The sequence below is a fragment of the Camelus bactrianus genome, chromosome 33 (genome assembly GCF_048773025.1).
Source record: "Camelus bactrianus isolate YW-2024 breed Bactrian camel chromosome 33, ASM4877302v1, whole genome shotgun sequence".
NCBI classification, from domain to species: Eukaryota; Metazoa; Chordata; class Mammalia; order Artiodactyla; family Camelidae; genus Camelus; species Camelus bactrianus.
In genome coordinates, this window is record NC_133571.1 from 3802010 (window position 1) to 3873010 (window position 71001).

Sequence of the window (71001 nt, forward strand, 5' to 3'; positions counted from 1 at the left end):
CAAACACACTGGGAAGAAAACACACTGGGCCCCGTTCCACGGGTGCCGCGCAGGGAATCCTAATGTGGGAACAGCTTTCTCTTCACAGTGAGTCTTGCCCAAGCAGTGTCTGCTCTGCAAGATGCCCGGAGAGAAGCCAGCTTCTCCACTGATGATGGAGGGCACTTGGCAACCGGCAAGGAACGAGCACGCCGCAAACCGGGCTCAGGAAAACACACCCCTGCTCTCCTGCGGGCTGTAAGGAGGAATGGCCTCGGGGCTGCAGGCCCCCCAAAGCCTGCACACGGGGCTGCGGAATGGGGGCCCTCGCGTCTCCTAGCCTGAGGCAGGACCACCCTCTGGGGCCCTCGTACGCTTTCCTCTTTAGAAAAAGCTGAGCCAAACCAGACACAACACGCTTCTTGTGCGCAGTCACGGGTGCGAAGACGGCTCACATGTGGGGCAGCCCTCCGCCCACCGCTCTCCGGGACTCTCTTGCAAAACAGGAGCGCCGTCCCCATGAAACCCTAACCCCAGGGCCTCGCGTGTGCTAAGCACACTCTACCACTGAGCTACAACCCCCCCACCAACTGATCTTTAAAAAACGAGTATCAGGCCTGGGAACCGGGTTCTGGCCACAACAGAGCAGCCCGCTCCTCCCGGGTCCCACCATGTCCAGCCACAGCCCCGGGCACCACACGGCCACGGGCATGGGGATGCTGACAGACAGAAGGAAGGATGCAGGCTGGAGAGGTGCCCTGACTGCCTCCCGGGATCCCGGACCGTCAGACAGAGACGGCTCCAGGGAAAGCCTGCGGCTAACCAAAGACCCAAAACAGAAACAAAAACAGTGTTGTAACAGCAGCAAACCTCGGCAATACCTGCCCTGTTCTGACCCAACACCCAGGGGACCCACAGCCTAGCCCACCATACCACACCGAGCGGAAAGTGGACCCTTCATGTCACCAGCACCCCCAACCCCGTCACAGGAGCAGTGGCCCTGGCTGCCCAGTGGGGCGGGGTCTGCAGGGTGCAGGGAGAGCTGGCGCCCCCCACTGAGCCTCCAGACCGAGTGCAGGGCTGCAAGTCCGAGGGCCGGCCCTGCACCCACCACCCCACTGCCCCAGGGTCACGGCCGGCTGGAAGGTGCGTCTGAACATCCAAACACCCACGTGGCTCAGGACCACCGCCGGGCAGGTGCGCTGCCTGAAAACAAGGGGGCAACCAGAGCTCGGGCGCGCACACCAGAGAAGTCCAGGGTACAACCTAAACCCACAGGCAGCAGGACCTCGGGAGCGGAGGGACGGGATGGCGGGGTACAGACACCCACAGACACCCAGGAGGGACCCCGAGACCCACACCTTCCAGGACCAGAGCGTGCGCTCACCTTCACAGGGCTGCCCGGGACCCCCGGCATTCTAGGAGCGTGTCTCTGTGCGCCCGGGCGCCCAGGAGAGCTGGCTGCCCAGTGCGTCCCAGAGCCGTCACACCCTCATCCCAGTCCTTCCACCCCTCCGCCCCCTCCCACCGCGTCTGTGAGGCCCGCCTGGCCTTCATGGAGCCAATCCGGCCCCTGCCCTGCCTGAGGCGACCTGCACATCAGATACCAGAGGTGCCTGGTATTCAGCAGCAGAGCTGGAAGGTGAACTGGTTCCCGGCCCCCCCCCCTCAGGACGGGACAAGGCAGTGACCAGCCTGAAGCAGGACACGGGAGAGTGGGGTCCGGGGGAGGGGCTTTTGGACACCCAGCGCCTCCATGAACTGCACTCGGTTACCTTTGAGTCCCAAGATCAGACCTGCGGTGCCGACGCTTAGGTGGGCCGTCTGCAAAGCAGGTGGGACCCCGGGGCCAGGGCCAACCCCTGACTGGCCTTAACACCCTGTGGCCACACCCCCCTCACCCCCACGTGGGGATTCCGACTCAGCTGAGCGCTTCACACCTTTGGATGTCATTCGACTGTTTTCTTCAAATACAGGGAGGGGAAGCTGAAGGGGGCAAGTGGACGGCAGCAGAATGACCGTCGATTAACGGTCCTCAGTGCGCGCACTGCTTGCCTAGAATGCACACTGACCATCACACCCAAACTCCACCCGGTTTCACTTTCCTCCTGCTCTCAGAGCCGCGCCCCACCCCGTCCCCAGGCGCCGATCGGAGTGTCCGCGGCTCTGAAATCACGAGTGTCTCAGACGTTTTTAAATCTGGGCAACGTCACATATACCAACTTCCTTTATAGCGAGGACAGTAACAGAAATTGGAGAGACAGTGGCTTTTGCAGAGCGCCGACTGCTGTACAGAAAAGGGTCGCCCCCTCCTACGGACGAGGAGAGCAGTGCTGAAAGGGGAGCTCAAGAAACTTGCTCGGGGAATTGCAGCTCTTGGGGATGGATGGAAATGCTGGCTGTCGTGACCGTGGTGGTGGTTTCCTGGGTGCAGACGCCTCCACCAAATCCATCAGCCTGAGCATCTGAAACATGTGTGGTTTGCAGACAGGAACCACACCACCGCAAAGGTGTTAAGAATTAAAAAGGAAAAAACAAAGTTGTTCAAACAACTTACTATACGTAAGGTGAACAGCACAGGGAACTATATTCAATACCCTGTCATGGCCTGTAATGAAAAAGAATATGAGAATATATATATAAATGGATCTCTGTGCTATACACCGGACACTAACACTAGTTTGTAAATCAGCTACACTTCATTTAGAAAGAATGCAGCTTGCTCAAAGGCGGTCAGCTCATCTCTATGCCTGAAAGCTGTGTTTTCCAACAAGACACCCTTGCCCCTCCATCAGGGAAATCTCAAAGTCAGCAGCCTCAACGCAATAAAACAGCCCTGTCCTAAAGGAACTGCCTCTTTGCTCCAAAAACAGTGGAACGCCTGCCTCGGAGGGGCCCGCCAGCCAGCTTCCCGCACGTGGATGGGGCCCGGGGCCTCCGGGGTAGCCTGCAGCCCTGGGACCAAGGCTCCCGGGCTCCCGCCAGCCACTCTCAGCAGCAGAGAGAGACCGCTCTCTCCCTGAATGTACAGGGGCCAAAATGCTCTTAAATTCACCTCTGGAGCTGGAAAAACAGCTGTCCACCCAGACAGTTTCTAATATGTCAACACCCACATGGAGCGCGTGGAAAATTACTGCCATGCATACAGATGGCATTAAAGTGACGGGAGATGTCTGGAGAGACATTATCTTCCCTTCAGCCATGGATAAGTTAAGTCTCCCACACCTGGAAGGCACTGCTCGCAGGACGTTCAGGCTGGAGAGGTGAGCGGGCAGCAGGAGCACCAGCCCAGGCTTGCTGCACTGAGCACGACTGCCCCCTCCTCCGGAATTGCCCCTCCTCCGGAATCGCCCCCCCCGCCCCCCCCCGTCCTTCCAGCTGAGACACGCACACAGGCCGAGTCACTCTGGCCAGGCCCGTGCCTACCTGCCCGCTGCGGCAGCCTGGGCCACAAGCCGCCAGGCTTACCTGGAGATTGCAGAGGTGAGCCTCTGGGAGCCCTGGTGACAACCGGGTGGGTTACCTCGCTGACTGTGTGTTCTGCTTTAAAGTCTTGGGGTCTGAAACCCTCCAACAGGCAAGGCGAGGCTCATTCAGAAGCCCCCACTTTGACCCCCAGGCCGGCTTTCGGCGCTGAGTGAAGCAATGCTCTCCCAGGAAGGTGAAGGAGCACCTGGGCCCTGAGTCCTCCCGGGGCAGCCGGCGACCCCTCTGGGCCGGGGAGGAACCGGGCAGGCCGAGGAATGATCCGAGCCGGGAAGCAGCCGGCTCCAGACCGCACATCTGTAAGCAGGCTTCCCTCTGCCCCGGGAGCCCTGGCCGCTGAGACAAAGCAGAGCTTTCTTCTGGAAGGAGGCGCCTCCAGACTGCAGGGCCGGGCATCCTGTCCCACAGCCGTGGGACCCGGGGACACTGGGAAGAGCAGGCCCCTCAGCAGCTGGGTCCCCCATCGGGCCCTGCGCCCGCATCCCAGCCCCTCCCGCTCCCCTCCGCCCCTCCCCCACCTCCGGGAGGTCAGTTCTCAGCCTCGCAGAGACATGGCCAGAGGCTGTGGGGAGGGGACCGGCGTGTACCTGGACGCCGCGGGCGCCGGGCAGTCCTAGGATAGGCCGGGAGACCGGGCAGCGGGAGGCGACCGCAGGAGGGCTGTCCCCAGAGGCGGCCCCCACCCGCCGGGGCCGGGCGACTCTGGTTCCGGTGTCCCGGGGGAGTCGGGGCGGGTCGCGGGGCGGCCACCTCCGAGGAGGCCCATTCAGAGGGCGGCGGGAGAGCTCCTCCGAGGAAAGAATCTGGCTGTCCGGGCGGCCTGCCCAGCGAGTGCCTCCCTCCGATGGCACGGCCGGCCCCACCCGCTCCCTGCCTGGTTTGCTTCCTCTCCGTTTCTTCCCCCTTTTCCTTTTCCCTGCCTTTCATCTCTCCAGGCTCCCGGCTGAACCCTGCACCACTGGGCTCCAGCCCACGGCCAGTGCCACCCGAGCGGCCAGCGCCACCCAAGCAGCTAGCACGAGTGTCCGTGGGGCTGGGACCCCAGGGAGACAGCCACCCCGAACGAGCCCAAGGCCCCCGTCCAGGACCTGCGCCTTGACAGAGGCAGACGCGCTTCCCTGGGATCCCAGGCTCACAGCGAAGCCTCCTGCCCTGTCCCCTTCCCTGGGACCAGGGCACCGCCTCTCATCGCCCGGGCACCAGCCCCAGGCCTTCACTCCATCCCCTGCCCAGGGCAGCCGGGGGTGAGCGCTTTCCTCAAACCCCGCAGGGCTTCCTCCCGCAGCAGTGGCTCCCATACCCTCCTGCTGGCTGACTCTCTTTTCCAACCAATCAGCCGGCTTCACCTGGCCGGTGGCTTAGCTCAAACACACTAGATCCCTTTCTTCCCTCTGCTCTGCTCAAGTTCTTCCCTCTACATGGAAGACCTCCCCCATCCCCGACCCTAAGCAATCCAGCGAGCTCCTATATACTCGTCAAAGCCCATTTCAAATGACCCTACACTTGGGACACTGTCCCCCCTCAGTCAGGTAAGTCCATGCTCCGTCCCTCATGGCCTCAGATCTGACCGTAAGAAGTCCGTTCAGCAGAGCAGAAGGGACTTGTCCTGGGTGTGGCCTCTGACATCGAAGTCCCGGGTGGTAGGCAGTGTACCACGAGGTCTACATCCACCTAGTGCAGCACAGAGTGGGTGCTCACCCCTCGCCTCTCCTGCATCACGGGCCAGGCACAGTCCCACTCGTCCGCCAAATCCTAGTGCGGACACCACATTCCCTGAAGTCCTCCCTGGAAGAGGGACCCATGACCCTCCTGGGAGGCCGGGGGGCCAGGACTCGCCCCGCCTCCAGGGCTGCACGGAGGCACCGGGCATGGTGCACGTGGCGGGCTTCCAGGACACCTTCTAGCCACGCCGTGCAGAGTCACCCCTGCCCAGCCCTGCCGTGACCCTCTGACCCACTCACCAAGCCAGTGGAAGCTCACAGGCACTCACCTCTCACAGGATGGACGCCTGGCCCACCTCCCCAAGTTCGAGGCCAGGAAGACCCCAAGGACCCTCCACCCCGAGGGCCACGCAGGGCACTTCCTCTGGGTTGTTTATGGCCTGCAGGGTCTGCAGGAAATGCCCGGCCACAGCCCAGGGCAGGCCCAGCTGGCGGACGGACGGGCTTTTCCCATGGCCCATGGCTCCCCGAACAGAGAGGAAGGCGGCCGTCCAGCAGGGCATCCAGGCCCAGGAAGGGCTGAGATGGACAGCACTCCCCAGGGTGGGTCCTTCCCCTGGTGCGGGTGGGGCAGCCCACGGGGTGGGCAGAGGGGACAACCGGGCCCGCTTTCTGAGATGCCACCTCTGTGCTGTGTCCAGCCTCTCTGTGACCAGGGCAGCTCTGGTGCGGATGCTTGCAGACTGGCCTGCCCTTCCTCCTTGTCCCCTCTGCTTGGCAGGGTGGGAGCAGCGGGGACTCGGCTGATGGTGCGGGCGTGCTCCAGGCGGAAGCAACTCCCATGAAAGGTCACATTCAGAAAACTCGTCCCTAAAACCGTGCTGCCCCCAGGAAGCATCCAGGACCTGGGTCAGAGGGAGGTGGGCGCCCACTCACCCCTTGTGCAGTCACCACCCAGTGCAGACACAGTGTCCCATCGGCAACGCCGACCCTCCCGCCCACGTCCGCAGCCACCGTGCGCCGGGCTCCCTGAAGGAACAGAGTCTCCCTCCCACTCACTCACAGGTGCTCACGCCTTAAAAACAACACAGACTTTCACCCAGAACCTCTTGGACGCTGGATGCCGAGAACGTAAGGGTGAGTGAGGAGCAGACGGAGGACAGTTTGGAAGTTAAAGGGGGGAGAGACGGAAACCCCATGCAGGCCTCTGCCTCCTGCAGGCTCGTCCCCGCCAGCCCGCCCTCCCAGTGCCCCTGAGAACAGGAGGGCCATCGGGGACAGCTTGCCACCCCTCCACCCCGACAGGCAGGGCTGGGCACCCCTCCTGACCCACTGCACACCGCAGCCACACCGGTGGTGACGTGAGACCGTGACACGCGGCAGGGGTGGGGGGGGCAACAACCACGGGGCGGGGGGGCCAATCTCTGGGAACCCCACCCCTTCCCCAAGGAGCTGGAATAACCCTCCTGCCTGTTAGCACATGAAGTTATGGGGGCACCTCGGGGCTCATCTCAGTTTCCTGGACAACCCCGTGCTCCGGGGCCACTTCTGGCCTCTCCAGACAGCCTGTATTCTGTCTGTGGGGTGCGTCCCCCTGAATAAATCTACCTTCACTCCACTGCTCTTGAATTCTTTCCTGCACGGAGCCAGGGACCCTCACATGATGGGGCACATCCCCGGGGCTCCGCCCAGCCCTGGGACCTGGCCGTGCCCCGCCCCATGCACCCACAACCCCAGCCCCAAGTAAACCTCTCCCCGCACCACTGACTGGCGTCCGGCTCTGTTTCTCCCTGACCTCATCGGCTGGCTGGCTGGGGGACAACCCGACACGTCTGGATTACGCCAAGCCAGCACCCGGTTCAGTCCGATGTGCGAAGACACACTAGTCAGAAGTCAGAGCCCAGCTGAGACCATAACATCAGAACCAGGCAAACTGGGAACAGCCACGGAGCCCCGAGTCAGGTCAGCTGCTCGAACCACCCTCATCTCCCCCAAGTGCAGCCCCGTCCTCCCCTCTTTCCAGAAACCACTGCGGCCCGAGCACTCCACCCGCCTGGCACTGCTCTGCACACAGCAGCCGGACCAGCGTGTCTCTGGTGGACCCGGTTGTGGCGGCGTGGCACCCACTGACTTGGCCCAAACCCACTAACTGGGTTCCAGCGAGCTGCCCATCGTGGGGGACGGGGGACGGGGCTGTGTGGAGACGGAGACGCCATCCCTTTGTGTCTGAGTTATTGAAACAGAAGAACACGCACGAGGCTACACACGGCAGCGTGGGCACCTCTCCACCTTCCTTGCATTCGACGTTCAGAGGCGCCAACACAGCACACGCTTCTCCACACCCTCCACGCACTCATGCTTGCTAAGGAGCTGGTCTCTGCGTGTGCACACCGGGCCACATGGGAAACTGCAGGACAGACGGCCCTTCTGTTAAACGACCTGGGATCTGGGTTCCTCAGGAGGGAGGGGCAGTGGAGCGGCCATCGTCCCCAGGACAAGAAGTGGGATTAAAGACACAGTCAGCCTCCCACCTTCCCAGAGGTGCACCTGAGGGACCCCCTCCCCGCTTCCCGGGGCAGAAAGCAGTGACATGGAGAACCCACGATGACTGAGGAGAGCGATTTTTAAATGGGAACACGGCTTGAGCCGCAGCCCCTCCACCACCTGACTATGGACTCTCCAGGCAAGTGGCGTCTACCCGGGAGGCGGAGCTGAGTAGCCCAACCAGCACGCATCCACGCTCCCTCCGTGGGGTGGGCGCAGGGGCGTGGAAGGTGCCCAGGAGGGAGCAGACCCATCCCTGTGCTGGGGGACCCAGGATGGGGACCACACCCAGGACGTAGGAGCCAGGACAGGGCCCCGGAGGCGGCAGAGGTCCAACGCCCCAGCAGACCCCAGCTCACACCTGCACCCCTCCACCCCATGGCCAGTGCTGCCCTCGCCGTCCAGGCTGCTGCGGTGCGACCCAGGCACATGGCGGTGCTCCTGCATGAGAGGACGCCCAGGGCAGAAGAGAGCGGGGTCTTAACCTGAGCTCCTCTGTACAGGCTGCTGCCACCCATCGGGGGCCCCGGGGGGCTGAATGAAGGGTAACGGGGGGTCGTCACTGCGGAAGAAAGCAGAGTGAGGCACCGTCCGTCCCCGAGTCCTCCCTGAGGGGCCATCGTGCAGGCGGCCAGCTCTGCTCCCTCCTTACCGTACGGCATCTCCGGAGACATGGGGAACGCAGGCGTGGGGGGCAGGGTCTCACTGCCACTGCAAGTGGGCGAGAAGACCCTGCCATCGACCCCATCCAGGTCCTGGGGGTACGCGGGGATTGCCGTCTGTAAGTGGCACGGGGTGGGGGTCAGGTGAGCCAGCCCTGGTCTGAGCGCGGGCCCAGGAGGTAGGGGTGGAAACCCAGGAAGTGCAGTGGCCATAAAGGTGGGGGAGCGTCGGGTGCTCCGGCCGGTGACAGCCACGCGGTGAGTGGAGCTGGTGGGGAGTCTGTGTGGGGGTGAGCGCCCGGGGAACGAAGCAGGTGAGTGACCTTCGCCCGCAGTGTGTCCCCAGGCAGGTACGCACACGGCGCACTGAACCCACAGCTCAGGGAAGAGGCTGCCTGGACCCGTTTCCTCTATGGGCCCTGGCTCGGTGCCTGGGTTAACATTAACGGTGATGTTCTCCTCCCCGTCTGCTCTGGGCCCCAGCGCTCCCGCCTGGACAGCACGTGAAACCTGACTTGAAAGGGTTCCTGGTCTGGGGGCTTGCCGACCCGTCTTACTTCGATTCTGGTTAAAAGCCTGAACCATGCCTCCCGGAAGATGCTCTGATGTTCCCGGGGGGTGGGGCGGGCGTCCCACGTCCACACTGACCCACACGTTCTCCCTGCCCCCCTCCCGGGGACCCCGAGGGGCCTTGGGTGGGGACTTGGGCCCCCCTGCGGGGACCTGGAGGAAGTCTGTTTGCGGCTGGTGGCTGCTGTCCGCCCGCGGAGTTCTGGGCCCTCATCCCTCCCATGGGTCAGAACACAGAGGTCCGATGACCGGAGCGAGGCGCACACCCAGGGCCCGCTCGGGACAGCGACCGCGTACCTGTGCTCTGCACCCACACCCTGCCTCGGGCCAGGCCCCGGGCACGCTGTGGCTACCTCCTTGGCGCTGGCTGGAGAGAGAAAGGGCACCAGGCTTGGGGCCTGTTCCGTGCTGGTGGGCTTCCCCCAGCCGCACTCGGACTTGGAGAAGGCTGGGGGCCCCCCGGTTTCATTGTCATACTGCCCAACGCTCAGCTTCTGGAACCTTCCGCTCGGGGGCTCGTCACCTGCAGGGAGGGAAACACGTGGGCTGCAGGCGCGTTCCGTGCGGGGCAGACCGCCAGCCCGTCACTGCGACCGACTTTAAACCTCTCAGAGACACTCGATTCATCATTTTTTCTTTTTCTGGTTCCAGAGCACCTTCCTTGCCCGACAGGAAACCCCAGCCCCCTCCCACGGCCCCAGCAACCACTAACCCACTTTCCGTCTTGACGGGTTTGCCTGTTTGGACATTTCATTGACGGGGAACCCCGGGGCTCCGGCCGCTCTCCCCCGGCATGACCGGTTACCACCCGCTGTCAGTCTCTCCCACCGCCGGTTCCACCAGGACCTGTGTCCAGCGGGCTCCCCAGAACCGAGAGTCGGCCGGGCACCCAGCGGGGGCTCAGGAAGCACGGGGTGGGGGAACCCGGGGCCCTGGACTGAGCCCGCTTCCCACCCCCCAGAGTCAGCAAGAAGGACTCTCCGTGGTGATCGAGCTTGGAAGGGCCCCGGCGGCCGCAGGCACAGGGACTCACAGTCTGAGACCCCTGCCCGAGCTCAGCGCCTCCTCCTGCAGCACCTGCAGGGACCTCTGAGGCCAGAGGGCCTGCGTGCCACTTCAGGACCACCACGGAGGGAACAGCCACTTTGACCAGACACAGACGTCTTTTTCTTGGGTCACGAACGTGTACACATTTCCACCTGCCTACACGGTCGGTCGCCTTCTTTACATGTTGTACTGCGTCTTTTAGAAACATTTTACCCCTTCTCGTTTTTACAGAGAGGGCGTGGGAGGGGGGTGCGGGGCCCCGGAGGGAGGCTGGCCCCCACCCCGGCACAGGCAGGGCCCAGGCACCATTCCCAGGGCAGGACAGGTGCATGGTGGGGGCCCAGCGCTTTTGGAAGGTGGATCGGGGTGGAAACGCCCGTGGGTGTCAGTCAGTGATGGGCAGGAGGACCCTGCGAGCCTGGCCACCCCAGGAGGGGATGACTGATGCCCCCCAAGGCTGTCGGGTCACAGCACGCGAAGCACGTCACCCAGGGAGACATCCAAAGGCGCTGCTCTGAAATGGTGTGCAGCGGGGCGGCCCTTGACCTGCCTCCTGCGGCCCATCAGAGCTGAGAAATGCAGAGGCCTTCCCGGAAGGGACAGGGGGACCAGGAGATGGCCTCTGTCCGACAGGCAGGGCAGAAACGGTGTCCTGTGGACGTGGCCCACTGCGGCCACGCCAGCGCGCTGGGAGCAGGGTGTGGGTGCTCCCCAGGGGTCTGCTGCTGGCCTGCGGAGGACAACCTGCACCCTGACCTCCACGTGATGTGACCTCAGCCCTGACCTTTGAGCCAGAGGGCTTCAGGAACCGAGGCCCCGTCCAGCGTGCAGTCCTGTGTATGAGACCAGCCTCAAGGATGCACTCAAAGGCACCGCTGTGAAAACACGTCCGGGTGGGACCAGGGCCCACGAGGAAACACGCAGAGCCGAGCAGGCAGTCTCAGGAGCCGTCCGTCCCTGCAGCTGGTGCGGAGCTGTGGGTGGCCCCGCTCCTGGGCTTCCTCCAGGCCCTGGAAACATCCCCTGGGAGGCAGGACACACCTCCACAGCCAGGCGGTGCTGTGGGCACATCAGTGATTAAGCACACGTGTGGCCGCATCACCGTGCCGCGTGCCAGAAACTGACACGGCGTTGTGCACTGACCGCACTTCAATAAAGAATGTAATAAACACAAAAATACAACAAAAAAGGAATGATCTATGTGGATCATGGAGTAGGGGGGACCCCTGGCTGAGATCGGGGACCCCTCCTTCTGCACATGTGCCAGCACGGCCATGGACGCCCCCTCCACCTCTCACGTCCTTCACCCCTCGTGAACTTTGGGTAACGACGTCTGAGTCCTCCCAGCTTTGGAACCACCCCCAGCAGGCAGAAGTGCCCCATCCCCGGGCAGCGGCCAGGCTCCAGGTGGCCAGGACACAGACGAACACAGACAGGCTCCCGGCGACGCTCAGGCCGCCTGGCTGCGCACGGGAATCACATTCACGGTCTGGACCCTCGGGCCGACCCTGCCCTGTGAAGTCACAGCCTGCAGAGTGAGGCCAGGAGGCTGGAGTCTTCGTAAAATTCCCCAGCGTTTCCAAACACACAAACCAGCGGGAGGACCAGGGCCAGTCTCCAGCATAGAGTCACACACGGGGGAGCGTTTAAAATCACTCTGACACCAAGCAGGATCCAGGCCAATTCACCCCAACCTCCTGGGGGAAGCCCGCGGGCATGTGCAAAGCTCCTGCGACTGACACACTCCCAGGTGGCAGTGCCAAGCGGGCGGACGCACGACCTTCGCCTCCACCTGGGTGGCTTCCAGGGGCAGCATCTTCGCACGGGGGCCTGCCCACGGGTTCTGGAAACTCCCTCGCATTCCTGGGAGCAAAAGCCACCACCAGGGATGCACGCAGACAGCCTGCCCCCGAGTTAGCTCCAGGTTCCCCATTCGGATAAACGTGCTTCCTCTGCAGAATGAGTGTCAATGGGAGAAGGGCAGAGCGACAAGGAGACGCCCAAACGCGCTTCCAGACTGATTCAAACGGCTCTGCTCTCCCTGACGCGGAAATGCAGACGGACTCCCCCACAGGGAGTGTTCCCAGGGAGCGGGGACATCTGTCAGTTAGTCCCCATCCGACCCCAGGGCCTCAGGGGATGTGGGAACCAGGCCAGCAGGCTCTGCAGATCTGTGCCCAGAGGCCCGGGGAGGGCAGCTGCCTTGAGGACTGTGGGACTGGAAGTCCTCCACACCGGGTAACGCAGAAGAGCTGGGCAGGAGGGAGCCTCTCCTCTAAAGACGTTTTTTAATGGAAATGATCATGTCCAGAAAGCTAGGAGGCGCACCCTTGCACTGCGAGGAGCGCAGGAGACCGTGTCCTGCGCAGGCGTGCCTGTGACTCACGGCACAGACCCCATGGGACTGCTGCCCTCAGGGCGCCAGTGGCAGAGGCTGGCGCCTACTTTCCACTCCTTTCTGCTTCTTTGAGTCTCTTCCTTTTCTGTCATTACCTGCCCACTCCGCCCCCGCCCCAGAGCTCTGGATCTCACCGGCCGCCTCCGCAAACATTTGAGGAAGCACGATGTTTCCACCACACACCTCAGGACGGTCACAAGGACTGTCCACTTGTGGGGCCTCCTTCCACAGAAGGTGAGCCAGGAAGGTGCAGCCCCAGGCACGCACGGCTGATGGCAGTGAGGAGGAATGGCACAGGACTTCGGGTCCCGGGCCGTCTTCCCATCATCTCCTCCCTGTCCTGACCCAGGGGGCTCACCACCACCCACACAGGGATGAGGCAAATTCCACGTCTCGCCTGTGAAGGCCCATCGTGCATCGGGGGTCACATCCGTGCAGACCAGCTCGTGTCCACCACGCCGAGATAGAGCTTCCAGAAACACGCCCCCGACACCGGACGCCCGGGGTCTCCAAAGAGGGCTTGCCAGCACCTGAGGAGGCATCTCCTCAGCACGTCAATGAAAGAGCCACCGGGGGAGGGGGTTATAGCTCAGGGGTAGAGCGTGAGCTTAGCAGGCACGGGGTCCTGGTTCAATCCCCAGCAGAAAAGAACTGTTAAAGAAAAAGGAAAGAAGGAATTGCCACGTGGCCCGGCAGCCCCACTCCCGTGTGTGTGCCCCAGGGAACTGAGAAGAGGTGATGGAACGAACACTTGTGCACGAACGTTCACACGGCCCTGCTCACAAACACTGGAGGTCCCCACCCATGGACGGAGCACAGCACAGTGCAGCCATGCAGAGGAACGCCACTCAGCCCTGAGCACAGCGGGTATGAGCCCGACAAATGTTAGTTATGCCTGCATTGACACGGAACACCCCGAAGAGGCCGATCCACGGAGACAGAAGGCAGACCGGGGGCGGTGGGATCTGGGGAAGTGTGGAGCGGGGCCGACTGCAGTGGGTGCAGACTCCTCCTGAAATGACAGAAATGTCCTGGACCCAGAGAGTGGGGACAGCTACGCAACACGGAAGGCACATGATGTCACGATACTGTGCACTTGAAAACGGTGAAAATGGTCAATTTTATGTCACGTGTATTTTTCTGTAGTGAGAATGTGAGGGTGGTCCACAGATCTCTGATGGCTGCGTGTGTGAGCAGCTTACGGGAGCCACAACCTTGGTTTCACGATGGTGAAGACGGTGCCAGGAGACAGAAGTTCTAAAAGCAGGACCGCGGGCCCGGGAGGGTTCAGAACCAGAGCTGCAGGCCAGCCCAGCATCCAGGGACGTGGGAACACGCCCGTCAAGGTGACCTCGTGGGGCCCCGAAACCCCTGTGTGTGGAGCGAGGGTCGTCGGGGGCAAAAGGAACTGAGTCACTTACCCCAAATTCAAAGGGCGCTTCTGCAGAAAAACAGAAAGCAGCTCCAACAAGAGCTACCCTACTTCCCACCGTGAAGGATGTTCCCACCCGGAGCGCGGAGCTTCCACGTGCCTGCGGGCACCCGACTCGCGGCCCCTGCTCACAGTCCTGAAGAATCCGTCTGAAGCCACATGGGGCGCCCAGCGTCCTAACCCCAGGAAGGAGTGTCTTTTTAGATCTCACGGCACAAGCACACCCCACCCGCCCCTTCATCTCAGGCAATGAGAGCTCAGCTGGAGAAACTCCAGTTTCGTCTGCGGCCGCGAACAGAGGGAAGAGTCCTTCACAGGAACACAACCGACCCCCTGGCCCTGGTCGCTGGCCCTCAGCCCGCAACCTCCCCCATCCTGGGTCCCTGGTGGGCCTGGCAGGAGCAGCCCCCCCGTATTCCCGGGGCTCCCTGCTCTGCAGGAGCTCCTGATGGGGGCGGGGACAGCGGTGTCTGGGAGGAGCTGGGACCCCTGGGCACAAGGGGAAGAGACGGGTCGGGAGGCATCTCAGAGAGAACGTGACCCTGGGATGACCCTGGGGACTTGCTCAGCTCTTAAAACGGCAAGAATGAGCCCAAACCCAGGCTTCATGAGGCCTGAGAGCCTGACATCTCAAGACAGGTCTGTCTGTGGCCAGGCCCCCTCGCGGTCTGAAACCCACCAAGAGGACCGAACCGTGGCTCCAGGGGGTGAGCGCTTGCTGTCTCCCGGGTGACCAGGGGCGTGACCTCCACCCTCTTGTCCCTGAGACCGCCTGCCGCTGCCAACGTTGGGCCTCTGCCGGGCGGGACACAGAGCTGCCGCGCGGGGACACCGGGCCGGCCCGCCCCCGGGACCCAGGAGCAGCCCCATCTGCAGCTGGTCGCCTGGACTTGGAAGGGCAAGGAGGACAGGCCCGAGGGTGGAGAGGTGAGGCCGGAGCCCTCCCTCTTGGCCCCACACGTCCCCAGACCTCGGGCTCTGCCCCTGAGCTGGGACCCTCTTCCTGGATATGCCTGGGAACACACACAGGGTGGCCACGCAGGAAATGCCCCAGGCCAGGTCTGAGCCTGAGTCACCCACCCTCTCTGACCTGGCGCTTCCTGTCTGAATGGACAGGACAGCACATCCTTGGGCGCGTCTACCCAGAGGAGCCAGGAGCGCCCCGCGCACGGCGCCTCCTTGGTTCTGTGCAGCCCAGCTCCTCTGTCCTGTGCCTGGGCAGGCACGAGGCTGCTCCCCAGAGCCGCAGAGGGGGCGCAGTCTTGCGGCATCGGCCTGGGGTCCCCGGCAGGCAGGGGTCCTGCTGTTGTGGGGTCGGCCTGAGATGCCCTTTCTGAGATGCCTGCAGAGTCTGCGTCCCCGGGGAAAGGAGGTGACCCTGAGGGCAGCCGTTCCATCTCCTGACTGGGTCAGGGGCCTGTCCGGGCACCTGGCCCCCCAGCCCTGGGACACCTGTGCACTCCCCACACCTCGGCTCTGCCCGCGTCTGCACAGCCCGGGGCAGCCGTCCTCCAGGAAAAGTCCATGCTTCCTGCTCCCCAGTGCCCCTGGCTCTCTGCCCCGCCCACCACCTGGGGCTCGTGAGTGCCGCCTCCCCGCCACACACCCCCGGAGACCCACACGGTGGGAACCCACGGCTGAGGTCCTCACTTTCCACACTGGATCCCTGTCGTGGGGCACGTGTAGCTTTATGTAATTTAAACTGATGGGCTCCCACTCTCAGTGGCTGAAGTCGGTACTTGTCACTGCTCTGAACTGCCTGCAGCATAAATCAGTCCTTGGACGCAGGCAAGACACCTGTGTCTGCAGAAGCCCTCGAAGGCAGCACTGGCCGTGACGTCCCAGAGTGTCTGTAAGCAGAACGCGGGGCTGCCGGGGCCCTGCGACTGTTGGCGGTGGTTGATGTAACAGAAACATGGTATTTGGACAACAGGAGGCAAGTTGTCCTTAGGTATGCGGGAAACGGAGGGCTGCCTGCCATCCATCCTTAATTGTCACAGACTTCTTCTATTTCTTGGGTATCATCCGTTGAAATCTCCCCCCATGTAGAGGATGTGATGGAAGAAACCCCTGTGGGCAGGGCGGCAGAGCAGCGGGGAGACCTGGGGTGTGGGGTGGCACCAGGTCCCAGGGCGCCCAGACCAGAGCCGGGTAGCCACGGGGGCACCGTGAGGTGCCCCCACATCTCAGCCCATTTACAAGCTCCTCCGAGGCTCTCTGAGACCAGACCCCACCTCTGCAGGGCCTCTCTCTTGTCCTGTGGGGAGACTGGCTCCCTGACCTGTCCCATGATGAATCTCGCTGAGGTCCCCATGCCAACCCAATGGAGCCACAGGGGACCCGGGAGAGTCCTCTGCATTTCCGCCAGCACCGCACCCTCTATTCACAACATCAGCACGTGCCAGGAAACAAGATGAATATGTCACTGGCACTGCCCTTGAGGGGTTATACGGCTGGTGGCAAAACATGAGACTGTGCAATAAGGACACAGCCATGGGATGCAGAGTCAGATACACAGAAGCTCAGTTTACACATGGTGAGTGTGAAGGCCAGGGTGACGCCGACAAGCTTCAGTGTAGTGCCTGGAGTAGTACAGGTGCTCAGAGCAGCAGGGCTTACCAGCACATTTACCACTAGCATCCTCATCACCATCATCACCACTATAATCACCATCATCATCACCATCAGCACCACCATCATCATCGCCATCAGCATCACGATCATCACCATCACCATCATCGTCTTGACAATCATCACCATGATCTCCACCGTCACCACCATCACCACCATCATTACCACCATCACCATCACCACCACCATCATCGCCATCACCGCCATCACCACCATCACCACCATCATCATCACCATCATCATCACCTCAGGGCATGACCTGTATGATCCTTACTAACTTTAAGACACTGGGGTCTCTGTGACGACCCCATGTCTACAGCCAGAATGAAGACACGTGTGGCAGTCAGCACCTGGGGTCAAGATGCCAGGCAGGCCAGGGAGGGTCTCATGCAGAAGAGCCAGCGTCTTGGAACTTTCCAGCCTATTTCCCATCTGTAAGCAAGACTGGAGGTGGCTCTGATCAGACACTATCCCGTCCCAAGAGGGCTGAGCCTCAGGCACACAGACACAGAACGACACCTCTGGGGGTGACAGCCACCGTCCTCGGCGTGTCACGGGGCCTTTCAGACTCGCTGCGCCCTCCAACTCAGTAAGATTGGACTGAGAGCCATGTGTGGACCGGCTCAGCTGCACAGCCCTGTCTCCCCGATCTGGGGGAAGGAAACCTGCTGGGGCTGGATTGCCTTCAAAGCACAGGTTTCCAGCACCCCCAAGCCTTCTGCAATGTTCCACACCTCAAGGTCAGCAGGGCAGCTCTACAGTTTTATGACTTCCCTTGCATCAATGACTTTTTTCCTCTCCCTGGCTGATCTAGCTTTCTGCACCTGAGAGATGTAAATACCGACATTTAAGTATTAAAATCAAGTGGGTAAACAATGAGGTCCTGCTGTACGGCACAGAGAACTACACTCTATATCTTGTAATGACCTATAATAGTAGAACATGAAAAGGAATATTTATCTGTATAAATGAATCACTATTCTGTACACCAGAAATTAACACAGCATTGTAATTGGACTATACTTAAAAAATTTTTTTCAATTTAAAAATTTTAAAAATCAAACAAAAATCTCTCTGTACCTGCCAGGGAGGGAAGGACGGTCTCTTGCCCCCTCAGTTCTAATAGCTGAGAGCTACAGACGTGTGCATTCTTGGCAGGATCTCTATCAAGACAAGATGTCCCAGAAGGAGAACCAGAAGTCAGCGTGCAGGCTGTTCTGAGAGCCCCCTGCACTGTCCACGAGCTGCATCAGATGCCGTGTGAGTCCCAATGCGCTGCACCTCCCAGCTTGGCACTGCCCTCACACAGGAGCTCACTGTGGGTGGAACACTGGCTCTGGGGTGGGAGGCCAGTCCCTGAGCCATGAGCCGCCCTCGTGCTCCTACCAGAAGCTCACCTCCAAACTTCAGGAAGGTCTCTGAGGATGAGCATCCAATTTGCTCACCTCTACTCCCCAGACACCACCAGAGCTCTAAAAGCACAGGGGAAAAAACCCAACGCATGCCCGAGATTCCTACCAGGCAAGAAATGGATTAAGAAACACTCCAATTGGATCTGCATAATTAATAACCAAACATGCTGAGTGTTACAGATCTGTTGACGTATTCAAGTCCTTTCATTTCAAAAATGACACTGAATTATTTTTATGATAAAAGGAACTGGAGAAGATCTAAAAATCAAAATAAAAATTCCAGTAATTCCAGTAGTGAGTTTATCAAGTCACTGAAGCATGGCCACCTGGAAGGGGAGGAGATGGGGACCTGGAAGGGGAGATGAGGACGTGGAAGGGGAGGAGATGAGGGACTTGGAAGGGGGGAGATGAGGAACCTGGAAGGGTAGATGAGGACGTGGGAAGGGAGGAGATGAGGACCTGGAAGGGGAGGAGATGAGGAACCTGGAAGGGGAGGAGATGAGGACCTGGAAGGGGAGATGAGGATGTGGGAAGGGAGGAGATGAGGACCTGGAAGGGGAGATGAGGATGTGGGAAGGGAGGAGATGAGGATGTGGAAAGGGAGGAGATGAGGACGTGGAAAGGGAGGAGATGAGGGACCTAAAAGGGGAGGAGATAAGGACCTGGAAGTGGAGATGAGGACGTGGAAGGGGAGGAGATGAGGACCTGGAAGGGGAGGAGATGAGGACCTGGAAGGGGAGATGAGGATGTGGGAAGGGAGGAGATGAGGACCTGGAAGGGGAGATGAGGACGTGGGAAGGGAGGAGATGAGGATGTGGAAAGGGAGGAGATGAGGACGTGGAAAGGGAGGAGATGAGGGACCTAAAAGGGGAGGAGATAAGGACCTCGAAGGGGAGATGAGGACGTGGAAGGGGAGGAGATGAGGACCTGGAAGGGGAGATGAGGACCTGGAAGGGGAGATGAGGACATGGGAAGGGAGGAGATGAGGACGTGGAAGGGGAGGAGATGAGAACCTGGAAGGGGAGGAGATGAGGACCTGGAAGGGGAGATGAGGACCTAGAAGAGGAGATGAGGACCTAGAAGGGGAGGAGATGAGAACCTGGAAGGGGAGGAGATGAGGGACCTGGAAGGGGGGGAGATGAGAACCTGGAAGGGGAGGAGATGAGGACCTGGAAGGGGAGATGAGGACCTAGAAGGGGAGATGAGGACGTGGAAGGGGAGGAGATGAGGGACTTCCTCAAACCCCGGGCTCTCTGCTTCATGGTCGTCATGAGGACTGACACCCATCACGGGAGAGAGAGGCCATCAGACAGTAACCGGAGCCTTGGACTTCTTTCCCCCAATACACTTGCATGCTTCCGACCTCCTCCAGGTCTCAAAGGAGGTTTCAATCGAAGGAAAAATAAGATTTCTGGTTTTAACTTTCCCAAGTGCTTTCTTTTAAGTAGGTTCAGCGAGCTGAGACAGTTTTATTCCCACTGAAGCGTGTTTTAAACTCAGAATCTCCTGAACGTACTTGACCGAGCGAGTCCACAAGGCAAACCCTCCCACCCGGGCCCGGCCGTATTCAGCTGCTGCCATCACGGCTGTGGTCAGCTCCTCCCGGGGACCCCTCCAGCTTCGCCCAGCTCTGCGCACCAACACCCAGGGTCGCAGGTGCTCAGGGGGCCGGGATGTCACTCCTGATGCAGGTGCAGGATGCTGCATGCAGACCCGCGCTCCCTGGCCCACCCATCACCCGGGCACGGGACAGGGTTTCTTTTAAGAGACGAAGTGAACAGAAGTCCTTTACTCAAGTCACACAGGGCACCCTAAACAGGACCCAGGTCTGCAGAGCTGAGGTTCCCCCAGCCACCTGGACCCGGGAGGGTCTGAAATCCTCCCCGTTGGACTGCCAAGCGGGCAGGGCCCCTGGGTGCAGCCACAGGGGCCGATTCCTGTTCTCTGCCAATGACCCGTGTGACCTTGGGCAGGCCACTAACTGACACCTCCGGAGGCTCCACTGTGAGATGGGAGGTCCCTGCACCGAGGGGCCTCAGAGGACGAAGGGCCTGAGGACAGGGCAGCGCGGTCCATCCCCATCGGTGATCCCAGCTCGGATTTCGGCCGGCACGCGGGCAGACTCGGGAGCAGGAGGCAGCCGTGGGGCCCTTCCTTCCTCACCTTTCCTGTCCTCAGATTTAGAGGCAGGGCCACCAAGGAACCAGTGATGCCCTAGGTGGGGATATACGGGCACGCTGACACTGGAGGGAGGGCCTGGCCTCACTGGGCGCCCCACACCCAGCCCTGAGGTGGCCTCTGGGTCCTCGCAGCCCCTCTCCCTCCACCTCCCCAGGCCTCAGGGCACCCACGCCTGGACCCCCGACCCGGCCCCATTCTCCGTGTGGAAGCCTCTAGACACACCTTCCCCTGTGACTTCACACCGTTCCTAGAGCCAGACGCCCCCACTCTGTCCCAGTGCCCTCTCCTCCAGGCCGCCCTGGCCACCTCTCCTGGGCCCCATGGCCTGTGTCTCCCGCCATGAAGAGCCTGTCTCAGACCCCAGTGCCTGCCCCCACATCCATGCAGCCATGCATCCAGGTCACCTTGTCCACCACAGCCACCCTGGCCTTTCCAGGCCTCCCAGCGGGACAGGAAGGCCTGGCACTGCCACTGTACCGCCACGTCCCAGGGGGGTGACAGCCTGCCAGCCCCGGCCACCATGGAGCATGGCCCCCACTGCTCTGTGGCCTGGATTCCCGCTGCACCTCTCAGCCCCGACTCTCTGGACCTGCCCCTCGGTCACCGATCCCGAGACCCTCTTCCTCTGGCTTGTAGGCTGCTGCCACAGGAACAGCCTCCCCAGTCCTGGCTCAGAGAATCTCCCACACCCAGTTGGGGCAGTTCCTCCCCTGCCCCCACAAGCCCGTGCTCCAGACGCAGTAAGGAGCTGGGCATCCTGCAAACCCAGACGCGGACCAGCACACCTCCCGTGAAACGCCAGCTCATCTTGTCTCGTGGGGCCCCTGCCAGGGCCTCCCCCAATGTCCTGCAGGTGGCCACTGGCCCGCAGTCCACCTCCCATGCCATCTGGGGGCACGGGGCCATTGGCTGGGCTGCCCGGCACGCTCATGTGGGTGGGGATGGGCTCGAAGGTGGGGTCCAGCTCCAAGATCAGCCTGTTCAGCTGCTTGATGGACTGGTCGATGTCCAGGGTTGGGGAGCCCGGGGAGGGGTCTGCACTCAGCTCCGGGACGGTGCCGTTCACGACGCTGACGTCCGGAGCCCTGGGCTTGAAGGCCGCTCTGCCGGGAGGGGGGTCTCTGCGTGTCAGGGGGATGTGGCCCGGGGCCCACGCCCCTCTGGACGGCCACTTGACAGCTGGCCCCCCGGGTCGGGGTGACCGGGACCCTGGGCTGGGTCTGCGCCGGGCTGCGGCCGCTGAGCCTGGCCTCCCCGTCGGGGGCGAAGCCATACTGGTGGGCAGCCACCATCTGCTGCTGGCGCACCCAGGTCGGCATGGAGTAGCCGCTCTGCCCGTAGGCCTGCGTCGGGGCGGGCGCGGGGGGCTTCCTGAGCACGGGCTGTGGCGGCCTGGGCTCGCGGCCCCTGAAGGCCCACTCGCGCTCGTACAGGGGGTCCCCGCCCAGGCCCAGGTCTGGGGCAGGGGCTCCATGCTGGTCCTCGCCGGCGCTGCTGCCAAACCCGTCTGACAGGAGTGAGTTCTGGCTGCTCTGGTGGCAGGTGAAGGGGCCCAGGTGGGTGGACGCGTGGCCCTCCGAGGAGGACAGCGTCCCCGTGCTGTCCACGCTGCGCAGGTCGTGGCCAGGCATCTCGTCATCCAGAATGTCCATCTCCCGGTCCTTGGGGGCAGCGTCACCGTTCACGTGCACCTGGGCCGGCACCACGTGGCGGGTCTCGCCGCACTTGCTGTGGCCATCGCTCATGTCCTGCAGGGGGCTTCCGGGGTCCTCCAGGCCAAAGCCGCTGAGCATCTGGTCCAGCTCGGCCTTCTCCTGGGGGCTCAGGCACCTCTTGGGTCCTGGGCCCGGGTGCTCCTCGGTCCTGTCGGTCCTCCCCGAGGCCATGGAGTGGCCGGAGTCACTGCTGACGGACAGGGTGTGGTCGCTGTGGTCCGGGCTGCTGGTGGTGGGGACAGCCGGGGGCCCGCCAGGGACGCTGGGGTCCGAGCTGCTCTTCTTTCTCACCTTGGCGTAAAGGCTGCCATCGATGGGGCCCTGCGTGTGCAGCACTGGTGGGGAGAAAACAAGGTGAGTCAGGGATGAAAGGCGCTCCAGGCTCTTGGAAGGGGTCTGCTCATCTGACTGAAGACGTAAATAATCTCACAGCAGACAATCCAGAACAGTCAGGGCCGGAGACTCCCCAAAGCTCTGCATACGCCCCTGCGACGTGAACGCCAAGCAGTTAGGACACTCAAATATCTCGGCCCCAGGCTCGTCTCCACCTTTTCATGCAAAGAGCACGGGGTCCCTTAGAGAGCTATGGGATTCTCCACCCTCGGCGTCACCCGACTGGAGGACTCACTATTAATGTCAACCCTCGTCTGAACGCTGAGCTCAGCTCAGCTCACAAACCCCCCGGATTCAGGAATGGACGGCGTGTGTCAGACAAGAGGGAGCTCCTGCCAACTTTGCTGAGTGCCTCCCCGGGCGCTGGGTACCAAAGTCCTAGCAAACAGAGCCTCTGAGTCGGGAGCTGCTGAAATCTAAAACGGAACTCAGTGGAAGGCCTTGGGCCTTCCTGTAAGTGCAGCATCTCTGGGCCCGGAGGTGTCATGAACACAGGGCAGGGCCTGAGAACACTGGACCAGGTCTGGAACCACAGACCTCCACGCATCGGGATGGCCGGGAAAACAGAGTCTGGCCTCTGATGGGAAACTGCGCCGCTCAGTCAGCCATCCCCCAAGCCCCAAACTGCTGCCAAAGTCCCCGGTAACTGGGAGGGAGGGCGCCCCACAGGTAGGAGGCTTACCATCAGCACCTCCCCGCCACCCTCCTCCATCCCCATTTCCCCAACCATGAAACTGCATTCCAAGCAAGGGCCTGACCCACGCCGTGTGGGCCCCGGGGGGGCGCTGAGTCCCAGCAGCCACGGGGCCTGGAACCGCTCACTCCGCAGAGGCCCAGTGTGCTGGGTGTGCTGCACCGTCAGTGGCCCCAGCTTTTTTGAAGGCGCTGAGGTGACACTTGAGCACAGAGACCTGTGGGGTCTGCAGGGTGCGGGGCCAAGGGCAGGCGCAACCCCGGGCTTCCTTCCCATTTCAACTGCACCCCAGGGAAAGCAGGGTGAGAAGTGATGCGGACAGCGGACACTGGGGTCCCGGCCGGGGTGGAATCTCAGTGACTCAGCCTAAAGCCGTGCCCGGCGGGGAGAGCTGGGCGGAGAAACGGCGCACACAGCACTGTCCATAAACCAGGCCATAGATGGGCACCTGGTGACGTGCGTGCCTCAGGGGAGCAGCTGGACTGAGCACTTGGAGCAAGCACCTGCCAGCATCACCCCTACCACCGTGAAGGTGCCACGTGGACCTGCATGTGTGTTTCCAGGTCATCACTCAGGTCGCTGTTGGGTCATGCAGGAGGGCTGGAGCTGAAGATCAGACAGCCGTCGTCACATCCTGGCTCGACCCCACCCCGCCCTGGGGCCACCACCCTGCGTCTGCCGAGCGTGGGCCCAGAGGTCACAGCTCGTGAACCAGTGTCCTTCTAGCCCTGAGGAAACACCAGCTTAACCTGGCTTTGGAGAGGGACCTGCTAGGGTGGCCAGGAAAATGCAACCAGCGTGCAGCCCGGGGGCCAGGTCTCTCTCGTCTCTTCTGCTGAGTGTGAGCGGGGACGACACTCTGCTCCCTGAGAACCCCAGGCCCCCCAGAACGGAGGGTCGGACCAGCGGCAGGCCTGGGAGGGCGGGCCGCCAGAGGACAGACCACTGGTCTCACAGCTGGATGGGCAAGGGGCGGGGGTCAGTGGGAGTCTGCGATTTCTAGAAACAGATGTCATAGCACAAAGGCTGGGCGTCTACGTCCCTCTCCCTGAATTGGAATGAAAATGGACCGTCACAATGAGTTAAGAGGAGAAAAAAAAGAAGCCAAGAATGAGCTGGGTGAAAATGCCTCTGATCCGAGTTAGGGCGGTGCCCACAAGTGCAGGGTCACCAGTCTGACTGGGGCCCCAGGGCAGCCCCAGGCCGAAGACGGCAGGCCCGGGAGCACCTGCGGGAGACAGGACGGGACAGTCCCTTGGCCGGGGAGCTATGAGGAATCTCATTCTTGTTATTTGCATTAGTAGGAGAAATCTTACAATAAGAGTGAACTCAGGATAAAAACATGACGGCTTCCTGCAGTAAGCAGGGGGCTGAGCGTCCAGACCTGGGTCTCCCTGGCCCACGTGGCCGGGCGGGCACAGGCTGCCATCCCCGGGAGCTCGGGACCCAGCCAGATGCCTCCACGGACTCTTCCCAACTTCCTACCATGCACACAGATCACTGCCCGCATCAGAAAACGCCCGGTGAATGTCACATCTACAGCAAAGTGTGAACCAAACCAGGGAACCCTCGTGACAGGCCCGCCCAACCTTCCAAAGCTCTCTGTAGGAGCTCACAGGGCCCCGGGGGGGGGGGCGGGGGCTGTCGGGGCCTCGTCCATGCTTTGCACCCCCAGGGAGGGGGAGTCGGACTGGGGGGTGCGAGGAGGAAAGGGCCTCCAGCATCCACTGGCCCCGCCCTGCATTCTTGGCCAAAGGAGTCCGACTGACTTTCCCGATGGACAAACGAGATGCCCGATTTCCCCAACAGCCTCGGGTGGGGGGGTCCTGTTCTGCCTTGGCTCTGCCTTCCTGGGCACGACATGAATGTTCAAGCCCCCAACTCTCCTGTTATGATGGAGAAAGATTATTTGTATCCTTCAGTGCAGTTACAAGAATGAGAGGACACGTACGAAGTCCCCAGGTCCTGGGCCCCCAGCCATAACTACTAAAAACTCCTCCCGGGGTGGATGAGGCCTGCCATGTCCCACCTGCTCTCACCGCCGCCTGGCCCACCCTGCTGCTCCCAGACCACAGCGGGCGCGCCTGCCCCAGGGCCTTTGCCCGAGCTGTGCCCTGCCTCCAGAGCGGTCCTGGCGTGCTCCCGAGCCTCCTCGGGATGGGCTCTCCTGACCTTCCTTCCCGCCCACGGGGTGTTGGTCTGTGGCACACCCTGACGTGTGACATCCCACATATGTGTCCAATGTCACCCCCACAGGAGCGTGGGCTCCGGGAGCGAAGTCCCCTTTTCACTCCCCATGGTGTCCCCGTCATTAGGGACCAGCCCTGTGCCCGGGGGCACCGAGTCACTGAGACCCTGCGCCCGGGGGCACCGAGTCACCGAGAGGCAGAACGTTCTAGCGTGTTCTCATGTGGCAAAGCCCCAGGAGCCACTATGGAAAGATGGGCAGCTGCCTCGGCGGGCAAAGGAAGCTAAAACCAGCCCACCCTTCCCGAAGGTCAACGCGCCCACGTCCCCTTCTCCCTGCTGCCCCTGGGCCTCCCCACCGGACATCAGAACAAGCTCTCCCCACGGCGGGCGGCACAGCCCCACCAGCTGCATTTCCAGGGATGCCACCGCTCCCCACCCTCCTGGCTGGTACTCAAATGCCCCGAACAAGACTGGAAAGGAGCTGAAGCCCCTCAACGCGAGGTTCCAAGATGTCGAAGGAAACGGACGCTGTGAATGTACATGCCGTGTGAGCCCAGTGTGCCCGCCAAGCAGGCAGAGGGGCCAAGGGTCTGAGGGGCATTGGGACACTCTGTGCAGCCCCCGGGGGTGTGATGGGGACCAGACAGGCCCAGGCACATGGCGGGCGCCAGCGGGCAGGGGGCACGCCCATCCCACCCGCATCCGTGTCCCCCCACTTGAACGTGGCCCACCCACCTCTAACCACACCTACAGGGCACAAGCTGGCCCACCCGGGCTGGGGTCCTGTCTTCTGAAACCCTCGCGTGAGAACTGCAGGGCGAGAGCAATGAGGCCAGAATCACAACCAGGAGCACAACTTATTCAGGGAGCCTGAGGGGGTCCGGGGGGGTACTGCAGAGCCGACTGCCAAGCCCTCCGTGTGAAACGGGACAGAAGCCCCACTCCTGCCGTGCGAAGCCCCCCAGAACTCTGGTCAGTCATTAAGGGCACCCTGGTTTACCTGATGGCGGAGTGCCCCTTATACTGTGGCCCAGCTCAGGAAAATTGATGCAGAAGGTTAACTTTCAAACCCCGTTCTGGGGTCCCTGGCAAGGCTGGGACTGGGGCCCTGCCACCACCACCCACCCCAGGGGCTTCCCTCAGGGAAAGGAGGCTCGGGGCTGCGAAGCTCTGCTCCAGCTCAGAACTCAGGGGGAGGTGGAAGCCATGGTGTGGGTGTGGGGCCAGGACGCGAATTCTGCAAAGTGGGTTTGTTCACTCCTGACCCAGGCATCCTTTCGGACATTTGAACGAGTTGTTTGAACACCATGTGTCCAGCTCAGGGGCATGTGGGGTAGTCTGAATTGATCCCCATTCTGCAAATGAGGACCCAGGTCCCCAGTCAGGGAAGTGACACGCCCAAGACCCCAGCTTCTCCACTGCAGACACAGACGGGAGCCTTTGCCCATCTCAGCTCGGGACGGACCCCTCCCTCCACATCCCCCCTGCCCACCGCCCCCACCACCAGAGCCCCAGCCCTTCCAGGGGAGGCCTGCATGTTGTCTGGTAATGGTTTCCCTGCAGCCGGAGCCCAGTGCACCATCAAACAGCGTGACAGCTCTGGCCGCTTCTGCTGACGACCCACCAGGGAGGTTTTTGTCTGGAAAAGAACCAGTGGATGGTCCTGCCCCAGGAGGGGCTGCAGGACAGACTCCCACCCCCCACCCCGTGACTGCTGAAAGGGGGCGATCTCACCAGGAGGGAGAGAGACACACAGAAAATACGGCAAAACTAAGCAAAGACAATGGGGAAGACAGGAAAAACAAAACAATGAAAATGAAAAAAAAATCCCCATTCTAGCTGAACACAGACTGATAAATGTGCACCTGTGCTCACAGGTGTGCACCCACAGGTGTGCTCACAGGTGTGCACCCACGGGTGTGCACCCACAGGTGTGCTCACAGGGGTGTGCTCACGGGTGTGTGCCCACAGGTGTGTGAAGGGTTGCATCTCAGCTCCACCTCCTTGAATGTACCAGCCACTCAGCCACTAAAAAGGTGCAGAACTGACCTGGAATATGTTCAGCTGCCCAGGCCCCACTTCCCACAAAAAAATTGATGCAAAACCTGAGGGGTTCATTAAGCTCCCTGTAACCATCCTCTCTTCTACGTATCGAGTCTACGAAGCTTATGTTGTACTTTTGTGACAGGTTCGCTTAAAAAGCAACTTTTCATTTCAAAAGCGCTCACCACAGCCTCCCTGCAAGTCTTCAATGGAGGAAAACAGAAAAATCCTCTCCAGAAAAGTTTACCTGGCACTGGCCACGGCTGCTAGTTAGCTGGGAAAGGAGGCGGACACGGAATATTCAGCAGAGTCTTGACTGTGCGAGCGGACCAGCCTGGGATCTGGGAAAGGAGGGCCAGGTGGAGTGGGGCAGGGACGCTTCCTGGACTCTGGTGGGTCAGAGGAGGCAGAAAAGGGGAGCAGGACTGCAGGAAGGGGTGCATCCAGGTGAGGCCGCAGGAATCATGCCCATCATCAGAGGAAGAGGGACCGCGGGGAACACCCACTCCTGCGATGTGGCCAACGTCCTGGAGCCAGGCTCTGCTGAAGGATGTGCTAGGATCGCTCTGCTCCCGGGATGGCCTCACCCAACTCCTGAAGCCCTCTCATGAAGCAGGCACCCACAAACCCATTTCTCAGAGGAGAAAACAGAGTATTCCCTAGAATAAAGTCTCCTGAATAGATCACCTAGAATTCAAGCCTGCCTCCACCCCCTCCACCGTCCACGCTTTCCTTTTTGAAGACGCTGGAATTCTAAACCTGACCAACCACTTCAGTGTGAAATTAACAGTTTAATTTTGGAAGGGAATTTGCCTGAATGTTTTCTTTGCAGCTCTCTCTCTCACACATACACTCCTCAGAAACCACTTAAGCATGCTGTGTTTTCCTCCCTAAATCCTGAGATGGTGCACGGCCCAGGGACAGCGGTCTGGGCGGTGAGGCCACTGGGGGATGGTGGCAGGACTGTCCACCTGCTGGGAGTCCGGGGCGGGCTGCGTGTTTCCGTCTTGACCATGAACGGCCTGCTCCCGGGTTCCCGCACACCGCGCCCACAGCGCCTGGTGGGGGGGCCTGGTAACGGGAAGGCTCCCGGCCCGCCCTGACTCACCACAGCTGGGCTGTTTCTCTGGACACAGACTGCTGACCACTGTGCTCACTTCTGGTCCTACAACACCGCCTCCCGCTCGCCCCTGAAATAACTCATGGCCTGGGGCCACCCGGCTAAACCCAGGCAGCAGCAAGACATGCCCATATCGGACACCATGAGCCCCGCGGAGGGTCCTCCCAGGGAAAGAGTGCGAGATGAGGACACAGATGACACCACCACCTGCACCTGCCCCCAGAGCACTGAGTGGAAGCACCCACATTCCAAAGGCTTCTACTGCGGGCTCCGACCATGGGCAGAAATGGGTGCCGGGAAGGCGGGAAGGGAGGGGAGGCGGCAGATGGGCATCGGGGACTGTGTGGGTGACAGAAGCATTCTGTATCTTAGTTGTAGCGGGGGTTTCAGGAGAGGACGCTGAACTCCTGGAAGTGCATGGTAAACAGAGTGAACTTTGCTGTTTGTGAACCATGCCTCGACTTTAAAAAGGATGATGACTCAAGACAGAAATGAAACTCACCATGCCAAGGGCCCACCCTGCCGTGTCCCCCTCCCCACCTCCCTCCACCCTCCTCCTCCCTCCCAGGGCCTTCCTGCCTCCTCTTCCTGGACTCCCTGAGACAGTGCATGCCTCTCTTCCTCGGGGCAGCTTTGTGGTCTCTTTGTGCCCACCTTGTGGAACAGAGCTAGTTTTAACTTTCTCTTCGATGTAATTTATGGGCACATCTTCTGTCCCCTTCTAGACTTTCTGGCAGAGTCCCACCCAGGCGTGAGTCCCGATTAAAACTCCTCACAGCTGTGTGGCCTTGGGTGAGTTACTCAACCTCTCTGTGCTTCACTCCCCTAACTGGCAGAGCAGTTGCCTGGTGACGGGGTGTGTGACGAGGGCTGTCCTGGGGTGGCCATGGCGATTTGGAGAGGCCAAGGCAAAGGGAATAGCAGGGGTGGGCACTGTGTGACCCCCATCCTGCGTGTCCCCACACCTGCACTGGTGACCGGTTCCTGCCTGCGCTCCCGCTGGCCCAGAGCCCGGGAACGAAAATGCCTCATGGTGTCCAGGCAATGACTGTTCTTAACTCAGCCTCGTTAGCTGGGATGGATTATGGTGAGGAATTGCTTTTTCATGGAAATGTAAAGAAAAAATGGAATCTTTAAACCCTCTCGGAAAGTTCTCTATGTCACTGATTGTCTCTAGTGACACAAACTGCCAGGTGTCAACTGTCCTGCACATCTGCACAGGGTGGCCCTCTGGCCCCAGACAGCCCCCTCCAGCTCTCACCAGCTGGGACACTGTTTGAGCCCCATAGTCTGCCGTCTCTGCTTCTTCAGGGACCGATGACCCTGAGCGACCCCCGGGCCTTTGCACTGTCCGCAGCTTCAACACTCACCGGCCCCTGCTGGACCCGGGGGATCGTGGGGCCGTGCCCCGGCCCACAGGGCTCAGGGGGAGGGTGTCAGCCACGCCTTCGCCCCCTCGGTGCACCTGGGAACCCTCAGCCTAGGGGTCAGAGACCGTTTCTCCCAGGCTTGCTGCTTTCAGTGACCAGCTGCAGGACCAGCGACAAACTGCCCACCTTTCAGTTCTGAGAACAGGCCCAGTGGCACTGGTCCAGCCCTGCAAGGTGCCCAGAAGCAGGCAGGCATCTCAGTGCCTGCAGTCTCATGCACCGAGGGGTCCCGGCCTCTGAGGCGTGGACGGGGTATCACCGACCGGGCAGCTGGAAGGGGTGTGGGCCCAGAGAGGAGGCTGTTCCAGGGGGTGAGCGGCCCTGCACACCCTCTGACCAGGTGTGGAACTGCAGGTGGCTTTGGAAGTGTCCCAAGATGCCTCCTCCCTCGGGGGCCGAGGGTCTCGCCTCACAACCACGGGAAACGCCTGGGCTTGGCCGGTGTCCCTCTTAGGGGAGACCCGTCATCTCACCAAGTCACTCACACTGAGATCTCTCTCTCATTTCTTCCACTTGGACGTTTGCAAGTGTGGTGTTTGTAACCTCTTGGGAAACGAGGTTTGCTTTTATTTTTCTTGCAGCAGGAATCTGCCTCTGTGCTAATTACAGACTCCCCTGCACGTGGACTGAATCAGTTTCTATTCCCAAGAAAATCGAGACCTCTGAAGTGATGGCCACGCCAGGGCCTTTGAGCCTACGATCTTTAGTCCTGTTACAGCAGCAGAGACTGGGAGAGATGCAAAGTGCCTGCTCCTCGAACTTAGAGGCCAAACATGGTGCTGGATGGCCAGGAACCTCCAGACACCTCGACTCCCTTCCTCTGCTAGGGCCGAGTTCCAGAAACCACTCACTGCTCCTGACTGGCCAGCTCACACCCTGAGACCCCTGGCCTGCCAGGGGGCGGATGGAAAGTGCTCCCTCCCTTGTAAAAGTTTCCTAAAAACAAAGCAGGCTGGAAGTGCCTTGAGAAACCCAGACTAGAAAAACTAGGGCGAGAGTGGGGTTTTCCAGCCAGAAAGGGGGGGCGGCGCCACCAGCATCACAGATTCCTGGCACCCTGGCTGGGGACACGAGCTGGAGGGCTGCTGGGGTTTGCGGCGGGGCTGGGGCAGGCGTGTCCCCACCCCAGTGACCACACCCGGACAGCCCACACAAACGGAACGCTGGCAGGGCCGCTCCCATGGGCGCCTGTCCTGCCCACCCAACACCCACGCTCAGGCCTCCCGTCAACAACACTCCTAACTGAGCAAACACACCAAGCCATGGCCGGCCAGGGACATGGGGGTGCCTGGGGCTGACTCAGCAGCCAGCCGGCCAGCCAGCCACGGAGCAGCCACAGGCTTCTGGCCATCACTGACCTCCAAGGGCAGAAGCAGCCCCGACGCCCCTGACCTGCAAACTGTCTTCCCCGAGGCCGCCTGACCTCCCCGCTGCCAGGTGAAAACTGCCCTCAGCTCACTGCATGTCATCAGACGCCCTCTGCCCTCCCGGGGTGCCGTCCTGCCCCTCTGGTCTCAAGGACACAGCCTAGCAGAAGTGTGTGCGCGCGTGCACACACACACACACATGCATACACATGCACACAGGCTCCCTGCTTACCTTCCTTCCAACCAGCCCGGCAGCCCGTTCAGCCCACAACTGCTCACCCCTCTCTTCCACGAAGGAAAGCCTTCCAGCCCAGAACACAGCATCCCCGGGGCGGGGGCGTGTCCCCCTCCCTCTCAGGGACCTGGCCTCCCTCTCTAGTCTGGGCAGAAGGAGGAAGATCCGCTAAGTGATGGACTTTGGTTCCACCAAAAAAAGCCAGGGCAACGTAAACAGGAGGGTGGGGCTCCCTGCAATCAGGTGGAGTGCAATCTGAACCCTGGAGGCAGAGGAGGAGGTGGGGCAAGGGCTTCCCTCCAGCGTGTCCCTCCCCGAGCGGAGAGGCTGATGGGAGGAGCCAGAGCCAGCCCATCGCTTGACCGACACAGTTCTAGCCTCACTTGGTTCTTCAGCACGTGAGCCAGGGCATGCCCTGCCCCAGCACCTGCTGGGGCTGTGGTCTGTGCAGCTGAGGGGGCTCCAGCCAGCGGCTGACCAGGTGCTCTGAGTCTTTAAATGCACAGAACACACCGAGCAAACAGCAGAGCCCCTCTGATGCCAGAACATGCCGGAACTTCACAGACATCGGCACCCATCAGGGACATGGGGCACAGCCAGCAGGTCAGCACAGCCCGCCTCCTGCCCCTGGAATGGCCATCCCGGCACGTGGCACATTTGCACCACGGAGAAAGCGTCTCTTGCTGTGGGACACACTGCAATTCTTGGGCAGGGTCCACTCTGCCTGGTGTTGGGTGGAGGAGACTGAGCAGCCCGCCTCCCCTCCAGGGAACTGGCCCACTTCACAAATAACAGTGCCACTGCAAGTAAAGGAGGGTCGGACTGACCACATCCATTTTCCTCCGAAGAGCTCACACTGGAAGAAACGAGATGGGGGAGGGGCTAGCTCAGCGGTGGAGCGTGTGCTTAGCGTGCACGAGGTCCTGGGTTCAATCCCCAGCACCTCCGTTAAAAAAAGACCCCTAATTACTCCTGCCTCCCAAAAAACAAAAAGAAAAAGAAACGAGATTAGAAACGGAACTCTGAATGATCGGGTTTGAGGACTGGGGTGCCAGAGCGGGTGGGGTCCCCCGCCTCCTGAAAGACGGAGTCCTCAAAGCTGACCCTTCCATCCCAAGGCTGACAGCCGTGCGGAAAACACCAGCTAAGGTGCCCATGATGAGGAAGGGACGAAATCGCGGCAGTCTGGTCTCTTCTCTCCACTTCCAGCTGTGTCAGAGGGAGCCTGTCCGCCTCGCGGCTCGTCTCCCGCCGCCTGGGGCTCGGGGCGTGCTTTCCTCCTGCAGCGGGGGCGTCACACACGTGCTGGGATGGCCTCCAGGAGTCCGTGGCAGGGGTGCCAGCGGGCCTCAGGTCTCGGCGGTGCCGCTGCAGACGGCCTCCGGGCGCTCGCGCTGGGAACCTGCCCTGTCCCCGGGTCCCAGCGGCAGGGCCCGACCATGCAGCCCACGCGGGCAGGCGATGACAGCTGAGCTCCCCTGCAACGGCGGGGTCTGTGCGGCCGACGGGGGGCTCTGGGCACCATGCTCCGAAGGGCCTCCGGCCTCCCAATGCTGCACGGGGGGATTCTGTGCTCGGGCCTCCGCAGCTAACCCAGAGCAGACCTGGAGGTTCTCCCGCATGACCCTGAGGACGGGAGGCCTGCGGCACGTGGCGAGCGATCCCCGGTGCAGGGCCCGAAAGCACAGAGAAGGCACCCAGAAAGCACAACCTTATGAGGACTACGGGACAAGAGGCGGAAACTTCACAACGTGGGAGGGAAGACCAGCAGCGGTGGGGGACAGCATGGGGTCAACACGCGCACAGAGTGTCCCGCGGCAGCAGTCACAACAGCCAGACGCGCGAACAACCCCCGCGCCCAGGCGCTGCTGCGTGCGCAGACTCGCGGCGGGCCTGACTCTGACCTCACAGGCCAGCCTGGGCAGCACCACCCCCACGTCTGCAGCAGTGCGCCCACGGCCGAGAAGGTGCCGGTAGCTTCACTATGCAAGAGTTTTTTCCTTGCTGGATCAATCAGTCTTTTGTGGAACTGGATAACTTAACAATGGGCTAATTTACAGAGGTGGGGAGGGAGGCACAAGGTGGCGGCAGGGGACGTCTGCACATACCTGGTGGGGGGGCCTCACCTTTGCAGGCATTGTCCAGGTCCTCCTTTCCAAACATGAGGCCATAGCCCTGGATGGTGCCCGTGTGGAACTGCAGGCGGAAGACGACGTCGCGGGTGGCCAAGCGGTATCTCTTGTGGTAGCACTTCACCTGGAAACAAGGGCACGCTGTGGACACTGGACCACAGATGACACTGGACCATGGACGAGACTTGACCATGGATAACACCAGACCATGGACAACACCGGGACAACGGACAACAGCCAGATCACAGACAGCACTAGGACCACGGATGACACTGGACCACAGACACTGGACCATGGGTGACACTAGACCATGGGTGACACTCAAAGGGCGCACAGGCAGAGCACTGCAGGAGGGCCCAGGGAGCGACCCGCCCCCGAGTCAGGCTGCTGGCATCACCGCCCCAGGTGTGGGTCCCTCTGAAGTACGCCGAGCTGTCCCAGCAGGGCAGGAAGCCCGCAGCCCTGCGAACTCGGGTGCACTGCACCTCTAACTCTGAGAGACATCCACAGAATGAAATTCCGTGGCCTCTTTTTCCTAGTTTGACCTGAACTCTCCGTGCTTCACCTAAAGCCTCCCTGTCCTCGGGGAAGAAGATGCTGGTCAGGACCTCCTGTAACGTGCTCGATGCCTCTGCAGGTTGTAATTCACACAGAGACGGAGACGCGGGGTGGAGGGGAGGGGAGGGGAGAGAGGCCTGGCTCTTAAATTCCAGTGCCAGGCTGTCCAGGCGTCCTGAGTGGTCATTTGAGACCAGCCTCCAGAAGCACCAGGGATGTGATTTGACCTTGGGCTGTTTGTGGCGGCCCAGGGTCCCGTGGTGCAGCTCAGGCCTCCGGGGTGACCGCACTGATGCACAGGGTGGAGGCACCCCTCTAGGCACCTGGTACCACCAGGGGAGGGCAGGCAGGGGAGGGGCCCTGAGCATCACTTCCCACCCCAACCTGGGCAGCGCTGGCCACAGGGAGGGCTGGAAGGCCACAGAGGGGCGGCGTGCTGCAGAGAGGGGACCCCTCTTCCCTCCCACAGCAGGGCAGGGGCTCCTCTCCAGGGCCCCCAGGGGTCTGCGGCCAGAATCAGCCTGGATTCTGCTCTCAGATGCACAGAATGGAGGGGGCACTCCCTTCACCCCACGTGCCCAGCAGAAGGGGCACCTGGAGGCTTCAGGGCCCTGCCCAGCCATCTGGAACCAGCCAACAAGAATTCTGCAGAAACGTGAAAACTTCAACTTGCTTGCCAACAGCAGATGGCTCGCCGGCCACACGTCCTCCGGCCCCTCAGCAGGGTCGGATCAGAGGCTGACTTCTCAGCTTCCTTCCAGAATGTGCTGCCTGCCCCTCACTGCACCGGGGCCCACGTCCTGCACTGACCGCTTGGCCGAGGCCCCCACCCCAGTGCTGCAGGGGAGACCCCACAGGACGGTGGTCCCCCACGAGCCTGTGTCCACGGGCTGACGCGACCCACCTGCCCTCTCCCCGTGGTGCCTTGGAAGTTAGGGCAAGAGAGGGGATGAGCTGGACAAAAGGAAAGAGAGGTTCAGAGATGCCCCAGTCTGGGCGCTCAAGTCTTTATAAACACTGAGGTGCAGCCCAGTTGCCCAAAACACGGCCTCCAGGCACTTATCTCCCCTAAGCAGGCGGCCCCAGGCCAGGCCAGCCCGCAGATGGCACCCCGGACCGCCAGCAGCGGGCCAGTGCCCATGGGCAGGTGGAGCCCGGGGTACCCAGGGCCGGGCACTTCCCTGGGCCCAGCGAGACTTCGGTGTCTGAAGACGCCTAGTTTTTCCAGGGACAAGAAGGGCTCAGGGGGAGGGAGGGGGAGCCTCCCAAGAACAGCCCCCTCCTGAGACCTGAGCCCCCCCCGAAGCCCTCCCACTGTTTCATGGTGGATGGACCTCCCTCCCCGCTGCTTAGGGTGGACCCCCCACCTGTCCCACTCCTGGGCACCTCAGGAATGACCCTGGCTGTCTCCCGAAGGCACAGAAGACCACGGGTGTCTCCCTCATTCGGGGTCTGGGCGGCTCTGACCGGAGAGGGGATGGACCCATCCTACAGGAGCCCTGCCGGGGGGCCTCCGCAGAGCCGGACTGATCACCATCCACGACGGCCAACCTCGGTGGCGCTGGTGACAAGAGACCAGAATCACCTGTCTACGTGCCATGGGAGAACTGCCGAAGATATCAAGTGTTGGTGACGTTGCATAAAGATTCGAGCCACCAAGGTCTGCAATTTACCCCTCATCCATCTACGTTAGCAGTTTTATTTACCTAGGTCTCCCCAGCGAGTCTCTAGGACATGGCAATCCTTGGCCTTCAGATTTTAGACTATCTGCATTTGAAAGGACACTCACAAGAGCCAGTGCTCAACTTTGCACGAGGGGAAAACAGTGAAACAGTGGGAAAACAGAGGGAAAAACTGAAACAGTGAGTGGGGCACCAAAGGCCATCGGCTGTCACAGGCCATCCTCCAAAGCCCACAGCGGAGACACACGGTGTGGGCGGGGTGGGCCTGCGGCTCGGGGAACACCCTTACTTCCTCTGGCCACACGACTTTCTCTGTTTTAAAATCACGGCCTTGCGAATTTGTGACAAGGATCAAATCAGCACCGTGTAGGAACACAGTATGTGAATCCAAACATTCGCTGTATCTGCTGTGTTTTATGCACTTGTTACCAACGGCCCTGAGAGAAACATTCTCCAACAATCTGGAGCCTAAAGACTGACACATTTTAATTTTTTTAATTTAAAAAATTAAAAAACAAATTTAAATGACTGATATACTACCAGACCTGCTTAATCCTGAGGTGGCACTGGTGTGTTTTTATTTCACACTTTCCACCTACAGGAGTAAAAGCACCTTGGACCAAGGGGTATTTTCCCCACGTGCAAAACTGAGACCCAGCTCTTGGAATTGTCATTTCAAATGCAAATATTCTAAAATCTGAAGGCCAAGGGTTGATGCGTTCTAGAAATTCCAAACCAGAGGACGCGTTCCCCGGAGCACCTGCCTCAGGGTCAGAGGTCGGCCCTCTGGGGTCCCAGTCCCTGCCCCTCCCCTGGCCAGCCTGGTCAGTGGAGGCCCCTCTTCAGTTCCATCCTCCCTCAGTCATCAAAGCTGCCATGTGCCCCCTCCAGGAAGAGGGTCACCTGTTTCCACCCACTTTGCTGGTGGCCCCGGTGGCCATCTAGACGGCCCCAAGGAATGTGTGTCCTCAAAGACGCAGCCACAGCCACAAACCCTAAGGTTTCACAAGCCTGTCGGCTGCCCTGGTGAGTCAGAGTGCCTGCGTTAGCCAGGGCCAGCGTGCTTTCACTCAGATGGAGGCCACAGTGATGTCAGAGGGTGGCAGGGCCCCGCGGCCCAGCGGGGGTGAAAGACGCCTGACAGAGCATACTCGCAGGGAGATAGACAGACACACAACCGCCTCCGACAACAGCCCCCGCGGGAGCAAGTCTGGGGACCCCGGGTGCATCCTCTGCCCAGACGTCACCCAAGAGCCCTGAGTAGGAAGCAGGAGCTACGCAGGCTGGTCACTGGGGCCGGGTCGGGGCCGCCACCACGGCGGCGGGATTCAGCGGCCATGGGGCACCAGCAGAGACAGCAAGACAAGGCACGCGGCTGAGAAAGTGTTTACCAGCCCTCAGGGCCTGGACCGCGGCCAGGCTCCCAGCGGCCTCGCCCACGCGGATTCCTCAGCGAGGTTACATACCGACAAGCCGGCAGCCCCCAATGGCAGCGAGTCTGCTGAGCGCCCGAGGGGGTGGCCTCGAAAATCTGGCCCTCGGGCGAGCACAGTGCAAAGATGGGGAGGTGGAGTGGGGGTGTGCAGAGGGAGGGAGGGACAGCCGTCCCGCCAGCCCCCCAGGGGAAGGGAGGAAGGACAGAGCCCTCCACCTTCCCACACAGGGTTCCCAACCAGCCAGAGCAGACGCGGCCTTACCCCTCGGAACTCGACCCCCGAGACCCGTGTTAACCGGTCTCAACACAGAATCCCAGGGGCGGGAAGTGGGTGGCCCTGTAAGCAGAGGAGATGAGCCCACAGACCCCATGAGGATGCAGGGAGGAGATGGCACCTGTGACAAGGATGCATTCACCAAACTCCAGGAGGGAAAAATCCGAAGATGATGTCGTCTCAGAACAGTGGCCGGGGCCGCCAGCTGGCCCGGGGAGCCCCTCCTGCCATCCAGAGCCCAGCACACACCAGACAGACAGCCTGGCCGAGCCCTCAGCCCCTGCGGTGGGAACTCAGACACACATTCCCTGCAGCTAGGAGTCCGTCCAAGTCCCAGCCTCTGCCAGGTTCTCGCTGAGAGATGAAAACGCCTGTGTATTTGAACCTTTACACAGAAAAGGCCCTGAAGCGTCCCCTCCCCCGACACAGCTTCCTCCACTTGAGGGCCATCTGCTGGGTCCACAGAGGAGGACGCCAGGCGCTAACTGGCCAGAATGCAGGACCAGGCAAACCAAAGTTCACCTGAGCTGGGAGAGGCTGGGAGGAGACGTGCAGGAGGGCAGCTCAGGCTGCCCCCAGAACACTCTGCCACCGCGAGGGACATTCCGGGCACCTGCCCTTCCCATGCGGTTTCTTGGGCTGTCTTCAGGTGGAGCCAACAGCCCTGGGGTTTCGAGCAAGGAGCCAATGGACTGCGCTCTGAGTGTGGCTGCGCTGACACCCGGGGCCCGTCCCCGAGTGCCTCTTCCTCCCCAGGCCGGGATCACCACTCCCGCCCCAGGAGAGGCCGAGGGCTTACCTGTTCCAGGTGGGCTTGCGCACAGTGGGGATTCACCACCTGGAGGGAGAAGAAACACGGTCAGCAGGTGCGTCCTCTCTCGCCAGGGAAAATGAGGCATCACGGCCAGGTGAGGCTCCCATGCCCGCATCCACCCCGACCACAGGCACGGCCCCAGAGCCCCAGCATCACAGGACACAAAGACCCGACTTAGCGAGTGCAAGCTTTTGCTCACTTCTTTTGTAAATTCGGGTTGCTTTTCGGAGACTGCATGAAACCAGGGTGCCTGCCCCCAAGAGAAGTGCCCACGGCTCATAAACACAGACCCTCATCTCTAATGGGGGGGACCCGGGGGACTCCCAGCTGGTGCCAGCCCTCCTCACCCAGCAGTGGGGGGAACGGGGCCAGGAGAAGGAGGCGGGGCTCCACCTGGGGGTCTTCCAGCCGCCCCCTGCCCCCCCACAAACACACCCAGGGCTCCCATTCACGAAGCGACCGCCTTTTCTAGAACGATTTCCACAAGCGGAACTGAAAACAGAGTCGAACGGGAGGCAAGCTCAGCGCAGACACTTCACCCTAGGCTGGAGCTCCGAGCATGAGCCGGTGGGAGGGGGTCCCTTTGGCGCCACCACTACCGGCCCCTGCAGACGTGAGTGCACGGAGGAAGACACACGGGCCAGCGTGATGAGGCCACCACTGCAGTCAGGTCATGAGAGACACGGCTGCCGGCAGCCGGGATGACAGACCTAATGGAGATAAAGACCCCGGAGCAGGTGGGACCCCTGCTCCGCCCCCTCCTGGCCATGGGGCCTCGGGCTCTGATCACCCTGGGCCTCGACTTCATGGTCCGAGAGCCGCAGGGAGCAGGAGCCTGTGGTCTCAGAACAGGGCAGCCTCCCTAGGCAGGCAGGGCGGTCGGCAGGGGAGGGGACCAGCTCGTGCGGCTCCGGAAGGCCCAGATCCTGGCACTGCAAGCCGGACCAGCTCCCGTGAGCTGCCTCCTGGCTCTGTTCCCCCAGGACTCCTTGCATCCCCATCCTCAGAGACTTTTCTGAAAGTGTGCACAGCAGGAGAAACTGCAGGGATCTGACGAACTGTCCTTGTGGGCTGGAGTGTGCAGCCGGTGACCTTGGCTCCTGCCATGACGACTATTTATAGTTCCTATGCCAAGGAACTTCTTTTACCAAGTTCCTCAAGGAATGTGACACACAGTCATTCATTTGTTTGGGGCGTGTCATTACTCCCCCAGGACTCTGACTCACGCTCTCGCCTGGGGCAGGGCCCTCTCCCTGGGACCCCATCCCCTCCCCTACACCCAGCAGCCCCCTCCCCGCACACTCCACAGCCCCTCCCACTGCCCAGAGTGGCTGACCCAACAGTTGGCTTTGCTCGACACTGAGAAATCCCAGGAAGCAGGAACAATCTGGAAAAGCAGGGTGTTACAGGACGGTGCTGGCAGTCAGACCAGGAGCCCCATGGTTACTGGAGCAGGATGACTAATTCCATCCTTTGTCCAGTTTTCATTTGGTACAGGCTTGTGTCCTGGTGCCTCACTAAACACTTGACACAGGTGAGGAACGTGCAAGGAATCAGAGCTCCCATCTTTGAAAAAATCACTATCTGAATTCCACACAGTGGAATATTATTCAGCAATAAAAAAGGAATGTGCTATCAGGCCATGAAAAGACCTGGACGACCCTCAACTGCTGATTCACTAAATGGAAGAAGCCAACCTGAAAAGGCAAGGTACTGAATGAGTCCAACTTTGTGGCGTCTGGGAGAGGCACAACCGTGGAGATGGTAAAGGAGATCAGAGGTTGCCAGGGACCTGCCCTGAGGCCGCAGGGGTGCAGGCCCGGCCTGGGGAGTCCTCCAGAACACGAGGCAGGGTGCTGTGCTCTGGGCACCCCCAGGCCCCCTGCTCCCCAGCCAGCACAGTGAGTCTGGGCTGTGGTCACGTCACTGAGAGCTGTGCCAGCTGCACCAGTCTTGTCACTTTTGCGGAGTGCCTTCTCCTGTCGGGCACACGTTACTACACAAACGGACAAGCCCTCAGGGAGCAGGCAGTCCTCCCACACGCCGTATGGACTGACCCCTCCGTCAGTCCGTGAGCTGGGCGTGGGGCGGGGTGAGCGGGGTCCCCAGCTCAGAGGAGCAAAACTCCCCAGGGTTCCTGCCAGAAAGGGGCCAGAGGACCGACTCCGACCCTCCTGTCTGTCTTTCACATGCACTGCTGTGCAAGGCAGACAGCAAACGTCTGAGGAAAGGCCTCGGGGCAGAATGCCTGCAAATGACCATGCACAGGACATACTGACTCGGAGACAAGGGCATCTAGGGGGAAGCCACCGGTCAGGAGGAGAAAACTAACGTTTGCATCAGCACTGCAGACACCTGACTGAGTAAAGGCCACCGACCACTGGACACACGGACACCCATTCCTTCCACATGGCACAAAGAACCCCAGGATGGGAACTACCTGCACGTGACGTGTCCTCCCTTCCGGTAAGGAAGAGGGGGTGGCTGACCACAGCCTGGCAGCACCCGGAGCTGGACCACCATGCTTGGCACTACGGGCGTGAGCAGAGTGCAGTCGGCGCCCTGGCTGCACCTCCTGGAGCCTCGGGCGGCCCCCAGCCCCCAGCTCTGCATCCTGACCACAGAGACAGAAGCACCGGGCTCCCGGGACCCAGGGCTGGAGCCACACAGCTGCAGGCTCCCCACGTGCCCCTCTGACCTCCAGGCCCTGCCTGCCTCCCAGTTGGAAGCAGTGCTCTCTCAGGATGGAGGCCCCGAGTAACCATGCGGTGGCTGTCCAGGGTTCAGGTCGGGTCAGGAGCGGCGGCGCGAGCTCATGGCTTTCCCTCCCGGTCCCCGGTGCAACCTGTGACCACACGCCTCGCAGTGCCATCTGGGCTCCTGCTGTTTTCATGGGACAGACAGAAACACCGAGGTGCTAGGGCGTTTCCAGGCGGCCTGGGCACCCTCCACGTGAAAGAGTCTCTTCAGCCTCTGCAGGGCCGCCCCCACTCACTGATAGGGCTGAAAACCAAGGGGGCAGCCAGCACACATTCGGGACCGGGGAGGGTGGGGGTCCCAACGCAGCTCTGTTCCTCAATCCCATCCTGTGTGTGCGGCCCACACAACCAAGCGCCAGACCAGTGTGCTCGGGGGCACCAGGCACACCCTCGGGGTCTGGGAAGGCGCCTCCCCTGAGCAGCCCCTTCCTCGCCCAAGTGGTGGGATGAGGACAGCTTCCTCCAGCAGCCGCAAGGCCCGGGATGCGCGGAAAGCAACGAGCTGATGGGGATGCGCAGAAGGGACTCAGATGCGGAGATGCGCGGATGGGGATGCACCTGCGGGGATGCGCGGAGGGAGACGAGCGGACGGGGATACAGGGATTGGGGATGCATCTGCACGAATGCGCAGACCGGGATGTACAGAAAGACAGGAGTGGAAGGGATGCACTTGCAGGGAAGCGCGGAGAGAGATGCGCGGGAGACGCGCGGAAGATGCGCAGATGGAGATGCAGGGATTGAGATGCACATGCAGCGAGCGATGCACGGACAGGAATGAACCTGCACGAATGCACAGAAGGAGATGCGTGGAGAGAGATGAGCGGAAGGGATACACCTGCTGGATGTGCAGAGGGAGATGCGTGGAAGGAGACGGGCAGACAGGGATGCATGGATTGAGATGCACCTGCACAAACGCTCGGACCAGGATGTGCAATTCGGTATGTGTGGACGGGGATGCCCTTGGCCCAGTCCCAACAGGTCCAGGCACACCTGCAGGCCCTTCTGGCTGCCGCACAACATGGGAAGCTGCTGAGCGTCCCGTCTGGGCCACGTAGGTTGGTCTTACAGGGAGGAGGCGCGACGCTGGGTCCAAACTCCACATTCCTCCCCTGATAGGAACGGAAGCCTCGGTAAGGGTGTCAGGGAGGCGACGTTGAGGGATGGGGTAGGAGGCAGAGCCAGTGCCCACTAGTGACTAAGGAAGCCGCAGAGGGGGCCCCAGAGGCCTGCACTTCATGGCCCTATCACAGGTCCACGTGGGGCGAGTCGCCGTTACCAAGGACGACCACAAACAAACAGGGCTGCGCCCAGCCGCACCCGTCTGCAGGGTGCCTGCTGCCAGCCCTTATCAGCAGCCTGCCCCGGAGCCGGAGCCACCGCGTGGGCCAGTGGGCAGGACAGAGGGGGCCTTGCAGGTGGGAGCAACCGTGCCCCGGGGAATGGGAGTGAGTGTACCTGTGTGACTGTGCGTGTGACAGTGAGTGCACACCCCACAAAGGCGCAGCCTGCACCTGGCTTCCGAGGGAGCTGCAGTGCTGCGGATGCCCCGGGGCCAATGCGGGGCTCCTTCTCCAGGAGGAGTGCGGCCGTCTCTAACAGCCCCCCAGGGCGCCTCCGGTCACCCCGCCAGGACAGACGAGACACAGGGCCGGGAGGGGGATGCAAAGACCCCCACTCAGGGCAGAGGCGCACACCCTTCCCCGCGAGCCCGCCCGCTTCCAGGGTGAAGAAGCAGGGTCCGAGCAGGCAGGGTCCACAGAGGCGCAGAAGGGCTTCCGGGCGCCGGGCATGCTCCATCTCTCCACCTGGGATCTGATCACACAGGTGCGTCCAGCATCAAAACACATTGGGCTGGACACTTAGGACATGAGACTTTTCTGAATGTGGGCTTCAATTTTAAATAAAGTTGATTTTCAAATATATGCTTAGTTTCCAGTGCCACAGAGTCGGCTGGATAGAACAGAAAAGGCTGAGGACCTTAAATTCTGGAGCACCCCTGCCCGATTGACTCAGGGAGCCCTTGCTCTGTGAACTCAGCCTTCCTCGGCTGTGAAATGCGGATCCCACCTCCTGGGGGATGCGGGGCCGTGAACCAAGAGATACCAGGAGCGGCTTTGATAAAGCGGGTGGGGGGCACCCAGGTCCCTACAAGAGGTGGACAGTGAAGGAAGACCATCCCGTTGAGCTGGGGGACACTCCCTGCAGAGCACAGATGGCGTGTTCTTGCAGCAGGGCTGGCTCTGGAATCACCCGCAGTGGGGAGCGAGCTGGCATTTGCCTGGGTGGGTCCAGGAGGTGAGGACACCTGAAAGGTGGTGTCCCATGGCGGGGACAGGACCCCCGCTGCTCCCCGAAATTCCATGTGCTTCTGGGGAAGGACCTGTCTGGATGTCAGGTCTGGCAGGTAACGTGGAAAACAACTTGCCCGGTGGTCTTAGCGAGTGAAGGAGCACGTTTTGCTTCAATTTATTCATACTCAGAATAAAAGTTAAGGTCCTGGCCGAGGAGAAGGCATATGGGGACAATGGAGGGGACCCCAGCACTGAGCCAAGACTGCCCTGAGGACCCCCAACAGCAGGGCAGGAGCAGGGTACCCATGCACCTATCCCGCCTGGAGCATCTGTCCCTGGCCAGTCTGTGCCCCACAGGACCACTGCAGGTGTCCTCCTGGGGGGGGGGTCCCGCCCATCACACAGGCGCCAGCCCCTCCCCTCACCCTCCCACACCAAGCCCCCTCCCCCCAACACTGCAGGCTGACAGCTGCATGGCCAGGGTGTCCTTGCAGCCAGGGACCCAGGGCCCAGGACAGGGATCAGGACACCATCCCTCAGGGTTGAACACCTCGACCGGACTGGCCCAGATAACAGTGTCTCTGTGCACAAGGTGGGCAGAGCCAGGACACATGGGACCATGAGCTGCACTGAAACTTCAGGACAAATAAAGGGGGGACGTTTCCTTTTTCTTAAAAGAAGAGCTTAAAAATGATATGGTGCCACCCCCACGACTTTTTCACACCCTCCTTGTTGCAAACAGAAAGGAATAAAAGACGCAAACAGAAACAACAGTTGCTTAAGGATGGAAATGGTGCAGTCCACAAAGGGGGATACCGAGGGGATTTCCCCCAAAATACCTAAAAGAACACAATTTATATGTCTAAAAATGGGACAATGAGCAGCCTGGCCTTTTCCAACTGTCCTCTAATCCAGGGAAGGTCTGAGGAGAAAAGGAAAAAGTGACAAATTTTAATAGCTTGCAACTTACCACCAAATCTTAAAAGAGGTTCAATTAAAAAAAAAAAAAGAAAAAAAAGTAGGGTTCCTTCTGGATATACGCCCAGGAGCAGGATTCCTGGGTCATATGGTAAGTCTGTTCCTAATCTTTTGAGGAATCTCCATACTGTTTTCCACAGTGGCTGCACCAAACTGCATTCCCACCAGCAGTGGAGGAGGGTTCCCCTTTCTCCACAGCCTCTCCAGCATTTGTCATTTGTGGATTTTTGAATGATGGCCATTCTGGCTGGTGTGAGGTGATACCTCATTGTAGCTTTGATTTGCATTTCTCTGATAATTAGTGATACTGAGCATTGTTTCATGTGCCTATTGATCATTTGTATTTCTTCCTTGGAGAATTGCTTGTTTAGGTCTTCTGCCCATTTTTGGATTGGGTTGTTTGGTTGTTTCTTATTAAGTTGTATGAGCTGCTTATATATTCTCGAGATGAAGCCTTTGAAGGAACCCTACTTCAAAAAGACACCTGCACCCCAGTGTTCACAGCAGCACTATTTGCAATACCAAAGACATGGAAACAGCCTAAATGTCCACCGACAGATGACTGGGTAAAGAAGAAGTGGTATATTTATACAATGGAATACTACTCAGCCATAAAAACTGACAACATCACGCCATTTGCAGCAACATGGATGTCCCTGGAGAATGTCATTCTAAGTGAAGTAAGCCAGAAAGAGAAAGAAAAATATCATATGAGATCGCTCATATGTGGAATCTTAACAAAAAACAAAACAGAAATACAAAACAGAAACAGACTCATAGGCATAGAATCAAACTTGTGGTTGCCAAGGGGGCGGGGGGTGGGAAGGGACAGACTGGGATTTCAAAATGTAGAATAGATAAATAAGGTTATACTGTATAGCACAGGGAAATATATACAAGATCTTGTGGTGGCTCACAGAGAAAAAAACTGTGACAATGAATATATGTATGTTCATGTATAACTGAAAAATTGTGCTCTACACTGGAATTTGATATAACATTGTAAAATGATTGTAAATCAATAAAAAAGTTAAAATAAATAAATAAAACAAAGTAAAAAAAAATCTTAAAAGAGGGGGACTTTTTGATAGCTCAGTGGTAGAGCGTGTGGTAGACCGTGTGCTTAGCAGGCATGAGGTCCTGGGTTCCGTGCCCAGTTCCTCCATTAAAAAAAAAACCTTAGAAGAAAATGTTGCAGATTTAGCATTAGGTCACATAAGGCCAGCTAGCTCAGTCTGAATGTCCACGTACCCACGTCCCATAAACCCGCCTGGGTTCACCTGATGCCGCGAAACTTCCACCCACGTCTGCTAAATCCTGCTCATGGGGGTCACTCTCCACCCAGAATCCCAACCCGAGAGCCTAAGAACTGCCTGTAGCCCTGGCCCCTCTGATCGGGGCCCATTCCATTTGCCAGGCCTTCCTTCAAAGGCCCAGCAGTTCCCTCCTGCTGCCCCTTCCCCAGAACCCGGCCCTCCCCTCTCCTGGGCAGCTCCCAGCTCCCCCGCAGGCCTCTCCCACAAAATGCTTTTCCCAAGTAAAGGAGGAAATCTCTAAGGACAAAAAGGTTTCAGATTAAGACTCCAGAACCAGGATATCTGCCTCCCACCCTGCGAGAGGCCAGGTGAGTTACCTCTGAAGACGCCCTGAGCGGGGCCGGGGGAGGCCGGCTGCCCAGAGCCCCGTGCACAGCCCCGGGCAGAAACCATGGCACATCTGCTCTGGGAAGTTCCAGGGGGGCTCGGGGGGTGTGCGGAGCAGAGACACAGAAGAAGAAGAAATGCCCTGAGACACGCCGACGGGACCCCAAGGGGACAGAGGGGCCCCTAGGAGCTATTTCTGTGCCTGACGGAAAATGGAGGCGGGCACGTCCTGAATCCCTGCTCAAAATAAACAGCTTCGCTGGAGAGAAAAGAAAGCGCAGGGCGAGACTGGAGTTTATACTCTGCAAATTAAAATGTGGAGGTGGGGACTCCAACGCATGGCTGACTACTGTCACCCTACTGCTCAAAATGGAGCTGAAAGAAGGAGAAACCGGGGCTTTTTCAGCTGAAACCCAGCCTGTACAAGCAGCCTCGCAGAAGCACCGCCGGCAGCTTGGTTAGAAATCTTCCTCTCCTCCAACTACAAGTAACTTCAAACGGGAGGCATGAGGGAGCCCACAGACCCCATGAAACCCCCGCGTGTCCATCCACGGTCCTGACATCGGTGGGGGGCCCCCCCAAGGTGGCGGGGGTGCCCACGGACACAAGCGGTGGGGAGGGGGTCTGACACGAGGCACCGGGTGTCCAGAGCTGTGTGGACGGGTCCAAAGCCAGTGCCCTGAGCATGAGGCCTGCAGAGCAGAGGTCCCACAGCCCACGAGCCTGTCCTCCCCACGGGGGACAGGGGACACTGACATTGGCACAGGGTTCTGTCACCCCTCCCAGCTTGAATGTAACGCTTGGGAGACAACAGAGGGAAAGGGCAGCAGAGGGGGGACCTCGGAGACCACGACCCGGCTGGAACCCCCTCTCCCGGACGGGACGTGTCATGACCTCACCACCCCCAAACCACCAGGGACTGCAGGCCCGACTCCAGAACAGACAGCCCAGGGGGGAGGAGGGGCCATGAGGACCGATCTGCGGATAGTGGAAGACACAAAACCCTGCCAGACCCGGGGACAGGCAGGGACTCGCTGCCATCCTCTTAGCTGTAGGGGGACACACCAGAGTCACGAGCTACCACGGGGCCATCAGAACCCAGACCCAGTCCCGGGGGTCCTTCCCCAGGGGTCCCCTGGCTCGAGGGGCAGCTTCCAACAGCCACATGTGGATACGCCCGTTTACTACTTCTGTTCCCCCAAAAAGAGCACGGCTGCAGGGAGAGAAACAACCACTTGAGACAGGGTTCCATGCACAGGGAGCCCAGTCTCTGACAGGCAGCAGGGCAGATAATCACGGCCGAGGGCGTCGTCCTGTTTTTGTTTACACAGCAGTGGCAGGTGCCCCGCCCACAGCACGTTTCAGGGCTGCAGGGGCCTGTCTCGGCCCGGCTCCTGCCTCACCGCCTGACCCACCAGGACACGCGTTTGACATGTCACCAGAGGGACGTCTGCTTTGAATCGAGGGGCCTCGCGGTCCTGCTGCCCTTACTCTGTCCCCAAAGCCCGGCCACGTGGGTCAGGTGGGACAGCCCTCCCGATGCCCCGCAGGCAGGCGCCCCTCTGCTCCCCGCCTCCGGCCTCAGCGAGCCAGCTCACCTGTGTCTGACCATCTCCCGGGAAACTGGGTCCCCTGTGCCCAAGGCAGGTCCCAGAGAAAACTGGAATCACTTTGTTTAAAATATCTCTCAAAACACTGCTGTTACCATCCATCCTGTCCCCCCAGGTCCTCGGGATGGGGTGGGGGCGGGGACAGGGCCCTGGTCCTTGGTCTCCCTATAAAGGACCACAAGGTGCCTGGCCAAAGATGATGGTGCTAGAAGGAACCTTCCAGAACGTACACATTTAAATGACTGCAGCTCTCCAAGGCTCACCTGGAGACACCATGTGTCTAGCATCCAACTGTGTTATGACTGCAAAAAAAGCTGACGGAACTAAAACCCCGCTGGGACTGACCGAGGGCCTGAGTCAGGCCCAGGAGCAGACCGCTGTGACAAAGGGTCCCAGGACCCACGGTCGAGGGGTTTATCAAACATCTGGAGCATGGAGCCGCCTCCGGTGAACGCGGAGAAACGCGTGTACCCAGAATTTCAGATGCTGTTTTGAGCAACGTAAGCAGCCCCCAGGCCCAGGTGCCCCTCCCCTCAGGGATGGCCTCTCCAGTAAGAATGTGTGACACACGTGGCTCCAGGAGTGGGAAGGATGTGGCCCAAAAGTCGGTTCCCAGGGCGCCTCCCATGTGTAAATAGCAGAGTGCGTCTGGACGCGCGGTGGCCCAGGCTGTCCCACCGCCTCCTGCTCCCCAGGTAAGGAGGCTGCCGGGCGGCAGGTGAGTGCAGGTCTACCTTGGGTCTGCGTGGGCCCTGCCTCGTGGGCCACCCACTCCACAATGTGGAACAAAAAGTGACGATTTGGGGAAAACAGGGCAGGTTTTTATATTGTATGATTTACTTAAAATGAATGTATTTCAAAAGATTAGAATTCCCTTCTGGGCTCTTCTGGGGGCAGGCTGGTGAATCCTACATAAACATCACTTAGATGTGGGCTGCACTGGGGAGCGAATCAGTCATGGGGGGCGAGACTTTCAATGACGCGACCACATCCATGCCGGCCTCCACGTCGGCCTCTGTCTCCTCCCGTGAAACGGCGGACGCGGTGCCGCCAGCCTGCCTGGTGCCCAGCAAGGCCCCCGAGACGGGCACGGAGAATGGGGACCCGCGGCCACCGACAGCAGAGCCAGCCGGCCCCCGGGGGACCTGTCCTGCTGGCCGCCTCCGAGCCCAAGGCAGACCCAAGGCCCAGACCGACGCGCCGGCTCGGGCCCAGATGACTCGTGGTTTTAAAAACACAAATTTCTGCACAAAGGAAGCCGCTGTGTTTACAGAAAACTAGCACTTCCCTGGTGCGGCTGCACGAGGCGTGCTGACCGCCCGAGCAGCCCCTGCTCGCGGGCCACGACCTCTACTGGTAGGAATTCACGTGGTGGGGGCAGCCCCCAAACTCTGGGCCTTGGGGTAACAGCTTCGGGGTTGCAATGTGCAGAGTGACTTTCTTCTAATTAAAAAGCCAAAAAAGGGGTAGGGTATACTTCAAGTGGTAGAGCACGCGCTCAGCATGCGTGAGGCCCTGGGTTCGAGCCCCAGCCCCTCCTCCAGGAATAAACAGACAAACCTAATTACCTTTCCTCACCAAAAATAAACAAATAAAAATGTGGAACACAATTAAAGAAAAAAAAAATCAAAAAAGATGGGTGGGGACGGCCTACCAGGAAAGCAGTCTTACAGGAAAAGGGACGGGAGCTTAATGGCTCTTCCAACCCCAGTGACAACTTGCGAAAATGAAACACAGGACAGGGAAGCAGCTGGGATGTCCTTCTGTGGCTGATGGATAAATAAACCGCGGTCCCTCCGGACAGGGGGATATTACTCAGCAGTAAAGAGAAGTAAATGGTCAAGCCACGAGAAGACAGGGAGGGACCTTCGATGCACGTGGCTAAGTGAAAAATGCCAGTCTGAAAAGGCTGCCGGCGGCATGGTTCCCACCATACGGAAAACCGTGGAGACAGCAAAGGGGCTGCCAGGGGTCGGGGGAGGACGGAGGAACAGGCGGTGCTCCGAGGACGTGCGGCACAGGGAAGCTGCTCTCTGTGGGACCCTAACGGGGAGTACATGTCATCGGACGTTTGTCCAGATCCGCGGGGCAAACGACACAGTGAGCCGCTGTGTGCACCGCGGACTCCGTCAGCCATAAGGCAGCAGTGCTGGAGCGACGCTGAACAGGTGGCACCGTGCCTGCGCGCACGCCGGTGGGAAGAGGGCTCCGGGCGAGTCCCTGAATTCGTACTCTCCCCTCGATTTTGCTGCGACCCCGAAACTGCCCTAAAACAGAACTATTCATTAAAAAAAAATGGCCAAATGTGAAAACGCATGCACACGTGGATCAACGGAACCTCTACCCAGACTGACCTCCCTGCTTGGTCCTGGATGGCGGCAGCCCACATGGCTCTGGCAGCCAGCTTGGGGCCTGGCCCACAGCAAATCTGGGAACGTTGCTGACCTGGGCAGTTTAGACATTAACCGGCTCCTCCCTTAATGGGCGGAGTGGGAGGAGGGGAGGGCGGGGTGAACACTCCTGAGACGCAGAGGCTGGGCCCCGGGCCTCCTTGGAGGCTGGGCAAGGACAGGACAACCTCCCAGAGAGGCTGTGGTGCTCACAGACAGACTGTCACGGATGACCCTCAGAGACGTGGCTGACGGCTCTCACTTCTGAGACGTGTTAGCGGCCAGTTGCTGGCTCCACGTTGGGCTGCACGATCTCCTCACCCCAAAGCCACCTGCTGGGTCACAGGCACCACCGTGCTTCACGAGGCTGTCAGGCTGCCCGTGGACGTGGGGCTGGGGTGACGCGCACACAGACCCTCACAGGCGCCCTGCTCGCGGGACCAGGGGTCTTAGAGAAAACCCCCTCGTTCCTTTTTACTCACTCAGGTCATTTGTTCCCAGGAGAAGGAATGCCACAGCCGACATCCTGCGGGAGGTAAAGGCAGACCCCTCTCCCACCATGAGACCAGTTCATTCCTGCACCGGATGCCTCTGAAGGCTCAGTGCGGGCAGAGGGGGGCGCTTTGCCTGGATCGGAGCTGGCTAGTGGGCTTGGGGCCTCGAGGGACGGGAGGGCTGGGAAAGAGGATGGGGCTCAGCACCCCAGCTCCCTCGTGCAGGGCTGTCTCAGGCTCCAGCAGCGAGGCCGTCGGACGTCCACACTCACATTCCCAGCAGCTCAGGCCCAGCCCAGCTGACCGGGAGCTGCTGGGAGCCGGGGAGACATGCTCTCCTGCCTGTGTCTCCGGGGAGGGCCGGGGTTTCAGGGAAGACATCACAGACGTGAGGTGAGCAGGGCCACGGGGAGGGGCGGGCAGGCGCCTGGGTCCTCGGGGCATCCTTCTGGGCAGTGCAGGGAAGCCCAGGCCCAAGCCTGCAGGTGGAGGTTCCAGGGAGACTGGCAGCAAGCTGGAGCTCCCAACGGTTGGGGGCTTCCACCAGGCACACACACAGACTCACGTCAGCTCCGTGGCTGATGCGTGAGGGACACAAAGCACCAAAACGACCCGGAACAGCAGAAACCTGAACTCAGAAACCCAGCACCCCTGAACGCCAGCATCTGGAAGTCGTGTGAAAGTGGGTGGGTCATGTCACTGCGGGATTTCATCCAGTGACTGACCAGGCCAGAGACACAGCAGCCCCAGAAGGGAAGCCAATGACCTTATTACACGGAGAAGAGCCGTCTGAAGACAAAGGTCAACCAGCAGACATATAAGTTAATGTTTACAGGTCGTAAGTTAAATGTTCATTGCAGCACCATTTACAATAACCAAGACATGGAAACAACCTAAATGTCCATCAACAGATGACTGGATAAGAAACTGTAGTATATTTATACAATGGAATACTACTCAGCCATAAAAAAGACAACATAATGCCATTTGCAGCAACATGGATGACCCTGGAGATTGTCATTCTAAGTGATGTAAGCCAGAAAGAGAAAGAAAAATACCACATGAGATCACTCATATGTAGGATCTAAAAAAATTATACAAATGAACTTATTTATAAATCAGAAACAGACTCAGACACAGAAAACAAACTTGTGGTTACCAAAGGGGAAAGGGTGGGGAGGGATAAATTGGGAGTTTGGAATTAGCAGACACACACTACTGTATATAAAAGAGATAAACAACATGGTCCTACTGTACAGCACGGGGAACTGTATTCAATACCTCGCAATAGCCTATAATGGAAAAGAATCTGAAAAAGAACAGATACACATGTACTGAACACTGTACACCAGAAACCAGCACAACACTGGTCATCCACCATCCTTCAATTAAAAACCAAACAGACCCGTGCGTGAAGCCAGTGGGTACCTGTGGACACCCAGGTGAGGCGTGGTGGCTGGTGCTGGGGAGGTCGCCGGCTCTGGGCCTCGTCCGTCCCTTGGCACAGAGATGCCATCTGGAAGACGGCCTGTCCGACCAAGTCACTGCAGCTCCTGCATCAGCCATCAGCGTGACGTGGGTCCCTGGGGCCATGGCAAAGGCAGAGTGGGTGGCGGTCTGCGGCAGGGTGCTATGCTCCTTCTCAGGGCAGAGACTTCTTCTTCTGTGTGAAGCGGAAGTGGGCGGCAGCCCCCAGCTGGGACACCATGTGAAGCCACAGGGAGGACGGAGGAGGGAGCGGCCCCCGCGGGAGCCAGGGGGGCTGGGCAGAGCACGGGATGCCCCTCCCGTCCTGAAACCAAGCGGGCAGCACTCGTGGTCGGTCCTGGGCTGTGTCTCCGACCAGGCGCCCATCACAGCAGGTCCAGAAAGGGGCCCGGCCGGCGTGCTGTGCAGCCCAGATGGACAGAGGGGCCCGGGGGCATCCTCTGAGCCAGTGGCACGTGCTCCCAGCTCTGGGGCCGACAGTAGCAGGAACCTCTGGGGGTCTGTGTGGCCTCTGAGACTGAACCCAGGATGCCTCTCAGAGCAGGGGCCGGGCAGGGACGGGCCTGGGCGATGGGCGGCCCAGCAAGGACCCTCCTCTGTCACAGCTTGGGGGCACCGCCAGCAGCCCCGCCCTCCCGTCCGCTCTCTATCGTCCACCTTCCTGAATCGGCTTGGTTTCTCCCACTTCCTTCTTCCTCTCACCAAGAGCGAACAGCGGCCAGGAAAAAGCCAAATCACGATGCCCCAAGAGCACACGTGGCCGTGAAGGCGCACGGCCCCCCAGCGAGCAAGACCCCCGGAGTTCCAGCCTCCCCGGCGGGCACCCACTAGTGACTCCTCGTCCTTAAAGCTTCAGGGATTACAGTCACTGCCACTAACAGCTAACAGCAAGCCGCTTCAGGGAAACTGCAGAAGGATCATGCACCCATTTGATGCACGAAGAAACTGAGGCTCGGGGAAGTGGACGCGCCCCAGCAGACGAGTGCCCTGCTGGGATGCAGCCTAGGTCTCTGCCTCCTGGTGCCCTTGGACTGGACCGTGCAGCCTCACCTCGGCACACATGAGGCCCGATACCCAGAAGACAGTGGCCTGATGCGAGCTCCCGGCCCCACTTCCCAACCTCTTTTCTGCAGGAGGACCCTCTCCTCCCACGTCCCCCAGGGGCCATCCAGGCCCTCTGGGAACCTCTGATGGTGGCCCTGGTGGCATCAGCATGACGCCAACACTGGCGGGTTCCCATGCTCCGCGGAGTGAGCCCTCCCCTCTGGTCCTCCCCAGGGCCGCAGAGGAGGGCAGAGGGACCCGCAGCCACTCCACCCCCAAGTCAGTAAGTGGATGGACCAGATGTTAGACCGAAGCCCATGTTCCTGACCAAAGCGTCCCCAGAGAAACCCGGCACACACAGTCAGGTGCACACCCACAGTGAGTGGGGACCAGCCGTCGGAGAGCACGTCTCAGATCCTGGGAGACTGAGCGGCCCCCTGACCGCCCGTCCTCTGGGGGCGGCTGAGAATTTAACGGCCCTCTTCTGCCCAGCAGCAACGGCGCTGCGGTTCTGGAATCAGAAGGGCCTTTGTCGCTGCTTGGCGCTCTCTCCTGCCATTCAAAGCCGCGTTATCGAAAAAATGGACACGGATACGCTTCCCCCGACCATGATCTAATACGAAGAAAAGCTCACCTAGCCAAGCACGCTGCCAGTTACGGGGCTCACGATGCCAGGATCCGGGATAGGAGAGCCTCCTGGAGTTTCCTTTGAACCAAAGAATTCAATCCCCTGGGGCGTTGGTCCTGGGCTGCCTTTTAGGAGCCGGTGCCGTGTGCAGCTGCAGGTCCGGAGCGGCCGGCTGGCCAGAGTGTCACAGGTGGGGGCCCGCACAGGCACACCCAAGCACGTGCACACACACACATGCATGCACACACATGCACAAACACACCCACGTGCACGCCCGAGCATGCACACACGTGCACAAACACATCCACACACGCACATGCATGCACACACATGCAGAATGACGCGTCTTACAGTGCCCCTGGGGGTGGCTCTCCCCTCAGCCTCCCCACCCGGATGAGGAGCCACGAGCTACACAGGACAGAGACCCTCGGGGGCTGGGGACCCAGCTAAATCCTCACAAGGGGTGGGGAACCCTCTCCGAAATTCAGAATCCTCCCCAAGGGGACGTCCTCCCTCCTGCCAGGGCACACCCCTAGACACCAGCAGTGAGGCGTAAAGCACACAGCAGGGACGGAGAACAGTGCACTTGCGGGCGAAGCAGACCCCAAAGAGAGCCGGGTCAGAAATCAGTCAGGCCAGGGGTGGGTGTGAGCGGGAGCGCCCGGCCTCAGACAGAAGGGTAAGCTTCTCCAGAGCAAGACCGGAAACGCCTGCAGTGGGGCCTGGTCTCAGAGGGGCTACAGCACACATCCCATGACACCTCGGGAGAGGTGGGGGGACAGCGTGGGGGCTGGGCCACGGGTCCCACGGAGCCCAGCTCACCTCCCCGACTCCCGCGTGGGCCCCAAATGCTCCAAAATGGAAAGTTACACAGGAAAAGTCATTTAACCACTTTCTTGGAAAAAAGCAGGGCTGGACCCACCTCTGGTTTCTCCAGCTCTGCGTGTGCATGTCTGTGGGTGTGCGTGCACACGTGCTGGTGTGTGGGTGCGTGTGCACGGGTGTGCATGTGTGTGGGTGTGCGTGCACAGGTGTGCATGTGTGTGGGTGCGTGTGCACGGGTGTGCATATGGGGGTGTACACGGGTGTGCGTGTGGGTGCGTGTCCACGGGTGTGCGTGTGTGTGGGGTGTGCACTACGAGGACCCCCGTGAGTGCGTCTTCCTGCCTGTGCACGTGGCGGGGAGTGTGGAGGGGCCAGGACCCTGGTCCTCACACGGAGAACACACGCATGTGAAGCCAGCTCGCGGTTCGTCACCAAGCCAGCCTGCAGCACACGTACGCCCCTTCCGCTTGGAGCCCCAGGACCAGCTGGAAATTCTCAGGAGTGACAAAATCCCCACACTCCCCAAAACCCCATCTCCCTGGACCTCCTACCCAAGGCACAGCCTGCAGGACCCCTGAGGGGTCCGCAAAGGTGGGGCTGGCCAGTCAGCAGGGGCGATCCATGGGTAACATCGTACGTGGACCCCCTGGCCGGTGCAGACACCGTGACCCAGGCACATTCCACCTCCAGGAACCTTCATTCCCACTAACTGAAGTCCCAACTCAACCAAGCAACTGAACCCCTCCGGAGAAGACACAAACGCAGGGCACCCAGCCCGATCCAGGGCCCCAGACCTCCGTGACGGCCCGAAACCCCAGCCCAATTCTGAACTACCCTCAAAAGAGGCCAGAAAATCCCCAGGCCGGGCGCGTGCCCTCGACCTCGTCCCCACGCCCGCCCTGCCCCAAAAAGCGGCAGAAAAAAGGGATCATTTGCTGTGGAGAAAAAGCTGTCACACGGCCGGGACACAATGACCGAAGTCTTATCTGAAACCAAATTCTTCGGAGTTATTTTTCTATAATTCGAAAACACGGATTTCAGCGCGACTGGGCGTATTCTTGGGCTGAAAACGATGCACCCGTATCAGAAAGCCTCGAGCAGCCGTGCCCGTGGCCGCGGCCCAAAGCGCCCCCCGCGACGCCATCCAACGCGCCCAGGCGGCCCCAGTAGCCCCTCGGGAGCCGGGCGGCGCTTACCTTGGCTTCACGTGTCCTGTGGCAGGCGTACTTGCAGGCTGCAAGAGAAAGAGACAGACCGGGTGCTGAGCAGTTCCCGGCCCTTCCTGCGTCTCCGAACTCCCCATCCTTGGAAAAGTCCTGCCCGAGGGAGGTTCTCTGCTTAGGGTACCGAGGCCAACAGAGGGAGGGGCGGACGGACGTGGTGCCCACGAGCCCAGCCGCCCACGGCAGGTGGGGACCTCAAGGGGCGGTTACGGACACGCCAGCCTTTCCAGGGCTCCGGGTGGCCGAATCGGGTCCCTGGAGGAGAAGGGCGGTGAATCTGGGCAGCAGGAAGCAGCAGCGTTGGCCTGCACATGATGGCATGTCCCCAAAGAAACAGGACAGGTGCCTTGGCATCAGGGAGAAACTGGAACGCCGTCAGCGCTGTGGGGCTGCGTTTCTTCAGGCGGCGCGGAGGGCAGCCTGACCCGGGGTCCTTGGAGCGGGGGCCGTGGCCACGCCCCCTTCATTGCGGCGGGCGCCGTGGCCACGCCCTCTTCCGGGGCGGGCCTCGCCCCCGCCCCTGCCCCCGCCCCCGCTTCCGCCCCGCCTTGTTCCAGTGGCTTCCAGAAGGGACCTACGCCGAGGGGAAGCGGAGCGGTGCGCGCTGTGTGTTCTCCAGGCCTTTTAGCAAACGTGGAGTGGTTCCTGGGACCCCATACACGCGGAGTTACAAGAAAAGGGTTGTTGGAGGCTTCGAGGGCATAGGTACTGTTCGAAAAGGCAGGCTGCGCGAACGGCACCACGAAGCGGCGGCGGCGGCACCCAGCGCGCTGCTGGCATCGCTGTGAACGAATAAGGGCCCGGTTCCCGCCGCGCGGAGCGGAAGCGCTTCCTGACTCCTGTCGGCGGAGTGGTCGGAGAAAGAGGGAAGCCGGAGAGGGCTCCGGTGAGGCGGCAGCCTGCCCCGGGCCAGAGGCGGGCGGCGTGAGAGCCGAGGGGAAGGAGCCAGCCCCGCGGAAGCCCCGCAGAAGCCCCGCGGAAACCCACCCCTGTGAATTCATGGCCCGATGGGTGTAAAGAAAGGAAAGACTTGCGAGGGGCGGCCGAAGTGCCCTGTTTCCGGAGGTGCAGTTCCCGAGGAAGCCTGAGTCAGCGATCGTCGCCAGGAGCTGGCCTTCCCGGACGGACGACGGGACAGAGCACCGTGAGAACCAGGGCCCGGTATGGTTCCGTCCCCGGGGGGGCTCAGAGCCGGGAGAGCGGGGCGGAGGGGGCTGAGGAGGAGCCAGGCAGGATCATGAAAGATCTGCTGTATACTTGGCTGCTTTGCTCTTTGCCAAAGTTATGAGGGGTGACAAACTTTCTGAAAAGGGCCAGATAGTAAATATTTCAGACCTGGCAGGGAACATACATCTCTGTCAAATATTCCTTTTTTATTTTTTTTTTACAGTTTTTTCTTTAATTGAAGTAGAGTTGATTTACAGTGTTGTGTTAATTTCTAGTGTACAGCATAGTGATTCGGATATATATATTCTTTTCCATTATGGTTTATTATAAGATTTTGAATATAGTACCCTTGCCCTGCAGTGGACCTTGCTGCCTATTTTATATATAGTAGTTTGTATCTGCATATCCTGAACTCCTAATTTATTTCTCCCTTCCCCCTTTCCCCTTTGGTAACCATAAGTTTGTTTTCTATGTCTGTGAGCCTGTTTCTGTTTTATAAATAAGTTAACTTGTCATATTTTAGATTCCACATATAAGTGATAGCATATATTTTTCTTTGACTTACTTCACTTAGTATAGATAATCTCTGGGCCCATCTATGTTGCTGCAGATGGCATTATTCCCTCCTTTTTATGGCTGAGTAGTATTCCATTATTATTATTATTATTATTATTAATTACAACTCTTTAAACACATTAAACCTATTTGTCACTTGCAGGCTGGATTTGGTCCACAGGTCAGCTTGCTGACCGCTGTAGAGAGTGGGAGGCATTGTAGACATTTAAGCAGGAAAGGACGTTATCAGATTTGTGCATTGGAAAGCGTACTCTGGTGGCAAGCAGTGTAGCAGAGATTTGGTGGGGCTGAGGTGTAGGGAGAGTTAGGTCAGAAGGGATGTGTAGAAGAAGACTCTAATCATGATGGTCCAGGGAGAAATAATGAGGGCCAGGACCAGGGTGGTGGCAGTGATGCCAGTGACTTCTTCATAGCTGGGCTGGATCACACATGCAGGAGTGAACGGGCATGTCATAGTGCTACCTTTCTCTCTTCCTCCTTCCCAACTCCAGGAGACATCTTCTTGTCCACCTAGGGTGTGAGTGACAAGCAGAGGAAGGATACCTTAGCTTAAGTCCTGCTGTGTCCAGGCACAGCTTCACCCTGGGGCACAGCTTCACCCTGGGAGACAGAGCCCATCCCTTTCCTGTGGACCCCACATGCCAGGTTCTCCCTCCAGCTGGTGGCAGCCATAGGAGGGCAGCTCCCATCCCTCCTGCCCCTCCTCAGGCTTCACACTGGGCTATGCCTAGTCTCCTCTTCTTTGAGACCAGAGTCTCATTTTTCTCTTGAAAATAAGCATTTCCCCAGAATATCTCACTGTATGTGCCACCTCCACTTTATTCTAATTGCCCTCAGTGCCAGGCAGCTCAAGCCTGATACTTTTCACCCCACTTCTTCTGTTTACTTCCAAGAAGAGTTTCCTGTTTCAGGTGTAAAAGATAGGACTAGGGCAGAGGGACCCCGGGCAGGGTGGAATCACGTCTTACCCTTTCACTCGGTGCCGATGACAATGGCCCTCCTTGTGGGAACTGGGCTGCCTCCCAGCAGACAATTTGTGTATGTGGTCTTTGCATGTTTTTTGTCACTAGATTTCTGAAGCTCCTCACTGACGTGGGTCCCTTTTATCCCAGGCCCCATCTCGCCTCCCCTTATCTGCTAGTCCTCCTTTCTCTGTGAGTGCCTCTTTCATCTCTTCAGGGTTAGCTTTCTCCCCCCAGGACACGAACACGTTGTTTCCAGATTTTCTCGCTGTTCCCAGGGTAGAACTCTTGCCCTTTTTACTTGTGTTTCCTTCTCAAATACTTTCTTGCAATTTCTTGAATTACGTTTGGAATGGTGAGTTGCTCATTCTGGTAGGACTTGTTTTCAAATACTTCAAATATCTGTGACAACAGGTTACGTTTTCGCTTTCCCCTTTTTTGCTATTTTACTTGATAAAACTTTGCCGTTGACTTTGGAGCTACAAGCGGCTCCCCTTCAGCGGTGCTTGGAAGGGGTGCATGGCCTCATTGTATTGACTCTGGTCCTTGTTTATGTAACTTAGTTTTGAGCATAAGTACCCTCACTGATAGATCACTGAGCAATGTTTCCACAGAGGATGTCTTCTCCTTTTGCACACCTGCTTTAGTCAGTGGCTCTGATCTCTGGGCTTTTCTTTATTATTATAAAACTCATGAAGCAGAGCTGTTACGTTTAGCGCAAGTGCCCTCTGTTGTAGCTGAAGACATTCCCCTGTTCTGGATTCTTTGGAGGTCACCTATCTCCCCTGTTCCAGAATCAGCCTCGGGACAGAACACATTTTCTTGGTTGCTTCCTGATGGAGACTGGATTTAAGGGATAGAATCAGAGGAGCTGTGGTTTGTGCAGGCTGAGAATCCAGAAGCGGGTTCTCTTTCTCCATCCATGTGAAGCTGGGTCAGGCAGGAGGAGGCTGCAAGCGGCCTGCCTCTCCCCTCCCAACCTCTGGAGCTGACACTGGGCTGGATCACGGTGGGCTGTGGGCCGGGAAGTACAGCTCTGGCTTTCCCTGAACCTTTCTTGTCCTGCTGAAAGATTGGGTTTGGGGCCTGCTGATTAGGGACTGTGGTTTTGCTGGTGATTTTTCTTTTCCAGGAAAGACCTCCAAGCTAAGGAGAAAGTGTTAACACTAGCTTTGCTTGGATATGGTACTTTTCAGTGAAAATCACAGCATTTCATATTAGTATTTGCACCCTTTGCACCCTCAGCCCCAGAGCAGCCCCTGCCTAAATTTCAGGCATTCCCCAGGACAGCCGAGCCCCTGGGCACCCAGTGTGGGAATCTGAGACACAGCCTGTGGGCCGCTTAGAAGACAGGGAAAAGGTATCCCGGGGCTTTGTAGCTTCAGAACTCTCTGCAGGGCTGAAGGGGTTTAAATTGAAAATCCAGTCCCTTACGGGACAATATGCATTTCAAGCAGAAAGGGGATTTCAGAGATCATCAAATCTAATGTCTGTTTCATAGATGTGGAAATAGAAACCCAGAGGGATTAAGTTGTTTGAGGTCATATGTTGGATGACCCCCAGAGCAGGACTTGAAACCTAGGTCTCCTAACTCCCAACCTAGTGTTTTTCTCATGGAGGCATTCATATAGCATGTTTATATTTTGGTTTTTTAAATTATTATTTTTTTATTGAAGCATAGTTGCTGTACAGTATTATATAAGTTATAGGTGTACACTATAGTTATTAACAGTTTTTAAAGGTTGTACGCCATTTATAGTTATTTTAAAATATTGGCCTCTATTCCCATGGTGTACCATATATCCTTGTAGCTTATTTTATATCTAATAGTTTGTACCTCTTAGTCCCCTACCCCTGTATTGCCCTTCTGCCTTTCCTCTCCCCATCGGTTACCACTAGTTTGTTCTTTGTATCTGTGAGTCTGCGTTTTTGTTATATTCACTAGTTTGTTGTATTTTTTACATTGCATACATAAGTGATACCATGTAGTATTTGTCTCATACACTGATGTTTAGATTGGTCCCTCTTTTTGTTCATGGAATAATTCATTTGTCTTTAAACTTTTTTGGGGGACTATCCCCTATATCCTATTGCTGTTCCAGACATCAGCTGTGACAGCTTTGTGAGGTCACTTGTCATTAGCTGTATTTAGCGGTGTTTCTGGTTTTATAGGTAAACTGAAGCACTAGAACCATAGTCTTTCCGAATTAGAACTTTTTGCAATGGGAAAATGTAATTTAAAAAAGGTTTACATTTTAGTTCTAGTTCTGTTAGAAACTGCCCAATTTCAGATGCATTTCCAGGGGGCTTTCTTTCCCTGTTTACTGAGAAACGTAAACTGTGCTGGGGGCACGATGGTCCTTGAGCTGTAGCTGTCAGGGTCTTCGCTGTCTACCCTCTGAATGACATGCTGTCTCTTGGGCTGCACGGAATGATCGAGGTGAGGTTGCCAGTGGGTGACCTGCTGGTCTGAAGCTGTTCCCTCCCACCTGCCTTCTTTCAAGGGCTGTCCCAGATCACAAGAGCGTGTCAGCCATCTGCTGGTCTAATCTGTTTCTATTCTGAGTTTAGGGAAGCAAACAGAAGGCAGAAGGCATAGGACCTGCAATGGAAGGCAATATTTTGGGTGGTGTCATAGTTAGGGGGTTGGGTTTACTATGAGTTAAAAGGCGACGTGCAGGGCTAGCTGATCACTCACCATCATGCAGTCTTGGCCTAAAGGCCTTTTCCTTGCCTGGCGCTGGATATGAAGGCATTTGACCATGGAGCATCTGGGACTTGGGTTTGCTAGGGTTGGCTCCTGGCATGTGGAGGTGCATGAGAAGCTAGCTGAAAGCCTAATGAATGGATTTCAGGAATTTCCAGGAATACATGTTCAATATGCCACTTTGGTTGAAAAATGAATAAATATAGCTTGTGGGAATGAATGAAGCCATTAGCAGAGCGTTTCTCCATTGGCAGAGAATTTGTAGCGTATGTGTGCTTGGAGCCTTTGGGAAATAACAGAAACAAGGAGCACTTTGTTAAGCACCCAGAACATGCTGGGATACTTTCTGTGTATCACACTAGCCTCTGCATCACCACTCTGGATGCAGCACATATAGATTGTTTCATTTCCAGGTTGTTGTTGTTTTTAACTTGACATAGTCCTTTGACTTGATTTTAGACCTCAGTTTCATGGCCAAAGCATACATCCTGGAGGAATAGTTATCTTTTCTTTCCCTCAGACAAGGACAACAACAGTATACTGGCTGCATCTTGTATTTATAAAGCGACATTTCCACATCTGCCCTGTGCATTTCTGTTAGTCAGGTGGTTGTAAAGAAGGGAAAGATAAAAATGAAGGAAATGGGAGTAATTTAAGGAAAGAATAACTTCCTTTTTATTAGGTTGAACATGATACCAGGTATCATATTTGTATAAATACTATGGAAAATATTTAACTTATTCATACAGGTTAAGTAACTACCTGATAAGCTTTGTAGGGAAAGTCTGTTTAAATGCTCTCGTTAAACCGTGCCAGGCAATTTTTCAGATTATCAAATACATAACCATTAGGAAGCTGAGGGACAGAAAGAATTTCTGGTGGACAAATATACTTGTTCATTGTAGAAATTGTTGCTACTTTGTATGTCAGAGAGTGCAAAGCAAGTCAAAAAGTCAAAATAACAAGGTTTAGATGGAAGCCTTAATGATACAATTTAGTCTTCAGTGAAGGCAAAGGTAAATTCCTTCAGCTGTTGGCTAGAGGGAATCGAAGGGCAGGATATTTTAGGTTGGTCTCTGTCTATAAATAATACATGAAATGATTAGACAGCAAAGGCTGAGGGGCCTGGAGGATGCAAACAGAACTTCTGGGAGACTGGCCAAACTGTGTATTAGGATAAAATTTAGCAGTGTTACATTTGTAGATTTCACCTTTGAGCGGCGTGATCTTATAGTTTATCCCCCAACCAGGAAACTTTGAGAGTGGAAGTGGACAGTTTTAATAACTATGGCAGGACAGTGTGTGCAACCCAGGACCAGCATGGGACACCCAGCACATGTGGCCACCTTTCCTTTGAACCTTCCTTTATAGTGAATGATTTAAACACAGAGAATTAAATAGGCCATTATCTTTTTTTGGAGGGGCTAGGAGATCTTATGTACAATTTAAAGGGCTTGTACTGTTTCTGTTGTATCGAAGAAAAAATGTTTGTAAAACCATCAGACCATAAAATGTATAACTTAATGTTATATTATGTTATACATATTATATTATAAAATGTTAAAACCTTACTTGCATTTACCAAGAAGTGAAAGACTGAATACAACCTCATCCCCCACAGACAACCATTATTGCCCTTTTATCTACCAGTGTGGATTTTTCTTTATTAGGTAATCTATCGTCTATCTACATACCTACCTGTCTGTCTATCTACCTTCCTATCTATATTTTAACATAAAAGGGATCCTGCTCTACAAGTTGTTTAACAGCCTGATTTTTAGTCACTTTAATATTGTTAACTTGTTAATATTATTTATAGTATGGCTATCTTTCCTTTCAGTAAATGTTATTCTTAGTAGCTGTATAGTTTTTCGTTAATTCAAAAAGTATTGGAATTTATTTAACCAGTCCCCTATTTATGTACATTTGTTTCCAATGTAATATAAACAATACTATGTTAAATATTTGGGGCGTATATACATTTTTTATACTTATTTGATTATTTCCTTAGAATTTACTCCTAGAAGTGAAATTGCTGGATTAGAGAGCATACACACACACACACACACACACACACACACACACAATAATATATATATATATATACCCATAATATATATACATATATGTAAATATTATATATTATATTTATATGTATTTTTCCAAGCATTAATAATTAATTTTCCATTTAGTATGATTTTATAAATTTACCCATCCACCCTAAGAGAGTAAGAATTCCTGTTTAATCATATCAGGGCTAACAGTGGATATTAATAATTAAAATTTTTTTGCCAATCTGAAAGATACAAAAGAGCATTTTGATTCAATACCCATTTCTGTGATTATTAGTGAAGTGAAACATCTTTGAAACTGTTTATTGGACATCAGCATTTCTTATGTCAATTGCTTGTATCAGTCCTTTAGGCATGTCCGATTTTCACAGGCCTCAAAGAAAAGAATGCAAATCACAGCCCTCTAAGTCAGTTCTTCTCCCCATGTCCTGCTTATTAGCATCATCACCTGCTCAGAGTTGGCCTTCATGTCTCTCAACTTCTCCATCTACTTGGACACCCAGTTATGGTCTATTTAACTTCTGAAATGTTTCTTAGATAGGTTCCTCTTCTCCATTTCTTCAATCACTGATCTAGTCCAGCATCCTTTCTTACTTTACTTTTGTCAGCTCTGAACTGGTAACCAAAGGCCACGGATTCTAATGCATCCGGAGGCAGAGCCCTGAGGCCAGGGGTCAAGTTTCCCCAGGCCCCATAAGAGTCATCATGATTGGACTGGCTGGGCTATTACTCATCTTTGTATCCCTGGTGCCTGACACATAGTACTTGACAAACAAAGGATGAAATTGCTTTTCTCATCTCTGGTTTTTCTCATCTTCTAGATTGTTATCAGAATTCTCTCTTCAAAACACAAACATGATTGCCATTCTCTCCTCTTAAGAATTGTTGCTTGTGCCCCATTTACTGTAGCTGGATTTCTCAATCACAGTACTGTTTACATTTGGCCCAGATAATTCTTTAATGTAGGGGGATGTCCTGTGCCCTGTAGGGTGTTTAGCAGCATCCTTGGCCTCTACCTACAGATGTCAGTGGTACTCCTCGCCCGCTTTGGTGTAACAACCAAAAATGGCTCCAGACATTGACAAATGTTCCCTGGGAGACGGGAGTGCTGTGCCAGATCACCCCTGGTTGAGAACCACGGGCCTGTGGGAAGAAGCCAGCACTGAGCATGTGTGTCATTGTGCTCTGCTACCTTTCCAGCCTTATGTACTGCCTCTCCTGAGCTTCCTGGCACATGCCAATCCTTTAGCCCCTGTGCAGCTTCTCACGTGCTGGATTGTCAGCCCTTCAGCGGTGAGCGAGCCCAACTGCCACGACAGACAGGCAAATGTGTGTTGGATCAGATGTAACAGAAGTTTACTTTTGCTACGGCACTGTAGGGTTGAACATGTTGGGGAAGCAGCCTTCCATCTGTCAGTCCTTCAGAACCTAGAAGGGCTGAGGCTCTGCCATCCTTGATACACAGCTTCCAAGACAGCCCTGGGGATCATCTCCATCCTACCTGACAAAAGAAGAAAAGAACACTGGGGAGTCCATGAAAGAGATGCTTATGGCCAGGATTGAAAATGGTACACATGCCCTCCACTCCCATTCAGTTGGCTTGAACTCAGTCACATGGCCACCCTTAAGTGCAAGGGAGGCTGGGACATGTAGTCTAGCAGATCGTGGATTTTCAGATCTGCCAACACTTTCTGCCACAATCAGCTTATCAGTTCAGCAAAACCTTGATGGCCCAGCTCAACTCATAATTATGAATTGTGATCTCTCCATGATCTCTTTTATACACTTCGCTTATACTAGTGTACATTATAGTATGATTGGCATGGTGAAAAAATCATTTTTTCTCGTTGACAACTAGGATATTTCCTGGTACATGGTGGGTATATATCTGTTGAAAAAAAGCAAATGGATAATATTGATTTATATAGTATTTCATGGGAATGCCTCCACCACTCACTGAGGTTTTTTGTTTGTTTTCTGATCTCTGTTCCAGGAATCTGAAATACTACTACAGTTGTCTCACTAATAAAAAGGTGAGACAAGCTGATTTGCAATTTCTGGCAGAAAACTCAGCATCACTTGAGGCCTAGGAAAAGTGGAATGAAAGTCTGTCTTTCCTGCATGCCTCTTCTCCTGGTCTCCCCAAACCCCTTGTGCTGTCTACAGACCACTTTTCCACTGGATCCCCCATACTGTACCCAGCCCCCTTCCATCCAGTTCCTGGGGCTCAATGACTTAATCCTCCTACCAGAGATTTGCATTTAAAAAGGAGTGATTGTTAATCCTGAGGAATCATTGACTGATGAGTTAGTTATATTGGGAAATAACTTGGGATCCTGATTCTGAAAGGCTACCTTTTTTTTTAATCTACATTTGTAATTTGACATTTTCCTAGGAAACACAAGCAATAGTTAAAGGGAGAAAAATGCCTACCATGTATAATTCTAGAAAGATTTTTTACAAATGGGAATTTTGTACCTTAGAAGTAAACAAGTCTTCTTTTGAACACTGGCTATATAATTGCCAAGGTAAACGGGAGTCAGGCCCTTTGTGCCTATGATGCCTGCTGTTCTTACTAACTAAAATGGGGTAGGAATGAAAGCATTTCTGCAATAAATGTTCAGGGGATTTGAGCACCCATTTAAGGCTGTAATCAGGCCAGAATTTCCTTTTTGAGGCCAAGCAAAATCTGGTCCAAAAACATGAGCACAACAGGAATGTTTCTGGTCATTTTTCTCAAATCCACCAGACGGTTCCCACCAAATTTTCCGACAAACTTAGCCTGTATACTGCATCTGCAAGACAAGGGAGCATTTATGCCAAATGTACCCCCCAACCCCAAGTTACTTTGACAGTTGCAACCCTCACTTTCTTCTCTGCTCGGATTGACATCTGAGAAGGGAGACCACAATTGCATACCATTTTATAGATCCACGTGATTAAAACCAGTTCTCCCTATAGGTCACATCGTGTATGAGAGGCACGGTTTTTGTCAAGAGACCAGCTACCAGCAGAAAGGGTTTTGATGCTATTGCTAGTAAGAAATTAGTAACTAGATCCTAGGTCTGTTTTAAGCCAGCTTTATAATTATACTGCTTCAGCGGTAAACCAGACCTTTGAGCCAAGGGTAATTTAGAAATTCTAGATCTGTATTCTTCTCCCCTCTTTCTTTAATGTTCATCTTTGCTGTCTCTCCATCTTCTGCCTTCAAACATATAATTTTCCTCCATTCCTTCCTCACCCCTGGCTCCTTGTTTCTGTGACCCTCTGTCACAAAAGGACAGATGCATTCTGTTCCCCCTCATCCTGGGAGATCACGGGCAACAGTCAAGGCTGTGTATGAACACATCTAATTCTGAAACGTTTGCCACTTTTTGAGGGTGTCACCAGCTCAGGCTTCTAGTTTGCCTCTAGGATTGGAGGTTAAACTGGGGCCTTATCCTGTGTGCCCATGAAGTAACCTGTCTTCAAAGAGTAGGACTACGCTGAAGATGACTTTCTCCATCTCTTGAGCTCTTCCTGGTTCTGTAAACTTTTTGTACTCAGAGCTCTTTTGATATAGAAAGATTTATTAAATACTAAAAGTGAAAACCAGGGCTTCCCTGGGGAAAATTTTGTATCTCACTTGTGTTTTCCATCGTATTCTTTCTCCCAATTTACTCCCTAAACCCTCCTCTCTCTCTTTTTTTTTTTTTTTTTGTGATTGTTTTTCTACTCTTTTAAGCTTCATTTTGGGATGGTTAAAAAAAACCAAACAAACAAAACAACACCTCTCATAAGTACACCCCGAAAGCCTAAGTTTTCACTTCAGCTGCAAATCATCCAAACCACATGCATCTCAGCTGAACGCTCCTCCAGCTGGCCTCATTCTGCCAAAGACCCTTTTTAATACCTGACCAAATTTCTTTAGAGTATGGCTAGAATTATTATCTTTAAGAGATCACTGTCACCAAATTCCAGATCGTTCTTCTGCACGGCAAGAGAGGTTCCTTTGTAACTAAACTTGATAGCATTTTTTCCTCCAGAATTGCCTTCTTCCTTCTTTGTTTCTTCCTTTACTCTTTCTCGGTCCACCTTTGCACTCCTCCCAGGTAGCCTGATCAGCACTTAGTCTGTCTTTCCATCTCTGTGGGTCTCTGTCTCGCTTGTCCTAATCCTCAGCCGCCCGTGGTACAGAGGGGAAGCCAAAGTTTCCTTTGGAGACAGCTGTTTCCCATTTCAGCTTTGTGGCTTTGTTGATTGTCTTCTCACCTCTAGGTTCGGTCTGACTCGTAGCTAAAACATAACTAACCATTTCACTAAGACCTCCAGGGCCAGTGCCTGAGCTGTCAGCTGCAGGCCCTCTGTGAGAGCATCCTGCCATGCAGATGCCACCGAAGCCCCATAAGCCACACACCACCCCCCGACCCAGGGGGAAATTAAGGCAATTTCACTAAGGCCCACTGGTGAGGAAAATTGGTTGATCGAGTTATTTCTAAATGGCTTTTCAAATCTTCTCGTTATTCTGGGGAAGGGAGTTAGATTGTCAGGGCCTGGTCCCTTGCCCCCAGATAAAGCCAAATCCACAGGAATCCTGTGAGTGGAGAGGCTTGGAGGCTATACCTTGGAAAAAAACCACAAGGCCCAGCTCAGCAAGGCTGTCCCTTGGTGCTGAATGCAACCAATTCTTGCCTGTTTTAAGTGAAAACATCCTGGGATGGGGAAGTGTATTTTGAGAGTGGAATGCTTTGTATGTAGCTCCTTGTACTTGGGGGACAGCATGGTGTGTTAATAAATGAGAGTGCTCCTTAAAAGTCTGCTCCTTTCAGCTCCCAGGCTGTGTCTGCTCAGGGAGCCCAGTGATAAAGATCATTAATTTTTTTTTCTGTAAGTAACTGAATCAAAGGGAAGCTTCCTTATCTGCATTGTCTGGATGCCAAATTAGGTTGCATACTTATTAACTCTTTGATAGTCTCAGCTGCCAGAGAGCCTTTTGCATATATGCACATATATATTTATATGCACTTGCATATATACACATATATACATATGCACACAAATATATAGGGAAGTTATAAATATACAGCCTTTCCCTTTTATATGTATAAAAATGAAATCTCCTTGTATATGTCCATCTGCCTGCATATTTTACCTGGCTCCATCATATCTGTACAATGGTGGACGTGTCATGTAATGTCTCTACATCCAGTTTGTCCATCTGTGAAATAAAGTAGTTGAGGTTTTTGTTTTTAAGCTGGTGTTTTTGGTAGGGCAGTGCTTCCACTGTAATCCAGCACAGTTCTGGGCATGTGGTAACGCTCAGGGCAAAATGACATGCTGGTGTGTAACAGGAAATACCCACTTCCTAACGTTGTGTTGAGTCCTAGCATTCCATTATTCTGATATTTTTAGGGAGTTCTGTCGGGTCCTGGCAGCGAGAGGAGGGAAATGATCATCAGATCCTCATGCATACATATTCTAAGAGTCGAGATAGAATACTGCAGATTGCAACTCACCTGGCTTTACAAACAAGACCCAGTCAGGTGAACTTCCTCTCTTCCTGGAGACCTAGGTTGGCCTGCTAGGTTAAAGGCAGTGGACAGACTTCATCTGGCTTGACAGTGAGACTTTCAACTCAGTCTTGGGCAACATGCTTATCAATAAACCTCAGTGGCAGGCCCCTTCGCCTCAAACCCAGGTTGCTGTGTTCACTGACCCCTGTGCACCATCAGCGTCTTCAGACACACGGCTGTTAGCTCACACGTCTTCAATGTCACTCTCCGCTTTAAAATCCAAGAGTGGCCTCTCAATTGCCTTTCTGACAATTTTCAGGGCCCTCAGCTTAGCATTCAGGCTTCACTGGGTTTTTGGTCATCTTTTCCTTCCAGCTTTATCTCTAGGACAGACCCATCTCTCCAGTGAAAAGTCTTCTAATTGTTTCACTCCTCCCTGTGACACTCCCGCTCCACCCTACATTAGTTCTGTGCTAGGGTTGCTGTGTGGCAAAGCTGGAACACTTCTCATGCAAAGCCAGTGTCTCCTCTGCCCCATCCTGACCTCCCCTTTGAAGCCCAGATCGGGACCTGCCCCCTCCATTGAGGTGTCCCTGGTGGGCTTGCAGCAAGGGAACCTTCCTTCCTTGGATTTGTCCACCTTGGATTTGTCAAGGCATTTGTAGTCTGCATGACACTGTTTGCCCTTGTTCCTCCAAACCTGGTCCCTTCAGAGCCCTTCTGGAGGAGGCTGGCAGAACCTGGAGGGTGTTGGAGGGAACCAGGGTGGGGATAAGAGGCTGGAGCCCGAGATGTCTGGGAGGGCTTTGAAGAAGTAGAGCTGCTTCACTTGAAGGAGAAAAAACAGAAGCTAATTTCACAGAAGTCTAAATATGTGATTAAGTATCCAGTCTGCACGTCCACTAACAGTGAGGGTAGGAAGACAGACGTGGTGTGCGAGGGGAGGCCGTGAAACTTCCTCAGCGGCAGTGTCTTTAAGATTGGCTCTGATGGTGTTGGTCAGACCAGAGACAGAAACTGGAAAATGTGCCTCTCTCTCGTGGTCCATTGTAGCCCAGAGACTTAAAGCTTTTTAAATGTCAGGCGGATATTTGACTTGATAAAGTCAAAATTAAAAAACAAAAACATACTGGTATTTAGAAGTCATTTTCATAATCCCATGAAAATTTTCCTATGTTTCTCTTAAGCTGGGAAATGGAAGCAGCCTTCAAATTTGCATAGTTAACAGATCTTGTGTGAGTGTATAGTTGTTTATGGAATTAGTTATAAAAACGGAGAAGTAGAAGGACTTGACAAAGTTAAGATATTTTATTATTAGAAATCACCTTTTTTGACTTGGGTTTTCTCTAACTTGACCATCAGGCAAGTAACAGTCTTTGTAACCAGAGGGTAAGTTGGGCTGCGGGTGTCATTTCAAAGTGATTCCCCCTTCCTTTCCCTCTGCTTGTCTCTAGTCAAGGGTCATTGACCTAAATCTTTCATCTCTGGCAGGGGTCCTTCTAACCCATCAGACTGGATTCTTGGGTAAAGTTTTTCTCCATCTCAGTTACTTTGCTTCCTTTTTATAGGGATCTCTCCTCTGAGATCAAAGACAATCTATAGCAATTTATGAGAAACAAAGGAAGTGGGAGAGGATGCTAAGCTATTTTAAGTGGGGGTGGGGTCTGAAACAGTGAACCTGTCAGAATATCTGGCCTCTGCTGTGTCTCAGAGCTGGGACGAGGTGCAGCTTCTAGGTGTGGGAGGAGGGACATGCGAGCTTGCTCTGTGGAACTGGTCTTCACACCATCTGATCAGCGTCCCCAATGCTGACTGCATCCCTGGGTCACCTGAGTTCCTCTTGAATGAAGCAGATGACTGGGCCTTACTTAAATGATTTAACAGGTCCCCAGCAAGTCCAGTGCCTTACAGGTGTCCTGACACCATGGACCCAAACAGTACAGACAGCCATTGGCCCAGGTCCCTGATACTCAGTGGGTTTCTTTGTTCCTCTTCCCGCCAAATGCACTTGCATTTTTCAAAGGGCTCCAAGACAAGAACCTGGTTAATCCCAACTCCAGTACATTCACTGGAGAAGAATAAAGGGGAAATTTACAAAAATGAGAAAGCTTCAGAATAAGACTACATAAATTATTTTGGAGACGGTTTTTCCTTCTTGTACAATTTTCAGAGGGATTTTGTAACACGTGCACACACAGTCAGGGAGATGAGTAAACAGGAAAGAAAAGATTGACTTTTACTACTTGCTGGTTTAAACTTAAATTTTTTTTCTTTATATTTTCAGTTCTCCTTTTTTCCCCTTAGAAGATATCAAGCTGTTTTCAGGAAGAATAGGTGTTTGGTTTTGGGGGACGATGAAAAGCATGACATCACCATGCTATTTTGATAGAGTGAGAGAAATATGCCAGTTTTAGGGCAGCTTCATTTGGTTCTGTGTACAGAGGAGCTGAATTGTGTCTTTTTTGAATTTGGCTTCACTTGGGGCTGCAGCTCTTCATGGGAAGGATAACATTTATTCAGAGCTAATTTGTAAACTTCATTTTCAGTTTAAGGTCTGGAATCTAAAC

General features: G+C 56.9%; 1 protein-coding gene across 1 annotated transcript; it reads right to left on the minus strand.

Moving 5' to 3' along the window:
* Nucleotides 1-5458: 5458 nt before the first annotated feature.
* On the minus strand, nucleotides 5459-39192 carry LOC141575834 (tensin-3-like). The gene is given in 12 exon segments (XM_074356843.1): nucleotides 5459-5575; nucleotides 6063-6155; nucleotides 7959-8111; nucleotides 8156-8232; nucleotides 8323-8449; nucleotides 9256-9417; nucleotides 17030-17060; nucleotides 20801-21102; nucleotides 21104-22053; nucleotides 33317-33446; nucleotides 38071-38109; nucleotides 39145-39192. Coding segments are annotated over 12 exon segments (2229 nt in total).
* Between the last annotated feature and the right edge of the window lie 31809 nt (nucleotides 39193-71001).